The sequence below is a fragment of the Anomalospiza imberbis genome, chromosome Z (genome assembly GCF_031753505.1).
Source record: "Anomalospiza imberbis isolate Cuckoo-Finch-1a 21T00152 chromosome Z, ASM3175350v1, whole genome shotgun sequence".
Lineage (NCBI taxonomy): Eukaryota > Metazoa > Chordata > Aves > Passeriformes > Viduidae > Anomalospiza > Anomalospiza imberbis.
Window position 1 is genome coordinate 69,744,249 of NC_089721.1, and position 71,245 is coordinate 69,815,493.

A 71,245-nucleotide genomic window follows, 5' to 3' on the forward strand; every position below is an offset into this window, starting at 1 on the left:
ATGCAGCCTGGTACTCAACTTCAAGTCCCATTTGGCCTTTCTTGGCAAACCTCATTTCCTGCAGTTGCAAAATGACACTGACCAGATGGCAAGGGAGCATATAAACAAACAAACAGACACATAAAGGGGTTAGATTCCAACTGCAAGCCCAGTGCTGTTGTGAAGCTAGACTATGCTGTAGGAATAGCTCCTGGAGGCAGCATGCCTTGCAGAAATGCCCTGAACTGAGATTCCCCTCCTCACCCCTTGTCCATCACTTCCTTAATAAATGGTATAAAATAACAGTGATTTCAAATTAAGAAGTTCATCTACTTACTATAGCTATTGCTCCTAAATCTCGGAATAGATGAAATAAAATAAAACGCTTTGCAGCTGAAAGAGAACTTTTATTACATGTTTAAGGAAATTTTGCAGATTACAGTTAGCTGAGAAATCTTTTGTGGGTTTCCCCATACTTGGTACTGATTTTACTGATGGAAAATATCTAGATATTCCTAATACAATTACTACACCCACATATTTAGCATAATAAATATATAAGCCTGTCAAGATGATAGTCTAATGCACTTGCCATGCTGTTCTTTTATAGTGAATTCCAAGTATTCTTGGCAGCTGTTTGAGTGTCAATCAGGCTAAAAAACTAACAGCAGAAAAGCAATTGCTCTCAAAATAAAAGACCTCAAGTGTGAACCCTGCATTAAAGAAATTTTAGCCCCTTTTATCGGTAAAGACTGGGTTTCATTTTGATCTCATAGTAACTTTCCATCAGTGTGTGCAATAAAACTGAACTGTAGGTTCTTGTCTGCAGACCCCAGTGCTAACATCCATGGTGTCCAAGGACTGACAGGAACTCTAATGGGATTTTCCATGCTTCTGAGTGTGCTGCTGAAAATGCAGCCAATGATTTCCCTCATCCAATGCAGTACCACTGCTTCAAAGTGAGATGTCTCCAAATCTGAAGGATCCAGCCCCTTTTGTTGCCTTTTTTTTTTTTTTTCCAGACCATGAGGCATGGAGACATGAGAGATTACAGATAAATACAAAGAAAAGCAAGATCCAGACCCTCTTTTCCTGCAGCTGGTAGTGGCTGAAGTGGTTGCAACCACCTTGCTGCATGTAACCACTGCCACCATGGTCACTGCCTAATACCTCACTGTCTAATTAGCTGATTAACCTGCACATCTGCTCTTTACTATTGTGACAAATTGTGAAGCTGCCTCAGTGTTAGTCCTGCACAATAAATGAGGATGATTGAGAAGCATGGTAGCAGTTTCACAGCAGAAGTAAACCCCCAAATTATTTCTGTACCAAAAGAAAAAATGCTGCCAACAGGAGGCAGATAAAGCTCCAGAGTGCCTGCAGAATAAGATTAAGGGCAAATTAATGAGTTACTGCAAACTGGAATCTAAGTAGAGGTTCACCTGCTTCAGAGATGTGCCTGTAGTTGGTTCAGCCTTCACAAAAAAGTCCACTGGTGTTCTCAGCTAATTTGTGAAACAGGGAAAGCAAGTGGGAGATCTGCATGGAGAAGTGTGGAACAGCAGAGACCAGTCAACTCAATGGAAAAATCTCAACACAATGGCAAATAAACACTGCAGCCTAGGACATTTTGCATTAATTAATTTTTTATTTCATGTCCACAACCAGTGGGAAAAGACTGCTTTTGAAGCATATTTCAGGGATAGGTCACTTATTGTGAAATAAGTGTGAAATGCTGCCTTTCATTAAGGATAAGGTCTTGTTACTGCCTATCAATGAGGGTGCTAACTTCCCTCACCTCTCCTTTACCAGCATGTGCTCTATTTCATCCCAAGCCCCTCCAGGCTGTGCTACCCTTCTGGGGCTCTTCTATGTCTACCTTTGTAACAACTCTTCCTAACCACCACCAGCAGCTCAAAAGCTTGCCTCTCCCTTCCATTACCTCTGTTATACAGACTGACAAGCATCTGCCTGGAGTACTGCCCTCTGCATGCCTCCTCGCAGTTCAACACAGACAAAAAAAGTTGCTTTCTACACCTTCATGGTCTTGTTCAGGCCATTCCTGTCAGTGCTCTCTTGTTTTTGAAAAGCCTGCACCCACCTCAAAAGGTCTGAAACAGAATGTGCTGCTTTCTTGCAAGCACCGTTTCACCCCTTGCTTCCCTAACAGTTCTTTGGGGTGAGAGTCACCTTCATATCCTTTATCTGACAGCACTCCTAGAATCTGGGTAGGACTTGTAAAAATTATGGCAATTGTAAAAATTATGGTCTTAATAGCATACAGACATCTAAGACAGTGGGATGACCCAGGTAACAAAGAGGGTGTGTGTACTTACTGCATGTTAGTGCAGAGGTTGAATTGACTTCTCAAGAGCACTGACTCGAGTCTTTGCCTCAGTGATTGCCACTGAAAATCACAGAAACTCTTCCCAAGATAAGAAGACAAACTCGAGTATCATGTAACAGGGACTTCTTTTGTGGCTGGAGAGGTGACACGCACATAACCTGAGGTGACAACAAGCAGATGTGTGCACACTGATACTGTTACAAAAGGTTCTGTAACAATCAGGGTCCTTGAACCTAGGAGTGTGCTCACAGCTGTGAACAGGTTTGGGTAAAGAGCAGTTCCTGGGGAATCATGGACAACCAAAAGGAGCTGAGAGGGGCAAAGCCATGGCAGCACACAGCTGGAATAAGTGCACCAGGGAAATCAATTTACTTGGAAGCAAGAATCCAAAAGTAATCCTAGTATGCATTTCCACCAAAATATCTTTCTAAGTCTTTGGCTTCATTTCACATCTCTCTCAAATCAATCCAAGTTTTTTTCTCTTTGCATAGGAGAGGTTTGTATGCTGACTGAGTCAGCATATAAACTGTTGTAAATGAAGTTAGCTAACTGTGATGCTTCAGTCTGTACACAGGGCGATTACCCAAAATACTTCAGACACAGAAAGAAAAAAAAAAAAACCACCAAGCACTGGCTGTCAATGAGAAGCACTATGAAACTAAATGATGAGAGTGCTCTGGGGGAGAAATTCCAACCCTCAGTGCTGCAACTGCAAGAAAGAACTGGAGAGCCAAGCCCTGCCAGATTTTATGGAGCTGAATTGGCTGAGCTAGAGGAAATATCAAGATTCTATTTATTTATTATATTCCCCATACAGTAAGTTGTCATAAGTTCTTGAACCACTCAGAGGAAAAAAAAAATCAAACCACAGCTTCTTTTTTTTTCCCTCTCATTCTATTTCAAAATTCAAATAAATGGTCAGGAAAAAACCTTCATCCTTAGCCGTTCACAGCCTCTGGAGTTGTTTCCCAGTTATTCTGGGGCTTTTACAAGTAGAGCTAAACAGCCACTGTTCAAATGAACCCTTAGCCCTGGGCAGAACTGCTTCACACACTAACCAGGAAACACAGAAGTCAGAATGAGTAGTTTAGCACAATCTGAGCAGAAAACGGTAGTGAAACTGACACAACCCCTCAGCATGAGGTATTTTAGTTTGCATGTGAAGCTCAGCACTTACATATCTGGACTGCTGAATGAAAAGTTAAAAAAAAATCCCTTTTATCTTCAAAGTATAGACTTAGGTATCAGGCAAGAGTGAAAGTGAACAAGCAGCATATTTTAAATTGTAACCACCCAAGCAAAAAATAGCAAGTGATATTTTCTCTCTCTTTTTTTTTTTTTTTTTTTTTTTTTAATGGCTCTCCACGCAGAGCAAGCAAGTTATTCTGTACTGTCAAGAATGCTGGATTCCTACTAGCAACAGTCAGCGGTTTCTTTTTAGTTGCGAAATCTGCAGGAGGCTCTGGCTGTCTGGCAGCTGTGTGACAGAGCGTTAGCAGGACGCTGGCAGAAGCAGCACCTCCAGCCCTGTGTGTACGTGTAGCATGTCCCCATTCCCTCACTCCTACAGGGAAAGGGGTCTCCCTCTTTTCCTCTGCCTGGCAATGCTGTCTGCTGGCCATGCTGCTGGGAGGAAATGGTGAGGAAGCCAAGCCTACTGTAAAAAATGAGTTGGAAGATGGTTCTCATTACAAACATTAAGATGACAATGTGGCAGGCTAGAAATTCTCTGGCCATTACACAATACTAGGAAATTTGGAGTTTAACTGCAATTAAGTCAGCCTGACGTAAGCATCCTTTTTTGCAGAAAGACAGCCTGTATACAAAGAAGATGCCCTGGGAGATCCCACACCTGCAGATGGAAGAGGTTACAAGGTGTAGGAGAAAGGGTCTCTTTTACAAACACAGCTGGCTCAACTTTAAAGTTTACTTGTAGTAGCTCTCCTCCTATATTACCTAAGGAGCACCAGGGCAAACACAGGTTAATAACCCATCAAAGGTATGCATCAACTACGCAAACACAAAACTGCAAACTACTAAACTCACCGTGAGCCAGCAGTGTGCACCCACAGCCCAGAAAGCCAAATGAATCCTGGGCTGCATCCAAAGCAGCGTGGGCAGCAGGTCAAAAGAGGCAATTCTGCCTCTCTTCTCCTCTTGTGAGACCCTCACCTGCAGTGCTGCATCCAGCTCTGGGGTCCTCAAAGTGAGAAGGACATGGAACTGCTGGAGCAAGTCCAGAGGAGGCCACCAAGTTCACCAGGAACACCTTCCCTGTGAAGTCAGGTTGAGAAAGCTGAGGCTGTTCACCCTGGAGAAGTTTCCAGTATCTGAAGGAGCCTACAGGGAAGGCAGAGAGAGACACTGTGTTGGGAACTGTAGTGATAGGACAAGGAGGGGTAGGTACAAACTGAAAGAGGGGAGGTTTAGGGAATCTCCCCTATTTATCCCCAGTTTAAGATGGATATAGGGAAAAAAATTATTTACTGTGAGGATGGTGAGACACTGGAACAGCTTGCCTGGGGTGGATGCTCCAGCACGTGGTGTTGTTCAAGGACAGGTTGGATAAAGCAACCTTGAGCAACGTGGTTTAGTCGGAGGTGTCCCTGCCCATGGCACAGGGATTGGGACTAGATGTTCTTTTATATTCTATGAAACCAGCACTGGCAGAACTGAGGTGCTACAAACCTGCAAGTGTGTATTAACAAACTTGTGTAACAACTTACAAGTAGTGTGTCCTGGGCCACTCATTTCAAGAAGGACACCGAGAGACTGGAGCATGTCCAGAGAGGGGAACGGAGCTGGGGAAGGGAATGGAGCCCCAGGAGAGCCTGAGGGAGCTGGGAAGGGGCTCAGCCTGGAGAAAAGGAGGCTCAGGGGGGACCTTGTGGCTCTGCACAGCTCCTGACAGGAGGGGACAGCCGGGGGGGGTCGGGCTGTGCTCCAGGGAACAGGGACAGGAGGAGAGGGAACAGCCTCAGGCTGGGCCAGGGGAGGATTAGTTGCATATTAGGAAGAATTTCTTCAGAAAGGATGGCTGGACATTGGAATGGGGTGCCTAGGGAGACTGCAGAGTCACTGCCCCGGCGGTGTTCAAGCAACGACTGAACGCGTCACTCAGTGCCACGGCCTGGCCGACACGGTGCTGTCCGGTCACAAGCCGGACTCGCAGACCTTTTTCCCCGCAATCGCTCCGTTCCTCCTCTCTCTGTCTCTCTCTCTCTATATATATATTTGTATTTCTGCGTCTCCGCCCCCTCCCCTCCTCACGCTCTCCCCGCCCTCAGGCGCGCCCGCGCCTGCGCCGTGCCGGGCGCCTCAGGCGGCGCATGCGCGTCCCCCCCTCCCGCCGAGCGCGACACCGCCTCCCTCCTCCTCCTCCCTTTCCCGGCCTCTTCCCCGCCACCTCTTCCCGGGGAAGGGACGAGGGCGGCCGGAGCGCGGCACGTACCCGCCGCCATGCAGATCACGCTGAAGACGCTGCAGCAGCAAACCTTCCGCATCGACATCGACCCCGAGGAGACGGTGCGGCCATTGCCGGGCTCCCTCCCCGCCCCCGCCCCTCGCTCCCCTCCCCACCACCCCCATCCCCGGGACGCGGCCGCGGAGAGGGATGCGGGGATCTGTGCCCTCGCCCCCGGGGAAAGGGGGCGACGGACTCCTCCGGTGGAGGTGACTGGAGATTCAGTGAGGGGTTGGGGTCGCGGGGGTGATGCGGTGTCCGCCCGGGATGATTTTGCGGGATTCGGGGCCGGGGGGTGGGGGTGAGCTCAGCCGGGGCTAATGAGGGACCCCTTTTCCTCGGGATGCTGGTGGGTAAGAGTGACTTCCCATCGCCGAAGGAAAGGGGCTGCCGTGGCCAAGCCTCCGGCGGAAGGAGTTTTCCCCTCCTTGTTTGTGAGGAGAACGCCCCGGAGGTGGGAGGGGGAATAGCTCGGGAGATGGAAAGGGGGAACAGCCCGGGAGGTGGGAGGGGGAATAAATATCTCTCGTAGTCCTGGGGAGGAGAGGAGCGCTATAAGAAAGGAAAGTTTTTCCATTCGGAAAGCTGGGTGCCGTGGGTTGGCAGTCAGTGGGACACAGATCGCTGCTGGCTTATAATGGGAGCACTAGGAGAGGGGATATTGTGAAAACATCTCTCTCTCGGGGTGGGGCTGGGGGTCCAGCCGAAGGAAAACGTGGTAGTCCTTCCCCTCCTTCCATGGATTCCCACAAGGGAAACGCTGGGAGAGCTGTGGGGCTTTTCTGCCGGGGCAGGAGCGTGATCTGAAGAGGGGCTGGTGTTTGCTGCGAGGTGCATCGCTGTGTGCCCGGGCAGGTGTGTGCTGTGGAGGCGGGAGGGTTTATTGTTTGGCCTCACGGGGCGAGCTGCAGTGATTAATCAGTTTGCACTTAGGAGGGGAGGGAGTGCGGGAGAGACTCGGCTGACCTTGGTGGAGCCGGTGTTGGGGTGTGTGACGCGGTTCACAGCAGCCTCGTTCCTCCTCCTCGGTGCCTTTGGATGTGTCTGATGGTGCTGTGAGCGAGGAGGAGACATGTTTTGCTTCCAGGTGAATGTTTTCTTCTGGCACACAGGAGCCCACTGGAAAATCCTTGGGGAAATGCAGTGTTGTGAGATGAGAGGAAGGGCCCTGAGTGAGTTGGCAGGGTTGGAAGTTGCCTTGTCACTTGCCTGAGCAGAGATGGTTGTTTTGATAGCCAAGTCCAGACACACTTGTGGCTTTGGTTTGAAAGATCTGGGTAGGCTGGCAGCTTTCCTTTCCACCAGCCTTTCCTGTGACAGGTGGGCAGTGAAGCTCTAGATACTATGGAACATTGTATCTGCTTTTATAAATTCTGTCGGTTTACCCTCTTCTGTCTTAAGAAAAATAAAGGATGACAGTTGAGAGTTGGTCTAAGAGCTCATTTGGGTTACCATTGTGACTGAGAGACATGGCAAATGCCTAGGAGAAGCAGAGGTCAGAAACCTTCAAATATTTAAAACATAAGTCTTTGCTGTTACTGAGAAAACTTTTTTTTTCTTTTTTTTTTTTTTTTCTTTTTTTTTCTTTTTTTTTTCTTTTTCTTTTTTTCCTCTTGCTCTCTGCATTCAGTAAGGTCCTGGAAAGTAAATTTAAAGAGAGGACTGAAGGAATGTTGCCAGTCAAAGCCTTCACCAGTTTATGAGACAGCAGAATGCAATGACTAAGTTGGATTGTGGGAAAATGAGACTGCACCCTCTGTTTATAAATGTAGCCGCTACAGTGGCTCAAAATAAAAATGCTCCTCATGAGCATAACTTCAGGTTTTGGCCAGGAATGGGTGGTAAGACAGAGGAAAACTGGTAGAATTTTAGGAGAACTTTGTTTCAAAAAGAGCAGGATAAAGCCTTGGTCTTATTAATAATAACTGTAGAGATTAAAAACGTGTTTAAATTTCCATGGTACATTTTTTAGAAAGTACTGTTGGAAATACTAAAAATCGTAGACCTTAGTAAAGAGAAGTTCAGCTTTGAGCCTTCCATTACAAACTGAGTCTTAAAATCAGAAAACACTTTGAAATATGCTATATTGAGGAGGTGCCTCACAAGTGTGTTCTTAGAAGTTCTCAGTCAGACTGTTTGGAATACAAAAATTTTAGCTAAATATGCTGGTTTCTTAGATTAATTTCCTGAGACCTTGAAACATGTTTCATGGAGTTTGGGAAAGATTACTTTTAGTCTTTGGACCATGTGTGTGTTTCTCAGAGATAGGCTTGTTTACTTGAATTTCTGCCCTATGCTGTGACAAGGCCAAAAATCATGTAGTTGCAATAGGCACAGGAAACCTGTTGCTCCAAAGCTGGGTTCTGTTTCTGTAAAATTGCTTTTGTGCTCCTAGCAATTTCTCCCCTTACTCTCAGTACCCAGTTAATCTAGAGAGACTTGATGTTACTGTGCAAGGTAGAATTCTGACAAGTTTTAATGTTTGTAACTGAGAGCTGTTGTTGATAGGAATATTTAAACCAATCTCCAGTGAGAATTTGAAGCAACATACTTCCCAATAATAAATTATCCTTGCTATTTAGCTTTTTGCACAAGCAGCTGGTCTTTTTTGTTTTTTCCCTATTAAATCACGCAGTTTAATTTTAAACTTTCCTTCAGTGGTGTGACTCTAATTTTGGTTTGGTTGTGTTTTAAAACGTTGGCCAACTGAGTATTTGGAGTGAGTGAAAATAATACTTGAAGCTATTATCTTGCTTGCCAAAGCACTGGGTGAAGACTCTCAGGTACCCTGACTGACTAAAGAAGATGAAAAGATTTAGCCTCAGGCCCTATTATTGGGGAAGGCCTGTTATCAAATTAAATTTTTGCAAGCCTGACTGTTTTTCCTTAAGTTTTGCGATGTGCCCATCAAGCTCCACGCGGGGATGGATTTACCCCTTGTGGTCATTCTGGTGTTCCGAGTGGGGCCACTCAGGGCCTGAGCATTTAGACTTAAGCAGGGTAAATGAAAGCATGTATTCATCTGCACTAGCTGCTGCTTCTTTTTGTTGGCTCTCCGTGAGAAAGTAAATTTGTTAAACATTGTGTGAGGAGCAAATAATAAGCACGGTCTGACACTGATGCAGACCTGTGTAGCCACATCTCTTGTCTGAGGTGACATTGTAGGCTTCTAAATGTGGCACTTCTATTGTAGTTATCACTATGTACACACGAAACAGGGTTTTAAAAATCTTCAACAAACATTCTTAACTTTGAAAGTGAAACACCAGGCAAAAGTTAAGTCTGTCCTGTTTAGTTCTCAGCTCCCCCTGCGCTGTTAACCTAAAAACCTGATTGTCAAAATGCAGAGAAGTGCAAGGAATATTCAGGATGTCAGCAGTCTTTTGGCTGCAGTCTCTGTGCCACATAATATGGGCTTTCACATTTCGCTGTTCTACTACAGCACTTGAACACCCAGGAAATGCCAGCTTGTTTAACACCATGTCAGCAGAACACTTAGCTGTGGAAGTTTGAGCTTCTGCTGTGTTCTGGTGTGTCCTTTATGTGGCGATTTCTGGATGCTAATGTTACTGTGTCAGAAGAATTAACTTTGTAGCAGTTCTGGAAGAATCAGGGACTGCTGCTGAGTGATATGGTGAAAGCTGACTCCCGGGTCTATAACTAGTGAATGGGTATGAACCTGCTCTTAAAAACCTCCTTCCTACCTGTGTTTGAGTGTATTTCCCTGGGAGTTTATCATTTTATGGTTAAAGGAAAAGTACTCAGTTCAAAATCCAGAAGTACCCTTCTAGGTTAAAGATGTTTTTCTCTTTCAGGTCTTGGTATTCTTTTTTAATTGCTCTTTGGGTTGAACAGTAGATATCTTTCTCCTCTTCTGGAGGATTGTTCTGTTGTTCTTGCCTCTCTTTAGGATTTTATTATTTTGTGTGTGTGTGCTTGCACAGGCAGAGGACGTGTGATTTTGAAGGGCTTGTACTTGCTGCTTGTGGTTTGATACATGACTTTGCAAAATTGAAACTTCAGAGATCACTAGAATAAGAGTAGCTACATTTCTTTTTTCTTTGTTTTCATATTTTCTTCACAGACTGTAGCATTTTGGAATTTTGGACTGTTTCAATTTATAGTTGTTTAATTAGCTCTCTAGGGGCTTTTTGCTACTGCTTTCCTTTGGTGGGTAGTCCTTTTCTTTTTCCTGATTAGAGTTAGGATTTTCAAGCAAAGGAGGTTGTTCTGATTCTTGGCTGAAAAAGGCTTTCACATGTTCAGGAATATTTTCCTGAAATTCTAGTGAGTGTTTTAAATATTATTTCCAAAAAACTTTGGGCAGGATGACACATTTAAAAAAAATAATAAAGGAAACGATAAGATAGTATAAATTACTTAATACAACTAAAATTATTTTATTCATATTCAAATATGTTTTTACATGTTGCCCATTTTTCAAATGCTGTGGCTCTGCCCATAATTTTTCAACTACTTTATTGAGAATGTTCTTACCCAGTTTAGGTGTCAGCAAAGAAAAGTTAGCTTTGTACTTTTAATGATTCGGCAGTATTATGTGCTGTTTTTCTCAAAATCTAATCTGACTTGGGCCAGCATTGCCAACGTGGCCAGTACACTGAAAAGTTAAATACAGACCTTGTACACACTTAAGGATGGTTCTGTACATATATTTAATGTCTGTTTTGCAGGTATGACTAGAAAGCAAGGGTATCTGTCCTTGGTATGAATAACAACAGGCTGGAAGGTGTTCCCTTTGAAAGTTGGTAAAAGTGGAGAGTACATTTTAATTAAAAAGATTTAATATGAGCAGATGATCCTGCTGCAGTTTGGAGTCTTATTGCTGCCCTTGTGTGTAGATGGCTGTATTTACTCACAAACCTTTCAAAAACATTTTCTTTGAATTCCTGAAACATGGAAAAGATCATCTGTAGGTGTGAGGTAGGGGGCTGTGAACTTGAAGCACTGAAGGGTATGGCTGGCAATGTTTTCTTCCACCAAGGTTTGACACGGTTCCTGCGGGTGGAGTGGACTCTGTGAAACAAAATCTCTCTTTATTTCACAGGACATGGTGATGTGCAGCATGTCTTACCTAGAGCCTGTAAGGATGTAAGGATGGCTGTCCTCTGCGTGCTGCCCTGCAGGGAGCACCAAAGGAACGGGAAAAGGAGAGGGAAGGGCTTGCCGTGGCTGTGAGCACAGAGTGTTATCTACACACTAACTCTGGTTCTCCCTCTCCTTGTCTTTCCCTGTGTTTTTGTGTCAAAGGCACCCCTCCAACTGGCTGGTCAGCATGCAGTGCTGGAAAAGTGGTTTTTAGGTGTCTTTTTAGCATTGTTTGGAATGGCTTGTCAGTTTCCTTCATACTCAAACAACTGTGTCACTTTTATAATTGTAAATTGGTTAGTGGGGAATATGCCTGCTGTAAAAATTGTCTGCCCAAAGCTACAGGAGGATTTTTTGTGCTAATCAATAAGACCATGCAAGAGTCACCACTCAGAATGTAAGCTTTCTTCCTAAAACAAGCCTTTGTGGCTTCAGAGGCAGGACTGTCTATCTTGCTACTTTTCTTCAAGCTGCAGATAGCTGAAAGCTGTGCTTCAGGTTGACATTTGTGTTCCTGTCTTAGTACAAAACTGCTTTTAGTCACCTTTTTGCATCAGAAGACTGGCCCCGGTGTCTCCTCTTTCAGGCAGGGCATACATCAATTTTGAAAAACAGGGCAGAAGTGTGTGCAGGCCTGGAGGCCAGCTTTGAGATCAGAAATTATTTCTGCTGATCTCTGGTCAGTGCATGACAATTACTACACTTATAAATTTGTCTTCTCGGTAGATGAGCTCAATTTTGTAGAGGAAATTAGAAAGGTAGAGGTAATTGCAGAGAAGTAAATGTCAGGGCTACATTTGGATTTTTACCTTGACAATTCCGGATTATTTTTCTTCAGAGAATGCTGCTTCTTTCTTTGTATGCAAATTTCAGCAGCAGTAAATACAGCGAGTAAATAAAGGAGCTTACAAATGCTTTATCCTGTCTGTTTTTAAATGCTGGAGTAACTCTAGATGCCTTGTTTATTTGAGTACAACTGGGTTTTTTTCCGGGCTCTTAGTAAACTCATAAGCCTTACTAGATTCACAAGGCTCTTCCTCTCCTGTGGTTCTTTCCAATTAATGTATCTGTTATGCCTTTGAGGCCTGAAGTAGGGCAGTGATCTGTTCATGTAACCACCATTATTATTGCCTTCTGACTAAATGTGAGTGTCCTGTTTAGAAAGACAGTATAAGAGAACACTGTAAATGGAGTTTTGTGCCAGAAAAAGGTGCTTTTATAATTTGTAGAAAGAAGTAGCTGGAACCAAATACATTCTTACCAGTAAAAGTACTGTAAAGCATTGACTTATGAGCTTAGTAGTTTCTTATCCTCTGTGTGTTTTCAGTAGTAGGCACAATATTTGTCATTAATCAGTTGCTGATCATGGAGTTTGATTATGGGTAGTAAAACCTGTTACACTGGTCATTTTGTTGCTTCATTAGCAGGTTTGTCTGATACAGCTGCATTGTCCTCGCCTGACTTTGAGCAGTGTCTATTGTAGCAGTATAACATGTGGTTAATATTTTTGCAAGGGCAGTGGGAGGAGAAAACTCAGGAATATTAAGCCTAAATTCTAAAAAAGTTTTCAGACTATGATGCCCTCCCTCAGGGAGGAGGAAAAGAGCAAAGTCCTTTGGAGTAAAAGCTTTTGTCCTTGTCTAGCTATGACATTTCCCAAAGCCTTCGAGAAACCCATTAGCTTACTACAGAAAAAGATGAAGAGTGGTAGAGAATTATAATGTAGATTAGAAAAAAAACCAACCCTCTGTGCAGCATTTATTCTCAAAGAGAAGAAGTTCAGCAGAGCTAGGTTGGTAGTGAGGATCTTTCAGAGTTGGTCTTGGGATCCATCTCTTTACAGGCCTTTAATTCCTTTGATAAGAATTTGAGTACAAATCCACAGAAGCACGACAACATTGGCAAAGACCAAGTTTAGCATTAGTACCTGTCTGCCTAACTAAAGGGTCAGAATACGGTAAACGGCTCTACGATGAGCAGTGTGAATTAATTGGAATCAGGTTCATTAAAAGGTGAAGACCTGGAGATCATAGATCCTGAAACATCCAGGGAGAGTAGTGATGCTGTTCTGCTTCAGGTGTGCTGGACACCTATTCCCAAGGGCAATGAATTTCTGCATGTGGAAAGAGGTGCCTGGAGCCTGTGGAAAACTGTGACTCTGACATGAAAGAAAACTAAAGAGATCTGCTTGGCTTAGCTCACAAGTTTTGGTGAAATTGTGTAAATGTTTTATGCTGGCAAGCACCAGTGGATGTGAGAAGGCTACTCATGATTGAATGATAACATCAGTGAAAGAACAATAGTCTGCTAATTAACTTGGGCTGGAATCTAGGAGAAGATTTTCAATATCAAAGTAAACTTTGTAGCAGCCTCCCGGTAGAAGTAGCAAACAATCTTGTCTGTGGGTGCATCAGATTCCTGATGAAGATCGTGGTGTGGAAGTTGGGTTTGTGGCTTGATGTCAGAAGAGATCCTTTCCAGCTTTGTATTCAGTTCCTCCCAACATCTCAAGAAATTCAGCAATTTTTCTTGCCCATGTAACTATACATTAAAACCGAAGAAAGTGCACTGTTCACTTTTTCATTAGGATTTATGAAATGAGTCTCTGAATAAACTGACGATTCTTGCCTCTTTTGTGTTAGAATTTATATGAGGTAGGAGAAATGAAAATTGGTGTGTGAGAGGGAACGGTGAGGGTATGTGATCAATGGGAACTGTGTGCCTGGATGGAACCAAGCATGCCCTGCGTGCTTAGCTGGCAAAAAGTGACTGCAAGGAACAACTGTGAAACTCAGCACTGGTGATTTAATGAAACCCATTTTTAGATGCCTGTCTGGGATGCAGTTGATGACTGGTATTTCTTTGGAAGACCTCAGTCTTTCAGTTAGGAGTCGATCAGCTCTAGTACTTTATTAAACAGATTGCATGGCATATATTCTCAAGGATACTGCATTAAGTTTCTGAGTAGTAGGGAGAGTTTCATGTCTAAATTCATAGGGGACAGAAGAAAGTCATCTTGACTTGCAAGTGTGCTGTTTCTGAATCTTTAGGGTAAAGTGTTTGTAGATGAATTGATGCTCATTCTTGAAGTTATTGCCATAAAGTACAGGCTCTGCTTATTGTGCTGTGAAATTTTATAAGGGCAGAGGGAAAATGGGATTTGGTGAGGTCTGAAATACATTTTGAACCCTAATCAGGTTGAATAAAGCTAGGAAGCCTGAAGGTCTGGTTTATGGATCTGTACTTATGAGTAAAATAAATCATAATCTAGGAGTGGTTTCTCAGTTTGATGGATCAATGTGCTGCGTGTGCTTCCCCAAAATTAATTTTCACTTAATAACCAATGGCAGTGCTGATGTTAGGTTCTCAGCAACCTAATTTGCTAGAGGCAAAGTTTAGGATGTTGCTTTTTTCAGCAGTTCGCTGCACCAGCAGCTGGAAGATGCAGCAGTCTTTTCTGAAAAGCATTGAGAGGGCTTCTCCCTCTCTCTCTCTTTGTTTTTTAATTCCTCCTTGAAAATGGAACATCTGTGGTTTAAATCTAAATGAAAGTGGATCATACTACTGTCTGACATACAGGTTGTTGCACCATTATGCATTTTCTTCTCTTAGCAGAATTAATGGCACAGTTATTTCCCACTATGCCTTCAGTCACTCCAGCTAGAACTACAAGAGGAAATTCTATGCCACTGGAACATTACTGCTAAAATTGATGTATCTGATCTTATCTATTCCTTTTTTATTCTGAGAATTAGTATTGTATCCTCTGCAAATGATGTGTTTCTGGCCTAGGCTAGGCAGTGATGAAAGCCAGAAGAATAGGCAAGCACTTTTTATTTTAGCCTGAGTGTTTCTTGAACATCTGTCTCTAATACGAGAATGAAGTCTGCAGCTGACTGCATTTTCTTGCAGGTTCAAGCTCTAGTAATTAAGAGTTGGTTTGAGTCCTTTTGTTTGTCCTTTGAATAGGTGGGATCCAATCAGTTCATTGTATTCAATTGAGATAGATCAGATTCCCTTATCTCTAAATCACTATTCTGTATAAAATAGTTGAGCAATGCTCTGAAATATTCTTGAATGTAAGCTGGAAATTACTCAACTATTTGGTGTATTTTCAGTTTTTAAGGAACAACTTGAATGACATGACAGAATTTTGTGATTGGGACCCTACGGTGCATTACTATCAGACACCATAACATATTGGGTGTCTTTGGATGGCAAAAGTTCAGGGTAAAGTGAATGTCCATTTAAATGAGAGACCTATGTAAATGATCTTCCCATTTGCAAATGGCAATGTCCCTGGGCATAGATAGCAAAATACTGTAAATTGGCTCAGTTATGTTAAGCTTAAATTTCTTTTAGATTTCTGTAAGCTGTCAGCCAGAGAACTGAAGTATTCTGTGTTCCAATTTAGGATATAATCTGTTCTTAAACTGATTGATGTGCATGGCAAGAATACAGGCAAAGAATAAAGACTAGCACTGAAAACTGTAACGGCCTTTTCTCCTCAGGATTTCCAGTCTTTTCAAGAATTAAGAAGTTAATGGTGGCCCCTGTATTGTCAAGCTTTAGCCAAAGATTGTCTCTGTTCTTTAGGAGAAAACCTGTAGTTTGTTTTTATGTTCAGAGCCACCGTGGTTCTGTGACCTCATGGTGTTATTTGCATTGATAACTTATTTCACTGAGGCAATAAATACCAAACTCCTTCATCTGGATCCAGTTGTTGCATAATAATTAGTATATGTCCTTAGTCTGTCCGGACTTAGACCACCACAGTAATAAAAATTATGTCAGTATTAGTATGCAGAGAGGGTTTTTGGATTGTGGAAGGGGCCTGTACAGCTGAAGCACAGCCACCTTTATGTCCAACAAGGCTGAAACTACCTGTGGCCACCGAGTTAGTTTTCCTAGGTGTGATCCTGTGGAACATGGGGCTGCATGCTCTTCGTGGTCCTCAGCATGTGAAGGATGTGGACCTTTTGGAGCTGGTCCAGAGGAGGCCATGAAGATGTTGAGAGGGTGGAGCACCTCTCCTATGGAGACAGACTGAGAGAGCTGGCATTGTTCATGCTGGAGAAGAGAAGGCTCTGGGGAGATCTTGGAGAACCTTCCAGTGCCAAACAGCGGCTTATAAGAAAGATGGGGACAGACTTCTTAGCAGGTCTGTTAAGAGTAGATGTAAGGAAGGGATTTTGTACACTGAGGATGGTGAAACACTGGAACAGACTCCCAGAAAACATTTTTTTCTCATTTCCCTTGGCCGCATGGTGTAAATGGAAATTTGCCTACATCTGGAGATGAATGCCACTTGCCAAAGGGATGAAAGTATACTCCTGTTTGTCACAAGCTTATGGAAGGGGGATCATTTTGAAAGGTTTTGGAAGATGTCAATGCCTCAGGTCACCTGGAGTACATCAATCACAGCACAGTAATAAAAAGGGGAAATGCTACACACAGGTGGTCAGCAAAGGCAAATGAATTGTTGGATCCTCCTACAGTAAATATCTTAACTCAGTTTCATGGATCCAATTATTGTGTAGTAAATCAAAATGTGTGTTCGGTGTGTCCTGACCTAGACTTTTAGCTGTTCAAACATTTATGTTTGAAATAACACATCTTGGTTTTGTTCCTTGTGGGGAAAAAGACTGCTGTCTGGAATAAAACAATAGAAAATAAAGGAGACTAAGTAGATATTTGAAGCCAGTACCCTGATTGATGCAGTGGACATGAATAATCTTTAATTTTCTCCCTCAAAACAGATTATGCACTTAGTCATATTGCAATATTTGTTACAAATCTATGACAAACATGGTACCTGGGTATAAAAGAAGTAGCCTGGAGTAATTATCTTTGAGTGATTGGTACAAGTGCATAAGAGTACATAAGGAGAGTGTTAAAAGGTAGACATTTGCAAACATAACAGGCTTTTAACATGATTCAAGGGATTTGCCCTAGTGCATGCAGGCCTTTAACTGAAGTTGTGTGAAGTATTAGACAGTATTATTATTAATGTTTAGGTAAAAAAAAATCCTTGATGGCTTATCTGTGATGAAGGAGAATGTTCAGTAGCAACGTGAGTCACTACCATCCTTAAAACTGGGGAGGAATGAACAAGTTCATATTTTTAATTTTCAAGAAAATATGCTTTAAAAATAAATGTAAATCCAAGGATAGGACAGGTTGTTGTAAAGTAAGTGCATAGAATAATGATGCTTTCAGCAAACTACTGTAAAATTTGACTATCCTCTGGACTTATGGGTGGCAGTGAGCTGCTCTTAGTTTTGCTGTGGGAAAGCAACTGCCTGGTGGAGACTTAACTCCAAAGCATTTGGCAGGTGCTGGGATGGCATGTATAGTACAAAATACCAAAAGCATCCTTTCTTCATCTGCTGGGGAAAAAGAGCCTGTTTTTGTTTAGTTCCATAGAGGGAAGCAATACGTTGCATTCTGTATCTTTGCAGAGTTTTATGAAGAAGGTTTTTTGAATATTCAGGAAAAAGAAAAACAACCTTTAGCAGGTAGTGTTAACTTGTAGTAATAAGCTCATAGCAGATTGGTTGTCATTGTTTTCTGTATATTGGGAATGTCTGCAAGAAAGCAAGAAGAATTGACTGTGTTTGCAGGCAGTTTGTCATAAAATATGACTGCAGATGTGTCAGTGCAGGAATGCTTTTACAGGAGCTTGCTTTACCTCCTCAGGGTAGCATTACAGAGTCTTCCTGGAGAACTGAGGGCATTCTTGCACATGACAACAACTAGCAGTGCCACTTGAGCTATTGGTGCTGTGAAAGTGTGGGTGATGAATCAGTGCAAGCAAGTAAATGTATAGGCTTAGAATTGCTGTGTGAAGCTCCAGAAATTGTGGTGGAGAGGGAGGAGTTGAAAACAATTTATGTAAGATAAGCATCTGAACATTTTGCCCAAGTCTTTGCATATGGGGGCTTCAAGGTTGAATGTCGTGGTGATCTTACCAAAAAAGCACCCAGGCATTCCCTGAAAAGTGGTTATGATGATGAAAACCTTCTGTTCTGTTTATAGCAGGTGTACCCTCTACATTCAGGGAAAGAACAGGGCAAACGGGTCAAGAGATGAAAACATTTTTGCTCCCCAAATTTCTTAATTTATTTTTTCACTGTGTTGTACACTCATACTAATAACTTCTCATGGAAAAATTAACTACCTAATTTGATTCAGCAAAGGATACTATTTGGGAAAGGGACATGATGCTCTGCAAAGTGGTTTCAATGACATATTCAGAAGACTGATAAACTTGACATAATCAAGGCATGATTGAAACTACTCTCCAGTATTTAAAACTTAAAGTATACTTAATTGGGTTTGTACTGTGAACTTTGTTTTCATTAAGACTGTTTTTGTGCTTTAGGTGAAGGCACTGAAAGAGAAGATTGAATCAGAAAGGGGGAAAGATGCCTTTCCAGTAGCTGGCCAAAAACTAATTTATGCAGGTAATGAACATTCTGAAGATAACTTATCTGAGCCTGCTTTATTTTATGTTGCTGTTTGACTTGGATGTGAATGTTAAGTCTTCTAAGATATCTAAGAACTGAAGTACAGACAGGATAAAAACCCCCACAAACACAGAAACTAACTCAGTGTCAAAGGGAACTCTTAATTTTGAATTAAGAATTTTTTAGGTTTTAATACATGTGTGTCTGTCATCTTTTCTCTTGTAACATGATGTCTTAGGGATATGCTGGGTGAAGAAGAAATAGCTTTTTTTTACAAGAATTCAGGATTTAAGCAGGTCAAAGCTGCTGTTCTGGCTTAATTCTTTTCTTGTTCAATTTATGCTGTGTATAGCTGAAGCATTACTGTATATACCTCAGAGAATTAAAAACCAGATTATTTCTTTTGGATTGACAAAAGAAACCCACCACCAAAGATGTACAAAGGTACTTTCAATAATTTTAAGCTCTGTCGCTAGAAATGTGCATTATGTAGTAGCAAAAAGCAGGCTAATTTCAGTTAAAAACATGAAATTAACTTTATTTGAGCTTTAATTTACTAGCCTTGTGCATTCTGGAGCTAATACAGAAATCCATTTTTTTGTTCTCATTTTACGTCAGAACTTTGGTGCTATTCCAGTACTCCCTCCCGTAATTTTTTTTTCCCTCTAAAACTGACCTTGAAAGAAACTTTCGTGGACTTTTCATTTTTGTCATGTACTGCTTTGTAACAAGTATTGTCTCTTTCACTTGTAATAAGCCAAAGCCGCTGTTAACAGTGGAAAGATGCTAATGGGAGAGAAGTCTTGAGTCTCTGTTTTTGTACCGCTCCTCTGGAATACATCTCATAGCAAGTTTTATGTCCCTGGTACTTCAGTGGAGGGAATGCATGTCACGAACATGAAGGTGGAAGTCTCATGCATAACCAAGAAATGTGAACTAGGCAGAAGGCTTTGTGCAATGTGTGTTACTGCCTGGCACTCTTAATATTGTGTTTCTGTGATTGCAAAAATCAAAGATTGCATAAGATTCTGTGACATGACTTGAGTGTTTTGTGAAGGATAATGTACCTGCAGTATTGAATAATCCTCACAAGCAGTAGGAAATGTAGGAAATAAGATTGAGAATATAATATTATTCAAAGATGTATTAGCTTTGTTTTTTTTTTTCCCTTGGACAAGAGATATGAGTGTATATTGATGACATTTTTACTTTTATTAAAATGAGCTGTAGAATTTTTGTAGTTTGGCATACCAAAGTGATACCCCCAGCTGACTTTCATTAGAGAGGCAGATCCATTGTGTTGACATCTGTTGAGCTCTAGAAACCCTGAGAGTGGTGGGTTCTGAGAAGACAGGATGTCTGTATATGTACTTTCAAAAAGTATTTGTATTATATTGCATACATGTTCATTTAAGCCTTCCCCGAAGTGCCTATAAAAATTGTAGGTAAACCCATATATGTTCTGAGTCAGATGCTACAGGTATTGCTATTACTGCATTACTTGTAATACTTCTTTGAATGTTTGACCTGCAAGACTGGTGGAGCCAGTCTTTTGTGTTCTGAGTGCCATGAAGTGTATGTGTTGCTTGATTTCCTTGCAATCTTCAGGATAAGGATGTGTCCTTCTGGTTGCAGTCCACTAGAGAGGCTGTGAAATGGAAGCAGTCTGTGGCACATCTTCAGAAAATTAATCTGTTTAAATTGTAAAATATTCACTGAAAAATCTGTAGTAGAAATCAGTGCTATAAAACTCACTGAAATACAGACTTGTTTTTCTGATTTGTGGTGCTACCTCTAAGTCAGCTTATTCTAAGAAAATGCAGAAAGTATGTGGCTTACTGTGTTCCTAAATTCTTGTAGAAGTGATGCAAATCCATCTTGTCGCAGTACCACCTCTGCTTATGAAACATCAAAAGTCACAGTATAACAGATGTTTCTGGCTTTTTCTGATAGCTTTTTCATACTTCTGTCAAGGTGGCAAGTTATGGAATAGTTGTAGCTTTTTCTAATGTTTTTAGCCTTGCAAATTTTTGAAGTTGCAAGGTCACACACTTGTTATTGCAGGTAATGCTCTTATCTGAAGAACAAATGGAAGATAAGTAGAAAGGAATTTCCCTTACTGTGTAATCAGACATAAGTTACTTGGTTAAGCTTTTTGTGTGTTAATGCCTTTCCTCTGTATTGCACATATCTTTGTTAAGGATCTTTTCCAGATTCCAGTGAATCTTTCCAGATTTCATGCTTTTATTTTAAATGGTTTTAAAGCATCTTCAGCACTTAGGGCAGCAGCCCTCAAGCTATCCACTACTCTGTACATCATACAAGAAAAAATCTAGCTCTTCTGCCAAAGCTTAATGGACAAACTGCTTTTTGTTGCGTTGTTTAACGTTTATTTATAAGTCTGCATAAAACATGTTTTTGTGAGGAAATCCCAAGACAGTTTGATTTGTTATTGGTTTGTTAAACAACTTCTTAACTTCTGCTTGTTTAATTTCCCAGGTAAAATCCTTAATGATGAAACTGCTCTTAAAGAATACAAGATAGATGAGAAGAACTTTGTGGTGGTTATGGTGACAAAAGTGAGTAATTGTTTTTTTTTTTTGAGTAGGAAGCTTCATTAATTTAATTCTGTTTTTTTCTTATGATGAGTGATTTTACATGCCCATCCTTAAAACCAGTGGAATTTTGTAATATGCAAGTTCAGGTCAACAGTAAAAAGCTTGTGTGAATAGACAAAAAGTATTGCTTCACAGTCTTGGTTTGCCTAGACTGATTTTTGGTTTTGCTCTGTCCTGAATGTTTGTATCAAAGAAAAAAATTGCTAATGGCTGATTTTACTGTTTATTCTTTCTAGTCTCTCTGTTATTTTTTCCCTTTTATTATTAAAAAGAAGGAGGCAACCTAGGTAGTTTGTTGTTAAATCCTCTGTATGGAACTCTTCCAGTCTTGCCATGTTGCTTTCATAGTTCATGGCTTTTTCTTCTGTCAAACTCAACAGGATAAACCAGTAGAGACAGGATACATCTGGCAGTAAACAAACCTGTGGGTTTTGAAAGACTACAAGTGCAATTTATAGGGAATGACTGTGACATGTGTTTGAAATACTTCTTCTCTGAACCACTTGTCGGGCTGCTTCCAGGAATCAAGCCACTGATTTTACAGGCATTCCAGACCATTGCGATCTGAACAAAACTGGCTTCATCTGTCTTCTGGAATATGAAATTAATTTTGAAGCTAAAATTCCTCCTCCTGACAAAGAAAACAGATATTCCCTTTATTCCCAAATATGTCCTTTATTTCTGTCTGGTAATAGTAAACATAATTAAACATGTGGGCTTGTTAAAGATAACTGTTGCTGTCTTCCTGAAGCTTCCTAGTCTGTGGCTTGCCACAGGGGCATTTGTCAGTCCAAGAAAACAGGTGCAGATGAGATGTCAGAGTCCAGTTTTTCCTTTTGTTGATAGCAGAAGACTCCAGAGAAGTTATGCAATTGCCACTTCTGGAAATGTTCAAGAAATGTGTGGCTGTGGCACTTAGGGACACTGCTTAGTGGTGTGTGTGGCAGTGCTGGGTTAGAGTCAATCATTTTGGAGGTCTCCTCAACAATTCTATGATTCTAAAGGCAGATCTCCATGAAGAACTGCTAAATTCAGTCTATTCTGATAATAAAGGACCTGTACTTTGGGAATTTCTTCAGTCTTACAATCTTTTTGCTAGTCTTGGAGCTCAATTGCTCTTTCCTGATTCTATTGTGGATAAGACATGCCCAGTCAGGTAGGCACAGAAAATGCTAAATTTGATGCTCAGACGTTGCATTAAGGGTTTAGGAATCCAGCAGAAAATAACCCCCCTTGCATTCCAACTGTGTCAGTGTTTTTTTTCTTTGAGTGCTTATTAAAATGTTATTTGCTGTGCCCCTCATGTTGGAAGCTATTAATTCTTAGCTTTACCTCTCCTTGCAGACAAAAGGAGGAAGTAAATGTTTTCTTCTTCAAGCAGGCAACTTCTTCTGAAAGTGGTGCACCTTGAATAAGTAGTTTTGTTAAAGTTCAGCTATATCTCTTGGAAAGGCAAAGATTGGGGTCAGCTTTGTCAGCCCTTGGGGCTATTTCTATATAAAGGGATTAATACTGCATCCAAGAAAAATTCAAGTTTCCATTAGAGATGTGAAGATTATTTCACAGTTGCATACAAGTATTATTCACTCTAAATATTCTGCTGTAAATTGGTAGTCCTTCATTCTGCTGTGTCCTTGGCACATACTTTATGTACTGAAGTATTTGAGATGTTATTGTAGTGCTCTGAATGCAAAGATTGCATAACTGAAACATGTTTCAGGTGAAGTTTATTTTTTTTTCACATCTGGTGTTCCAGCAAACAGCATTTCTAATGAAATGTGATTTCTGTCTTAATCACTTTTTTCCAGATCTGAGTGGTGAGAAAAGCTTGTGCTTGTTCTGCAGATGTTTTTTGGCAACTCCCTTGGTTTCTTCTGGAAAATGTGCTTTTGTAAAACACGGGATTGTTTTCATATTTAGAACATTGTGGTCTGTAAATATTTAGATCTTTGCATTTCACTTTATCCTCAGAGTGTGAGCGCTCAGGTGTGCGAGTACTTCAGTGATGCTCTCAGTTGCTTGTTGAAACACAGTGAAGGGTGTTAAAGAGTTAATGTCTTGCAACCTTTTAATGTTGTGCTTGATGTTGAGGCAGCGATAACAAACACAAATGGACTTAACAGAACTTAGAGAGCTGTGGATTTATGATCTTTGTTTTGTGCCTGAAAACTCTTGTCCTCCTGTAGCCCAAAGCAGCAGCTGGAGCGACTCAGCCGTCAAATACCACTTCCACTGTTGGCTCAACAACTGCAGCTCCCACAGCAGTTGCTGCACCAATCCCTGTTCCTGCCCCTGTGCCAGCTCCTGTCCCTCCACCACCAGCACCAGATGCAGTGGCATGTGAACCAGCAACTGTGAGTACTCCGAAAGAAGAGAAGCCAGAAGAAAAACCACCTGAGGCACCAGCTGCTGTCAGTCCATCATCAGTTGACAGGTATGAATAAGCCTCCAAAAACTGGTTCCCCTTTCTGTTGCTTCTAGTTTTGATTTTAAGGTTTTATTACAGTGTTAGGCAAATCACTCTCTCCATTCTATATAATTTTTCTTCTTTCTTAACTGTAATTTCAGTGTCTGACTCAAGTATGATATTACTGATTGTAAGAAGCACCTCTCCTTGCTTATGCCTTCTCCTGTGTGAAGTGTGGTCTTGGGAACAAACCTTGTGGAGGAGAGAGTTAAATGACAATAGACTTGAGCTCCTGTTAGGCATTTTAGAGTTGTTATCCTGCAAGTTTCTTTTCAGACTGAGGATATTCACCTGCAGTGGGGATCTGCTAAGCTTTTGAAGTCTGAAGAGGAATGTGTCCTGTCCTGCTTATAACCCTCTGATTGTGCTTTTGATAATGTTGGACAGATTCAAGCCATAAATTCCTTTTTGCTGTACGAGTCTCTTAATTTCTGGAAAGAGATTTTTTCCTCCAAAATGTAGGATGTCATAATGCTCTTAATCATGTAATGCTTTAAAGCTACAAGTTTGTTTTTTTTTTTTTTTTTTTTTTTTGGGGGGGGGGGTGTGGTTTTTTTGTGTTTTTTTTTTTTTTTTTCCCTGAATGTTCCTTGACCCATGTGCAGGTAATTAATTGTGAGAGCTGGGAAAACTTTTCACCTCAATTTTCTACAATTGAGAAAATCAAGAAGTTTGAGGTTTCCTCCCTGATGTGTCCTGTTGCCATTTTTTGCTTAAGTTGCTTAAATACTGCATGGCACTAGAATGTTGTTAACTGGAATTCAGTGGCCCCTGATGTGCTGCATAGCATGAAATCTTCATTTTTCATACTCTGGGTTTTACTTATTTGTGTGTTATTTCTGGGAATACTGGTGCACAAGACGGTATTTTTAAAGTGATTGTATTTAAACAGCATAGAATACTGATTTGATGATAATGAAGCAAAACTTGCAATTGCCTAATATCTTGAAAAACTCATCACAAATTTCTTGCACTAAATACACAAATTCATGATTTAATTTTGCAGTTCTGAAAAATGAGTATCTCTTAGAAATGGAGTGCAAATGATGTTTCATTTATCAGTCAAATTCACTTAGTTGTTAAAAAATACTAATGAGTGGGTTTATTTTTTTTTCCCTGCGCAGTTTGTCCAGTGGGTTCAAAGATCAATCTGTCATACTGAAATAGTGATTTTCATGTACAGATTGCAGTTTTGTAAAACTGCAGTAAGGGACCTTCAGTGTACACACTTGACAGAGAAGAACAATATAATTTTAACATATACATCAAAGTTATCACCTGCCTTGATTTCAGTGAATGCTGTTTGCTTCTGATTTGCTTTAGAAGCTAAATTACTAAGGCAAGATTTATTCACCCAAGGCCAGGCCAGCTGGCGTCCTGCTTTGTCTTTGATCTTTTTTTTTGATTGTAAATCGTAACTACTGGCAGATTCTAGTGAAGCATTCTTGTTTGAACAAATTATTTCTTGCATAGATCTTACAGAGTTCTCTGTAAGTGCCTTGTTGGATTGATGGAAGTGCCATCTTCTGAAAACATGCAGATCAATCTGATGATCTTTCACTTGCTGGTAGGAGTTGCCAACTCTGGTAGCCTGATAAATGTGTGGCTTCTGCAGCTCCATGTCCTCAAGTCTGTCATGTTATCAAGACTGTGTATTCCCAAAATATGCACACAATATGGATATAACTATAAATATATGTCTGGCTGCTTAGGTCAGCTCAGGCAGGGAAAATCCCAGCAGTCATGCAAGATACGTCAGCCACATCTGCTTCCCTTCTGGTTATTTAGGGCAAAGTCCATTCCTGCAAAATGAATATGTGCAAAACACAAATGAAAAGTAGGAATTCTGTTTTGATATCTGGCTCCTTAGAATTTGCCAAGTTTTTGGTACCAGCGCATGGGGACTGCCTGAGCCCTGCCACCCTGCTCCAGGCCCTGATACTCATATTCCCATTGCCTGCACATGCACACACACACACACACACACACACACACACACACACAGAGCTGACCCAGGAGCTGGCTGCAGTCCTTGGCCTTCAGACTTCCACAGTGGCTGGTCTCAGCAGTTGCTGGCTTCACTGGTGTCTGGGTCCCCCTAACTCACAATTCCCTGTGAACACTTGGAATTCCACATATACACACGTGTGTGTAGAATAGAGACACAGACACCCTGCATTATGAAGAATGTTTAGATGTAGAATTTAATAGAAAGACAGGATGGATGGGTGGTGAGGTGCTGAGCACAGCCAGGCAAGTGTTTCTTATGTATGACTGGCCCTTTTTCTCCTCTTTTTCCTCTCTTGACCTGTGCTTTTCTTCATGCATGGTGCCTTCAGCTTTCCTTTCCCTGCTTTTGGTTCTTCCTCTAGATTTCACCCCAACACTTTTTCCTGGCACCCCCCAGTGAGTTGCACTACCCTGTAGGCTGTAATGCCCTTGAAGGAGTCTGGTTGACCCACCCTGGGTGTCACCCTGAGACCAGGGGGCTGATGCTCTAAATTTGCAGCCCTGGGAACTGGGCAGCCCTTGGCTGTGGCTGATTAAAATTGGTATTCCTCTGCCTAGTGTTGTGCCTCTGTGTTCCTTGCTGTTCATGGAGGTGAGCCTTTAATCCTGTAATTTAACAACTTTGATAACTTGAGATAGAGTAATTGCAAATGTTAGCAGTTTATATTCCTGGGAAAGTAGTATACTGAGATTTTAATAAGTGCTTGCCACCGACCTCCTTGGGTCCTCATTGAGGTCAAACTGGTGACTGTGGGGAAGCAGTTAGTGAGACTGCTGTGTGCTTTTGAAAATCCACCTTGTTCTCCACCCTTTAAAGCATTCAAGCGAGCAGATGGCTAATCCCTGCGCAGATGGGCAAGAGCCAAACTTCTGGGGGGTAGCGGGGGAAGGTTGGCCTTGTTTTGAAAGTGTTAGCATTGTAAGTTTGTAAAATCTATTCTCACTGTAGGACCAAAAGAGAGCTCTTTGGAAAGCTCTGTTGGTTTTTTAGAAACAAAATGGGCTATTAGAGTTACAGCTGCTGCTACTTTTTTTTTTTTTTTTTTTTTTTTGCTTTTTTTTTGTTTTTTTTTTCAAAAACAGGTAGTTTTCCAAAGTTTTGTAATTACCATTGCACTTGTCTTCATCTTACAGTACAACAGGTGATACATCTCGATCAAATCTTTTTGAGGATGCTATAAGTGCACTTGGTAAGTGGAGAGTTTTTTTTAATGTAGACATTATTTTGGTGCAGCAGAAACATGACGGATTAGCAGATGTTGACATTTTCTTCTGTATCTGTCATTGCTAAAGTTATAATCAAATTGCTCTTCTCTAAGACCTGAAGTTGATATCTTGGAACCAGCTTCAAGAACTACTTTATTGAAGAATATTTCCCTTTATATATTTTTATTGTGTAAGAGGAAGATCCTTGCACTCCTGGCTTTTTTCCCCCATTTGCTTTAATTTCTCTTCTAACTATTCACTTTGAATAGAGTAGTAGCTTGAATAGAAGACTAGATGTAAATATGTGTGTGCTTTTCACTTTTGCACCCCAGAGTGCAGAGTTGGTAAAATGGCTGCCTTTATTATTCACTTATTCCAGCTTTGAAAGTACTTTGCTTTTTGGCACATTGAGATTAGATAAATTCACCAGATCTGGGCTGAGAAATGAATGCCTCCATGTACTGACAATCAACTTACTTTTATTTTGACAGTTTAAATAATCTTTGTTTCTCAGTGGAATAGACAGAATAAAGACAACAGGAAGCTCTGCCCATCATTTATGCTGATTTGGGTAGCTAGGAAATTATTAGGCAAACCCACAACTCCTTACTCCTACTGAAATTTTTAGGTTGTTTTGGAGTGTAACAAATTCAGGTACAGAAATAAAGAGGAGGTGGTGTTTTTATTCTGTCTTTTGTCTTTAAATATGAAGCAGCAATTTGGTACAAAGAGTGAAACCAAGTAAAGAGTTTCACTTACATTCTCATGTGGATATATTGAAGGCAGGTGCTGTGATTAAGCAGCTCAGGGTGATTTAGAAGCAGCAGTGATATTTTACATGAGTTAGTTGTAGCTACTAGATTTAGTCTGTCCAGCTGCAGCTTAGATCTTAGGTGTGACATACTGTTTTAAATTGTGTGATCCAAAATAGCTGATAGAGACTGATAGCAGGAGACAAAAATGTAACACTGAAACTAAACTTGCTGAAGTGATTGCTGTTACCAAAAGCGCTTCCTTAACCATTCATAATATCTTAGTGGCCAAAATGAGGTCATCACAAACACTTGTGTTAACAGTGTTGATCAGCAAGTTAAATGAAACTGGTAGTCTTGATTCAAATCTCTATAAAATTGGGGAAAAAAACCCAAAATATTTCAAGAGCATCACCTCACGATCCATTTTGTGTGGGAGTTCTTTAGCTGGTGTCTGATGGAGTAAACCCATGTGTCCCTAACGTGTTTGGAAATAAGAGGTATTGAGTGTGATTTTCTGGGTAAGCATACTGCAAGTGTTGCCAGCCAATACATTTTCAAGGGCAATAGGCAGGAACTCCGTGGTTTTTTTTCTTTAAAAACTGTCCTGAAGGGAATTTGCTTGCACAAATTGATGGGGTATGTTTTTACATCATAAGTTGGATCAGACACATATTCTAACTGTGGCTTCTCAATTACATTGTCTGAAATTAATTGACTTCGCTTTAAAAACAGGAATTGTTTTATATGATTTGCTGTTGTTTTTGGTTAAATGCTGAAAAGTGATGTGGCTTTGTGTGCTACGGGAAGATCTGCATGTCTTGCAGTCCTTGTGCAGCCACATCTTTCACGGGAGCAGCCTAAGATTTCTTTAGGGCATAGGACGAGAATTGTTGTGGGGAATGTGATGAACTGGATTTGAGAGTTAATCCAGCTTTAAAATGTTACTTGGAAGATAAAAGCAAAGAGCAGAATCAATTCAGCATTGACCTCAAACATTCCACTAGCACTAGGGACAGATAGGCCTGACTCTGGATCATGACTGCTGGTGTGCAACTTCTGAATTATTATTCTTGATCTCACTCTTGCATAACTTATGAAGTAGACTGTATGGAGTACATGCATCTACATTTTCAGTAATTCTGTTTTCCTCCTTTGGCTTTTAATTATGCCTTAGGTAGCAGCCTGTGTGGAGCCTGTGGAGCAAGCCATTCTTTTTTCATCATTTTCCTGTATCAAATCTCTCATACTGTTCTAGTCTCTAACTTGCTTATATTGAAAAGCAATACAAAAATATTCAAGTAGTAACTAATTACATCAACGTGTGTTCTGCCTGGTGAGTTTCTTAGGAGTAGTAAGGGTAAACTAGTGCTGTGAAAGGAAGAAGGTGAGCAGAAGTAGCAAAACCATTGTGTTGGGACAGTTATTGATTTGGCTTTTTTGCTTCCCTGAAGATATGTATAAAAGTATGCATCTTTAGAGCAAAGTTTAGGTGATTTTTTTTAATTTCACATTTGAAATAATGCAGGTAGATGTGAAATGATCTTGTAGTTCTGTATGAAGACATGAAGAACTTACCATTCCTTAAACTCAGGTTGGCACTATTACTTTGAAGCCAAATAATAAATACTTAAATTAGTCAAGGCTTTTAAATTCTTTATTTATGGATCATGCACAAGTGCCCTTGGGCTGTTTTATTGTTTGTTCTTGAGTATACTGCCCTAAGTCATACACTCACTGATTGTTCAGAAGCATACGTTAAGAAACAGGCAGAGAGGTTGTATTAATGTTGGCTTGAGTTTAACACCATCTCTCTAAGGGAACAAAACATCATGTTTTCTTTGGTTTTTAAATTATGACTTACTTGCCTTTACAGAGTAGCTCTTGTATTTGTTTCCTCTGGGTTTTTAAAAATACTTTTATTAATCAATTGTTTTCTGTGACAACTGTTAATTGTATAACTTTCCTGTCACTAACTTGCTAGTTGCAGAGTCAGTCAGTAGTAGGATTTCACTGAGATCAGGAATACCTGTATCCAGGGAAGTAGATGTGTGACGGCTGTTGTTGTGTTGTTGGGCCTCACCCCATGGTTGGGGTGGCCCAGAAAGGTGGAAAAGTCTCTCCTCCAACCCGTGTCTCCAAAGAAAGACTCAGTAGTCTTCTGTTGTCCAGTCTCAAGGTAGTTTATTGTGTGTTATCTAAAAGATTTCTCCCCGAGCTGCTGCGGTCCGTTCAGCAGTCAGGCAAGGGCACACTCCGACGCCCAGGGGGCTGGTGCCCTCTTTTATATCATACATTACGTATTAGATGTTTACAGTTTCCCCAATGCCCATCACCTGTATTGAACAGTGACTTTCTACTCTAAACCAGTCTGTGAGTGCCAACATCACCAAGAACATGGAGCTTAGGAAGAAGAAGGAAAGAGGACAGGGCACGCCCAAGTCCCTCCATCTTAGAACTTCTGACCCCCATGTACAAAACTCAGACCCCTCTGTACAAGGCCTAAAACCCCCCTGTACAGCACTCAAAAACTCTTCCTCTCACTTTGTGACTACTTCTACTATAATACCTAAACTTTTGTGATTTCTTGTTCTTCCTGTAAGGTTGGTAAATTGTTCCATGGATCAGGTTCAAAGCCACAGGGGTCTGTGGCTGCATTCCAGGGTCTCAAATGCTTTTGACCTGGGCCTGGAACATCCAAGAGTGTCCAAGGGACATTCTGGGCTCCAACAGAGATGGTATTTTAATGCCTGGGTTTTTTTGTGGCTTTTTCCCCCCAAGGAAGATAGCCTTGAAGATTTGCCCAATTACAATGTATAATAGAGTAGTTACCTTTTTTTTTGTAATTGTAATACTTACTGTCTGCATTTGAAGCAGGAAAATTAAATGGGTTATGAAAAGAGATAATAATCGTCCTTAAGTGACATTAGTGTAGTGAACAGTCGCCCTTAAATAGTTCCATATATAGTGTGTGTACCTTTTGTCTTGATTGCTGCAGATGTGGGACAATTTTCGTCTATTTTTGCTGTAAGAGGTAGGGGATTTGATGTGATGGATGTCTAGTCAAATGTTAAATTGAATGAGATAAAAATTAAAATTAAATGAGATAACTTGGTTTCCTGAACCACCACTGAAGTCTTGAGTGACTTTCCTAGATAGAACTTTTAAGTCTTCTGCGTGATTTGAGTTGGTCCATATTAAGTTGATTCAATTACTTTGATCATCATCACCAGCACGTAGCAATATATAGCAATATCTAATCACTAATTGTCATCTATGTAACAACAGCATAGCAGAAAGTCTTTATTGGAAAGTCCTCAATGGCTAATAATTGGACAGGCAGATTTCAAATTAATACATATCCAAATGTAAGCTGCAGGAGACTTCTCTTGATTACATCAGGAATTGAATATTAGCTGTGAGGATGTCCTTGACCTTAAATGAAAACTTGAAGAGAGAGCATTATTTCAATTAAAAGTACAGAAGTATCACAAGTACTGCTTTTGTCAGTAGAAGTTTACATTTTCTTCACTACCTTTCACTATTTCCAATCAAATTCATAATGAAACCACTGAATATATTTGGAATTAAAGCCACAGAACCACGGCATGTTTAATAGGAAATATTCTTTTCAATGAACAACTAAAATTCAGGTGGAAATTACACTTATCCATTGAAACTTTTTTTTGTGTGTGTGTGATTATTTTCATCTTATTCCCTTAAAATGGTGGTCCTGCGACTTCTAGTGACTGGTCAGTCCTATGAGAACATGGTGACTGAGATCATGTCCATGGGCTACGAGCGGGAGCAGGTGATTGCAGCACTGAGGGCCAGCTTCAACAATCCTGACAGAGCAGTGGAATACCTTCTGATGGTGAGCACTTACCTTACCTTCACCTTTGTTTTCCACTTAATACCTTTCACTTTGATTTTGGTGTTATTTTCAACGTTACTCAGTCACTGAGAGTGGCATTTGCCATCTGGAAAGATGAGATCGAAATTTTGACAGACATGGTGTGTTATAGAAAACACTGAATGAATCCCTAACCACCTCCATCACTTATTTGCTTTTAATTTTTGTTGATCGATATGGATATGTCTGTAAAGTATGTCCAGTTACAGTGATAGCTTTAACTGCCAATGGTTGGCTCAGTGGTTTTGTGTTACCTTTTAGTGACAGCATTAATTTATTAGTTGTAGTTTCTGTGTCTATGTCATCACCATTCCTTCGGTTCCAGTTCACTGTTTTTGCTAATAATTGCTGTAGAAATTGAAACTAAGGAAGATGGATGTCTATGGGTAAGAATTAAGGGAAAGGCCAACAAAGCTGACACCCTACTGGGAGTCTGTTGTTGTCCACCCAACCAGGAAGAAGAGGTAGATGACTTATTCTATAAGCAGCTAGGTAATGTTTCACGATCATCAGCCCTTGTTCTTGTGGGTGACTTCAACCTTCCAGACATCTGCTGGGAACTTAATACAGCAGTAAAGAGGCAGTCCAGGAAATTCTTAGAGTGTATGGAGGACAACTTTTTGTCGCAGCTGGTGGGTGAACCCACCAGGGGAAGGACTATGTTAGATCTGCTGTTTGCAAATAGAGATGGGCTGGTGGGAGATGTGGTGGTTGGAGGTCTCTTGGGGCAGAGTGATCATGAAATAATAGAGTTCTCAGTATTTGGTGAAGTCAGGAGGAGCACCAGTAAGACTCTTGCATTGGACTTCTGGAGGGCAGACTTTGGCCTGTTTAGGAGACTTATTCAGAACGTCCCTTTGGAGGCAGCCCTTAAAAACAAAGGGGTTCAGGAATGGTGGGCATGCCTCAAAACAGAGATCTTGAGGGCACAGGAACAGACTGTCCCTGTGTGCTGAAAGATAAGTCAACGGGGTAAACATCCAGCCTGGCTGGGCAAGGAGACTTTGGAGGAACTTACGAATAAAAAGAGGATGTGTCAGCTTTGGAAGGAGGGTCAGGTCTCTAAGAAAGTATTCAAGAGGGCTGCTAGAGCATGCAGGAAAAAAATTAGGGAGGCCAAAGCTCAGTTTGAACTTAGAATGGCGACTTCTGTAAGGGATAATAAAAAATGTTTTTACAAATACATTAATGCTAGAAGGACGGGTAAGAGCAGCCTTTGTTCTTTACTGGACAAGGGACTTATTATTTGCAGATGAGGAGAAGGCAGAAGTGCTTAATGCCTACTTTATCTCAGTTTTCAGTGGGAAGGTGGCTTGCCTTCAAGACACCTGTCCGCCTGGGCTGGTTGATGGTGTCAGGGAGCAGAATGGTCCCCCTATTATCCAAGAGGAGGCAGTCAAAGAACTACTGAAATGCTTGGATGTTCATAAATCCATGGGACCTGACGGGATCCACCCCAGGGTAATGAGAGAGCTGGCAGATGAGCTTACAAAGCCACTCTCCATCATCTACCAACAGTCCTGGCTCACTGGTGAGGTTCCGGATGACTGGAAGCTGGCCAATGTGACACCCATTTACAAAAAGGGTGCAAAGGAGGATCCTGGTAATTATAGACCAGTCAGCCTGACCTCAGTACCTGGCAAAATAATGGAACAGTTTATATATATTAAGTGCCATCACACAGAATTTACAGGATGGCCAGGGTATCAGACCCAGTCAGCATGGGTTTAGGAGGGGTAGGTCATGTTTAACCAACCCGGTCACCTTTTATGACCAGGTCACCCGCCCAGTGGATGCAGGGAAGGCTGTAGATGGTGTTTATTTGGATTTCAGCACGGCCTTTGACTCTGTCTCCCACAGCATACTCCTAGATAAGCTGCCAGCCCGTGGCTTGGACAGGAGCACTCTGTGCTGGGTTAGGAACTGGCTGCATGGCCAGGCCCAGAGAGTGGTCGTGAATGGTGCTGCATCCAGCTGGCAGCCAGTCACCAGTGGTGTCCCTCAGGGGTCTGTGCTAGGGCCAGTTCTGTTTAATGTTTTTATTGATTATATGGATGAGGGTTTAGAGTCTTTCATTAGTAAATTTGCAGATGACACTAAGCTGGGAGCGTGTGTCGATCTGTTAGAGCGACGGAGGGCTTTGCAGAGGGACTTGGAACGGTTGGATGGATGGGCAGAATCTAATGGGATGAAGTTCAATAAGTCCAAGTGCCGAGTCCTGCACTTTGGCCACAATAACCCCCTGCAACATTATAGACTGGGGACGGTGTGGCTGGACAGTGCTCAGGTGGAAAGGGACCTGGGGGTGCTGGTTGACAGCCGGCTGAACATGAGCCACCAGTGTGCCCAGGTGGCCAAGAAGGCCAGTGGCATCCTGGCCAGTATCAGGAATAGTGTGGCCAGCAGGAGCAGGGAGGTCATTCTTCCCCTGTACTCGGTACTGGTGAGGCCACACCTTGAGTACTGTGTCCAGTTCTGGGCCCCTCAGTTTAGGAGGGATGTTGAGATGCTTGAGCGTGTCCAAAGGAGAGCAACGAGTCTGGTGAGGGGCTTGGAACACAAGCCGTATGAGGAACAACTGAGGGAGCTGAGATTGTTTAGCCTGGAGAAAAGGAGACTCAGAGGTGACCTTATCGCTCTCTACAACTTCCTGAAGGGTGGCTGTGGTGAGCTGGGGGTCGGTCTCTTTCTCCGAGCAACAACAGATAGAATAAGAGGACACAGTCTCGAGCTGTGCCAAGGGAGATACAGGCTAGACTTAAGGAAGAAGTTTTTCACAGATAGAGTGGTCAAATACTGGAATCATCTGCCCAAGGAGGTGCTGGAGTCACCATCCGTGGATGTGTTTAAAAAAAGACTGGATGTGGCACTTGGTGCCATGATCTAGTTGAGGTGTTAGGACATGGGTTGGACTCTGATCTTAAAGGTCTCTTCTTCCAACCTAGAAAATTCTGTGAATTCTGTGATCTGGACACAGATTGCAGTGATGACATATGCCTGTGAATAGGTGAAATCAACTAGTAATTTCATAAGATTAACTGAAATTGTTACATTACACTTGGATTGCCAGAAGTTACTGATTTGATGGAAAAGGTATTTAATCAGTGCTCTGTAAGCCTCTGATAAGAGAGAGTGACATCAGAATTATACCATGAATGGAATACTCCCCCTCAGCAGAGGGAGGGACGTGTAGCAAGCCTACTGAGCCATGTGAAGGTAATGAAGTGTGTGACAGAAAAATCTTGCATTTATTGCCCTGAGTGGCTTAAATGTGCACTTGATGATCAGGTTATTTATGCATTGATGTGCTTCTTAATTAACAGGTAAGGCAAAGAGCATTGCTTGGAGCACTGTCCAGTTCTCCCTTTCTAGATGTGCCCTCTATATTAGCTGTATATTTGTCCTTTTTGTTCAGGTATAATGATGAACATATCATGAGAAGATCATGTTACAGCAGGATTTTTAATCTACATTACTTACCAGTGATTTTTATGGTAGGCTTGACAAACATCTTAATTGTCTGGTTACCCTGTAGTTCTGTAATATTTTCACACAGCCAGTTCCTTATGTTTTGTGATTCCCCAACACAAGGGTGACCCTCATTTGGGTAACTTCTCTGGACTGTTCCAACAAGGTTTGATGTAATATCCTTTGTGTCTCTCCCATGAGTAAGTTTCCAGGCTTCAGAAAAGTAGATTAAAAGGACAGACTTGGTTCAGGAATTCAGTCACAGTGAGGAAAGCAGGTTTAGAGTAGGAAGCTTGAAGTATTTCCATGCAAGAGAAAAGCAGTAGAGTGAGGTATCATTGTTCTAGAACCAGCATTCTAGTTTATTAGAATATTGTGTTTTAGCTTTGTCCACTTCAGCCTTCTGAGCAGTCAGTTAGTATATAAAGTTGCTTGCACATAAAAAATAAACAAAAAGCAAAAGTTAACTAATTTTTTTAAACTTGCTAAAGCTGGGTGACATACAGACCTTTTCACTTTTAAGATATAGTGAATGACAGCTTTTCATTGAGGAAAAAGATCCCAAGAGCTGTGTTCTTGTATCTCTTCTCAGTTCCTTGCCAGTTGTATGGAATTGTTAATCTTAGTTAGCATTTTGTACTGCAATTTGTTGCTGTAATATCACTTCTGTACAACAGTATAACATAGTGTAACAGTATATTTAGTTTAACTTTTTCATTCATATCAAATATCTTTAAACAGGATTCAAAGCACTTTTTTTTTTTACTGGGCAAAGTGTGTTTTAAAGTGATGCAGGGCATGCTTTACTGCCTTTTTATACAAACCACACATTTTTCCTGCCAAAAAATAAAATTACTCTTTTCATGGTATTCTCTGTTAGTTATAAATGCATAACTCACAGGATCTTGCCTTGTATTTGCAGAGAAATCATTAAGTTTTTCATTTTTCCCCTTCATTCTGAAACCCAAACACTGCATGCACTTGAAACATACATGTCTATTAGCATTCTGTGGGTAATGATGTGAACTGTGGCTTTAGGGTATACCTGGAGATAATCAGGCTGTGGCTGACCCCCCTCAAACACCAAGCACTGGTGCATCTCAGTCTTCAGCAGTGGCAGGAGCAGTAGCAACTATACCCACGACTACTAGTTCACTAGGAGGTAAGAAAGGCTGTTTTGGAGAAGATGTGATATACAATGTGCCCTTAATCAATCTATTTTTCAGTCAATTTTAAGTTCCAGGTGCTTGTGAGCCATTCAGAGGGAATTGGGTAAGAGCTGTTAACATGGGAATTCCAGGTGTGGTACTTTCTGGGACAAGTGGCTTGTTGTGTGTCATATGCAACATTTTCAAAAAATCCAGCGAACTTGCACAATTTCTTTAATTCAGTATTCTGGATTCTTGAGTGCAAGACCATGGATGTGGGGTGGGTTGTGTTTTCTCTCAGTGAAACTCTGTTTTTCTACTCTGTGACTGACTGGGCACTGTCCACTGTGACTATATTAATATATTTTTCACACAGAAGCTGGGATATCAAGGGAGAAACCTGAAATTAAGCCATGAAGTGTAGCACTGGAGAGACCTATAAATGACCTAGGACTCCTCACTCAGCAGTGCAGCACTTTGACAGTGGTTGGTGCCTGCTGAAGAGAAGGGTATTTATCACATATTTATCTCCCTCTTAAAGGGGGATAAATAAATACATGAAAGGAGCCTAATGAAGGGGTTGGAAAGGTCTGTCTAGAAATGGTGCTCAAGGTACAAGAGACAAGACAGTGTATTGGGTAGATGTGTCTGATTGAGATTAACCAGAGATGAGACATCCAGAGGAAAGTGCTGGAGATAAGGACAAGGCTGTTAAGAGAAGACTGGGTGAAAAGGAAATGCATTATTTAATCGTAGAATAAAGAAGTTTTGCTTAAAGCTAGAGTGAGGAAGCAAATTCTTTTATTCTTCAGTGAGTGGTGTATTATCCACTTTCATGTCCTGTTTCTATCTAAAATTGCAGTGCAGGTATGCATTTTATTAACTTCTCAGTAACTTCGTAAAAAACATGTTATTTCACTGATCTTTTTTTCAGGACATCCACTTGAGTTTTTACGAAATCAGCCTCAATTTCAGCAGATGAGACAAATTATCCAGCAAAATCCTTCTCTGTTGCCAGCATTGCTACAGCAAATTGGACGGGAAAACCCCCAACTACTGCAGGTGGATCTTAAAACAAGGAAATAATGCTTACTAATTCTGATTTAGCTTTGCAAGAAAGTCATATGTTGATATTGTCTGGGATAATATATTACTAACAGTTATAACATTCTGTTGCTGGCTTTTCAGCAGTTGCTGCTGTACAGAATGTATTTTCTGTGACATTGGACACACAAATTTGAGGCTTCATAAGAGGTGCAGAGGGGGTGAGGAAGCAGGAAGGACTGAAGCATAAAAATCGCATTTGTTATAGTTAGATATAACAATTTTTCTCTGTGCACTTTTTGCACATCCCTTTGACTTCTTAACTCTCTGAAAATAAATATTTTTACTTGTCTGTTGGCATGCCTAAACTTCAGTTTCTTAAATATATGTGTTTCTTTTACTGTTCTGTGCATCACAGCAAATAAGCCAGCACCAGGAACATTTTATTTATATGTTGAATGAGCCAGTTCTCGAGTCTCGCCAAGGTTTAAGTGGCAGTGATGATGGTGCCAGCACTGGAGGAATAGGAGATGCTGGGAATGCTCATATGAACTATATTCAAGTAACACCTCAGGAAAAAGAAGCTATAGAAAGGGTGAGCCTTTCTTCTTTGAAATTCTTGTTGCTGTTGGGTGTTGACTCCAGTGCATGCTTAAGACCTACCTAAATTAAACTTTGTTTAGCTCAGTAGTTCTTGGCATCATATTTGGTATTTTCATACTTGGCATTTCATAGCTGTTGTAGCCTTGTTTCAAATCATATCTCTTCTTGCTTTGTAGTAGTTGAGTCTAAAATATCTTAAATCTATCTTACTGAGAAGAGGCAGAGCATCTTAAGTGATCAGAGACCATCCTGTGATAATCGATGATGGAATGGGTTTCCCTCAGGAATTATTTAAGAAGTAATTCCTCTTGCAGAAGTCTCAGCCACTGCTTTTCTAGACAGGCCATGACAGGCCTCCAGGTACAAAGATCTGGCTGCTTGAGCACTGTTTGCAAAGTACTTGGAAAGTAAGAACACTTCTAGTTAAGTAGATTAGTTGAAGTCAAAACTTTACCCAGTTACTTATCTGTTCATGACAATTAGTTAATTATAGTTTTCTAAAAGTACTGGTAAGCATGAAAATATACTCTGAGGTGGTATGTTGCATTCATAAATTCTGTGTAACTGACTAAATATGGTTTTGCATAGATGGCAATGCCTCTGAGATTTTTCTCAGGACAAATTGCAGGACTTTTCTCACACTGTGGTAGTGGTTTGGTACCCCAAAGACAATTTTTTTCATCTGGCAAAACCAAAGTTCAATAAGGATCATTAGAAGATACCTATTTGAATATAGGTGTCAGTTCTCTAGATCTTGAGGAAATTGGCAATTAATAAAATTAGTCTAATAAAATTATTTGTTCATATACTTCTTCACAAGTTCTCATCTTCTCTAGTCTGTTGCATTTCCTTTTAAAGCCATTTTATGCAGTAGAGCTCTATTACCTCTATTGCCTGTTCTGAAACCCAGCAGAGATCCATATACTTCCTTTTCTTTCCATGAAAGACAAACCTCAAAGTTTAAGTGTCTTAGTATTGCAGCTGATGCCTTCATGCTGTCTGTGGGCTAGAAATAAAATCTAAGAATGGCTGGTGAGGGATAATAGGACACAGTTTTTCTCATAGTTACTTGGTCTGTCCCATACATGAAATGCCTTGCAGGTGCTGTAAGGATTTTAAGAAAATCTCCACATAGTAGAGTGTACTTGCCTTTGGCTAAAACAAGAATTCATTTGCTGAGTGCCCCTAAGTGCTGGCTAAGCCCTTGGTGCAGTAATAAGTTCTTCTCTAATGTTCTCATGCCCTATTGTCACTGTGTTCCAGACATTAATTAATTCCTTGACTTATGAAAACCTGATACTCTCAGTTTACTTGTCTTGGCTGCAGTGTGTAGTTAATTTTTAAATATAAACAATTAAAAATATGTCTTAATGTGATGTGCTGGACAGCCTACTAAAGATCACAGGCTAGGAGCTTTTCTTCAGGCAATTTTTCTTAAAAGTGCTTTGGAGCTTTGTATATTTGTTTAAGATGAGCATTGTTTGAAGTGGGGTTTTTCCCTGCAGCTGTGCAATGTGCCATTACTTCATGACAGTACTGTGACCCAAGTCTATTTTAGACTTACTATGTCACTAAAGAAGTGACAAGTTTTTATGGTGCTTCATTAGACTTAATCCAGTCACTTTTTCAAGTGAAGATCCTCTCTACTAAAGGCAGAGGCAGCACCTTATTTTTTTACTCACTAAAGTCTGCATTGAGCTAGGCAGCAGTGTTATTTTCAAGAAGGCAGTAATTGCTTAAGTGACATCTCAAGACACTAGACATACAAAGAAGCCTAACATGCAAAATGCACTTCCTAAATATGTTTCTTTTCTTCAGTTAAAGGCATTAGGATTTCCTGAAGGACTTGTGATACAGGCATATTTCGCTTGCGAGAAGAACGAAAACCTGGCTGCCAACTTTCTTCTACAGCAGAACTTCGACGAAGACTGAGGGAATTTTTTTTTCTATTTCACACCTCACACCAGTGCATTACACTAACTCTTTTCACTGGATTGTCTAGGATATTTGGGCTTATATTCATAATGCTTGGTGTATGGAATACAGGGGGTGGGTGGAAGGGAGAACAATAGGAAACAAAGCAAAGAAAGCATCAAATTTTAAATGTCTGTTTAAAATTAGCAGATGCAGAAAATCGCACAGTGTAAAAAAAATAAATATATATACAACCAAAAAATCAGCTTCTGCAGATAATTAGTTCCTTCTGTAAACTGTAGGTTAACTTTTTCTAGGTTTTCACTCTTACTGTACTAGTTCCAGAAATGTAGTGTAATGCACTGCTTCATGTTCCTTTCCATTTATTATTGACATTGGAAGTAGCCTGTGCTACGTAGATTCTGCAGTCTGTATTTCATGGCAACACTGGATAGCAGCTTTGTGAAATCTAACAGATCAGAGCAAATGTTATCCTGAATGACAGAATAGGGGTATTCGGATTTTTTTCTTCAGCTGTGTTAGAGTAGTGCAAGAAACACAGTATTTTTGTCTCATGTTGAATTAAAACAGTGTTGGCTTTTTTCTTTTTTTCAATGAAAACCCATTACAGTTAAAAGTGTCCTGATTATTGAGAAACACGCCCCCCTCCCTCCCTTTGTCCCCCTGAAATGATCTGAGAAACTATATACATACAGAAAAAAAATTATTATCCTGTTTACATATTTTCTCTTTGGGGAAAAAAAATATAGATACCTAATTACTGTTCTCTTAATGTTATCTTGCAGTAAAAGTTTTAAAAGCAATAGATTGCATGTTTGGTTTTGTTATATGCACTCTAGTGAGTTGAATATTCTTTTTCTGCCAGCAAACAAAATGCAAGCTTCATTTTTGTCTGCTGCAATGAGACTTTATCAAATGAAATTTTACCTTCCCAACTTTGTTGAACCCGCTTTTATAGTACAGCTGTAAGTGTTCTGTTGCTCTTGAGTAGATTGTAGTGTTCAAAATATTTCTGTCAAGTAAGGACTTTTGGGGATTTATTCACTTTATAAGGATGAGAAGTTCAAAACTTGAGATATCAAGGAAACTATCAATTTATTCCAATGTAAAAAAAATTGACACTCAAAACTTTCTATGGAAAATAAACTCTGTTTGCAGAGTTTTGAATCTTACTTGTTCATACCTACTTATCATTTATTTTGTTTAGTCATCATAAAATGTTAACAATCTTTTTTTTTTTAATACATGTTTACTTTTAGAGGTAATTTTGCCCATCATTGCAATACTATGAATAAAAACAAATGTAAATTTAATCTAAGGCTGTTCTGTGCAACGTTACCTGAACACAATATGGGGATAGTTTGATTTTTTCTGCTGTTGTAGTCCAATTACCTGGATTACAAATTTACCTCTACAATAACCAGGAAAAAATATTATTAGTGGTACAGCACTGAATTCCTGTACTACTAATGAGATTAATGATTTTAATGATTTAGTGGTACAACTAAAAAAATATTTTCTGCTGAGTTTATCAGTAGATTAACTTCTTAGCTACTACTTAAGCTCAGAGTACAAATCAAGTGTCTTGAAAAATGAGCTAAAAAGACAGAAACATTTGTATTTCATTTCTTCATTGATTGGCCATAGTCTGTAAAAAATATCTGCACAAAACAATGAAATGTTTTAAAGCCTTTTACTTTTTTTCCTATTCTTATGCATCTGTGATATTTTTCCAGATAGTGTGTATTTTAGTTATTCAGATTTTATTCTCTTAAAATTTCTTAGGTGAATGTTGTCTAAGTGATCAGTAGCACAACCCAAATCTATGAATTGGAGATGTGATACTGCTAAATAGGAAATAAGTCTTTCATAATGTTTTCATTTTAAAGAAGTTAACATTAATACCTGAGTCAGCTAGTAAACTTTATCTAAATAGGATTCTCAGTTTATCTGTGAACTGGGAGAGATGGATTTTGATTTAACACTGCACGCCAAAAGGAGCTGTTTGTTATCTGTGAAAGGACCAGCTGTCAGGTACTTGAAAAACACCAAATTGATACAAGGACTTCTTGAATGTACTTTTACTACATAGCTAATACCTAACTAAGACAAAAGCTTTTAGTTTGTGGGAGTCTTCTGTACTGATCAAACTGCTATGAGAAATAACCATTCCTTCTCTAGGAGGGTGGAGAGTAAAGAAAGAATGTCTGGGTGTTTCAGTCCACTCCCTCCAATTTTGATTTTGAAATGTTTACTTATTATAAATGTATTTGAATTAAAGTCTGTTGAGCTTGTTCTTTGTAAAAAAAAAAAAAAAAAAAAAAGCAAGAAAAAAAAGCTAGTAGCTTTGTTCATTTGTAACTTTGTATGCTGAGTGATTGAGGGATTTATGGCTGCTGTGTTTGAAGCCTTACTAGTCATGCTGTTCCCGTTTTTTCCAGCAGTGAAACAGTGTTTTTGTGACTTCTGATGAACAACAGGTGTCTGACCTTACATGCTAGCAAAAACTGTTACCTATCCAATAGCGGGATACTTGCCAGGGAGAATCATGTCTCTCTTTGTAGTAGCTGCCAAAAGGGAAGAATACATGGAATTCATGTGGTGTTGAGGAGGTGTGACCTGAGCAAGCTGCCTAGGTATGTTGTGCCTCGTTTTCTACCAAGTACTACCGGGAGTTGTTTGCACAGAGTGCTTCTCAGCTTCTCTGCTGCAGCTCTCTTAGGGATTTGGGGATCAGTTTCCTCAGGGCTTTCTGAACAGTAGCTAAGAAAATAAAGTATTTCTTCCTAAGCTTTGGTACTGTAGTCCTTACCTTTGTTGTAAAACTTCTGAATATCTGCTTAGACAAGAGCTATTTATGATGCACTTTTAATTGGGATTAAAAAGTTACTCTGAAGTCATATTAATTCTGTAGTTGTCTGTTCTTAAGACCTCTCTACAACTGCATTTTAATGCTGTGGTTCATTTACCTCGTCCAGAGTTGCCTAATGAATCCAGTTAAAACCCAAGCAATTTTACTGGTTAAATGCCCTGTTCTTACCCCACACTAACAGAACTTTTTAGGAATGTGAGATAATCACTCCTGAAGCCAGATTGTGACTGATTTTGGAGTGCTGGGTTGAGCTTCACTTCAAGAACGTGCATGAATGAATCAAACAGAGACACAAAGCCAAGTCCTCACCTAATGTATGAAGATCTGTCACCCATGGTTTCATTGGATATTTCATTTGGTTTTATGGAGTTTTGGAGGCAGCCACATCTTTTTCTTTTTTTCTGATTTCTCTTAAATCCATCTCTGTGCACAAAACTAACCTAGAATTTCTGCACTTGAAAATACTCTGTAGTTCAATGGAAACAATAAGGTGGGAGTAGAGAGAACAGCTTTGTCAGTAACCTTTTTAATTCTTCTTCCCTGCCTGGTTTGGGATGCCAACAGTGTTCAACACACCATCCTTTGAAAACATTATTTTGACACAGCTACAACCACCACTATGTGGTTATGAAGCCACAATTTACAAAATTTTGTGTCTTCATTAAACCATCCAGAAAAGCAGGCTTATTCCACTTGTGATAAAGTGGTGTGTGGGAAAAATTTAAGTATTCAGTTACCACTGAATACATGACTGATAAGTGCTGCAGATGCCTGTATTTGCAGACTGCAGCTGATGTTGCTGACTTCTAATTGTCAAGTGCCAGTTCTGTATTGATATATTTCTTCATTGAATATAGGACCTGTGAGGAGGAGAAAAAAATGATGGTGAAACTTCTTGGTTTCTGTCAGGACTCAACTTCTTTCCTTCTGTGCAAGAGAAATAAATGTTAAACACACACAATTTAACTCCAGTTCTAATCAAAGCACGTTTTCATGAAGAAACCAGCATCTCTGGCATTTCCTGTCTAAACTGCAGTGAAACTAATAAAGACAAATATGTGCTCTTCAATAATGGTAGTAGTCTGGACTAACTAATAGTGGTAGAGTTTGAAGATCTTCTCTCCACGTCATCCCTTTGCTTTAGCATTTTCCTTGGTGATTCATGAAGTTATGCCTCAGAGACCTGGAGTGCAAAGTGTCTTTCAAAATAGGTGTCTTTATTTTTATATGGCTCCACACATAAATGTGACTACTCTGTGGTGCTGAGGGTGTGAGCAACATCCTTGAAATTCTTGTTGCCTGAGATAAGAGATTTTAGATGTGATAGACGAGGAGTAACCAGATACACCAGCAGGCAGCTGTTTGCCATCCCAGGGGAAGGGTTGGTTGCTGTCCTTGTAATGTGAAGCATTTGACTTTAAAAGTGCAGCAGCCAAAGATGAAAAAAAAAAAAAAAGGAAATGTCTCCCACATGTCTGTGTGACTGTATCTGTAGAATTGTTCAAAGTCTTGTCAAAGTCAGACACGTATTTTTAATTATATCTTTGAATTAAGCTTGTTTCTTCCCATTCCCCACTCCCTTGTCTTTACTCTAAATATCCTTTTCTTTTCTTTTTCACTTTCTTCTTATTGTTGTTGAAAACATGCCAGCTGCAAAGGGAGCACCACCAGCTTCTGTTGGAGGATGGAAGAACAGGATTTCAGAATAGGAAAAGGGGCAGGAAATAGTCTTCAGGGTGGGATATGAAACAGGACAATAAAAGTGCTGAACATCTGGGATAGAGATCTCCATAGGGAGGCTGAGGTGAGGACTCTGGACCTGGAATTGACAGTGTGTGTGAAAGGAAATGCCTGGGATAATTACAAGTGTGATGAAGGAATGGAGTGGTGTGACAGGGCCAAATAGGGAGTCAGAATGAGCAAACTTTTGGTGGGACTCTGGATGTATAAATGAGAGATGGATGGAGTATTTGGGAACAGAACTAATATTTATCTATAAGGACACTTTAAAGACAAAGAAATTACTTGTTTCTTTTAGCTTATCCAGTAGCCTTTTGTGTAGTGCTTTGGTTCTAAAACCAGTTCTGAGGGAGATTATAAAGAGGTTACATAACAACGAGGGCTGTAAAAAGAAACAAACCAGTTTGTACCTTGGCATTTACCTCACAGATATGATACAGCACTCTTGGGTAATCTGACTGCACTGAGGTCCTCCTGCTTAAAGGTGGAGAGGAAAATAAAGTAATTTAAATTTTATTTCCATGAGTCTCTGTGTTGCTTGAAGTGAGAGAAATGATCTGCCTAAAAGCATGCATTTCATATTAGCAAACATGCTGCTTGCTTCCCCTGTCTCCATGTTAAAAGATCAAATTTCCCTTTGGCAAAAGGCACGACTATGCGGACACTGTTGGAGCAATGCTGCAGAGTCCATTTGGACAACTCTTTCTGATGGGATTGTGCCTTTTGAGCATGAATGTAATTCATGATCCATAAGTGTCCTCAAATCTGAGCTGTGACCTGTGGAAAGCTGAAAAAAACCTGGGAGCACTCAGTCTTGGAAGAGCAGGAGGGTTAAGATGAGAAGCTACTGGAATATATTAAATATGACTGTAAGTCAAGAAAGCTGTATTTTTTTTTCAGCTGCAGTAAGAAATTATTGCTAAATGTGTACATAGCTGTATTCTTCACATTTCACAGAATTTGCAGTAAGTGGCTCACTGATACACAAAGGAGGCAGAATACACAAAAAGCCATTTTCTAAATCTAGTTGAAAGGTGTCTATGTTGCCTTCAAAACCTGTGGCAAATGGTCATTCCTGAAGCACTGAACCTCAGTTTGCCATGAACAAGGGTGATTTTGCTCCCTGGCAGGGGCAGCAGGATGGAGAGCTGTTACTGCTGAAATTAACTCCTTGCTGTAGGAGAGGCTTGTGAATTCATCCACTGCTCTTGGGAAGAGGGAGCCTTGTGATCTCAGTTCAGAATTCCCTTTGCTCCAGGACTGTTTGGAAATGACCTGTTGCTTTCCAGATTTATCAAAGTGTGGCCTTTGTCACTTGAGAGTCCTGCCCTGCTTGAAGGGGAGGGTAGCTGGGAGCTAAGAGGAGATGAGGAGAACAGACAGGATCCTTGATGAAGGGGTAAGACAGTTTTAGGGAAGAGTTGTGTTATTTAACCATTCTGATGCAAAATGAGGCTGGGAGTTGAAGCCATAAAATTTGATTCACATGGTGTTCATGCTGTACGGTGGCAGATACAAACTGGTGTTTTTGGAGGAGATAAACACCCTGTTGGAAGATAGGGTGGCAAGAAAAATAGGTTTGCCTAATGAGGCTGCTTCTAGTACAGAATTCTGCCATTTTTATACTTGGATTTTGAAAGTGAAGCCACTGATGCTGCAGATTTGTTTCCCTGCTGCACAGCTCAAGGTTGTGGTGTCTTTAGAACACCATGTTATTCCCTAGTAAGCCTTATCATGCCCTAATAATACCTTCTGACTGCCTCGGATGTGAGTGATTAGGCCTGTGCTTACATAAATAGGTGTCTCAGTGGTAAGATGTTATTTGCATGATTGTGGTTTGTAGGTGGAGAAGCTACAAGCCTGTCATCAAATTACTTGTTCCAGCTGAGAAAAATTTGCTCTATGTGGCTGTCACATCATCATCATCATCATCATCATCATCATCATCATCATCATAACTTGCATGGAACAATTAGTGTTATTTTGCAAGGGACTGTTTTTTTGTCCCTTTTCTTCTCCCTGTTTTGCTTTATGGTGAGGGTGCTGGTTTTGTCTGGGACAGAGATGACAGTAGGATGCAGTTTGGATTTGTGCTGCAAACAGTGTTGATAATACAGGCACGTTTTATTTATTGCTGAGCAGTGTTTGCACAGTGATGTCGCCCTGATTTCTTAGGATTTTCTAAAGCCTTCTGAATTTACATTCTTGTAGAGAACTTTCTCACGCAACTTTCTGTAAACAACCTATTGTTTTGCATTCTTTCATAGAGGCAGAGAAATTTGATAGACTGGTAGTTTGTCCAGTGTCGTTGGAGAGGTGCCACGTTCACCTTCCAATCCACTGGCACCTTTTGAGAACTATAAATGATTGGAGTCAGAAAAAATAAATTGGTCTCTTCATGGTGACCAAAGCTGTGGTGCGTCGTTTTTCCTTGTGTCCTCTGGTGACACAGTGATGCCTTTCTCTGCTCCTCTCACCACCCTGGCAGTGAGGGGCTGAGAGTGCTCAAGGATTTGGGGGGGGACACGGCCAGGACAGCTGATCCCAAGTGACCCAAGGGGTCCAGACTGTGTGATATCATGGCCAGCTTAGGAAATGGTGAGGACACAAAGGAAGGGCAAGGGACACACACATTTAAGGCTTTTGTCTTCCCAAGTGATGGAGCCTGGCTTTCCTGGGGATGGCTGAACACCTGCCTGCCCCTGGGAGGTGGTGAAAGCATTCCTTGACTTGTTTTGCTTGTGTGCGTGGATTTTGCTGTCCCCATGAGGCTGTCTTTATCCCAACCCATGAATTTTACAGCTTTTTACCCTCCTGATTCTGTCCCACTTCCCCTGCTCAGGGGGGTGAACCAGTGGCTGTGTGAGGACAAGTTGCTGACTGGAGTTGAACTCTGGTAGTGAGGAGAAGACAAGCCAATTAGAACACTGAGACAAATTTAGGTTTTCTGTATAGTTACCTTTTCCTGGATTCTGCTAATACCCAGCTCTGTGTGTTTGTGGACACCCCTATGCTCTGGAAAGGGCTGCAAATTTTTCCTTTGCTGGGAACAGAAGCAGGGTCATCATTATACACTGGCCTGACTCAGGTGGAAACACAGGTTGCTTAGTTTTAACCCTGCTCTCCCTTCACCTCTGACCCCAGCCACAGCATTGGTTGTCCTCCTGTTTAACACTCAGATTTTGTAATCAGTAATTGATCCACGCTGGGGAGATGGAGAATGAGCAGCTCAGTTGTCAAATTAAATTAGCATTTAAAGAAGCATAGGCAGAGGTCACACAGAGTTGACCAGGCACCTTGCATGGTTGGCTGACAAGGTAACTGGGAAAAAAAAAGGGGGGGAAAAGGGGGAAAAGTGATTAATTCTGCATTTGGGAAAAGAGAAGGGGAAATGTTTGCCAGTCTGAGGAGTTCTGTGGGGGCTGTAGTGATGAAATCCCAGGTTTGAGAGTCTTAGCAACACACCAGAGAGGTGTCTGGAGAAGGGGGATGCCTGAAGAAACCCTGAGGGTTTTATCGATATACAAAAATATGTGTAGCTGGCAATAGTAGGGTTGGGCTTAAGTAATTTCAACTCAAACCCGTGTCCCTTAAGTCATGCAGACTTTGAGTGTGCCAGAATCTCGAGATTCTGATTTGGGAGACTGCTATCCCAAATCTGAATATGTAAATCTGAGGGCAAGAAACACCTCAGAGAGCTGGTGTGGGGGTGGGAAAGGCAGTCATGTGAGTTTGGTCCTGTGCTGGATCACTATCCTGCTCATCAGATATTAACAGTTTAAACAGTGTTAAGGACTAGTAATTTCACTTGGAAAAAGTCATGATTGTGAAGGGGTAAGATGAAGTTTTTGGAAAGATTTCCCATTCTGGTATTTTGTTGAACTAAACACAACCTTATTTACATCCTGCATTCTAAGATTTTCCAGTCTGTTCTTTCTACGTTTGCAGCTTTAAATGAACTGGAAGGGAGCTTTCCATGCTTGGTGTCTGCCTGTGACTTTGTTTTGGTTTGGGGGGATTTGGGGTTATTTTTTGGTTGTGGGGGTTTTTTTGTTAGGTTTTTTTTTTTGTGTGTGAGGGGGTTGATTCTTTGTTTGTTTTTAATGTTTCAGATAATAACTGATTTCTCTGTTTTGGAAAACAGAACTGGGGGCAAGGAGAATATATTACTGTTTCAAATTTAAATTTTCTTTCACTAAGCAGAGGCACTAGGTATTTAGATGTTATTGAATGTGGTTCCTATGTTTCCCTACATTTGTGCATGGGGCCAGGAAGATGAAAAATTATGAGGGTTGATATTTGTTTTTTCCTCTGTTTTCTAGTGCTAAGTGCCCAGGCAGTTTCTGTGATGATGAAAGTCATGGCTGTATCCCTTGTGCCCATGGCAGCAAATCTGAAAGCTTCCATGTAGCAAGTTAATTCTTCTGGTCTTGTGCATAAACATTTATCTGACCTCTTCTGGATATCCTGGTTTTGCTGTTCATGCACAGAACCCCTGTTTATTGTAGGCATGAAAAACTGGTGGCTCTTGTCTCCTGTGACAGCTTAGAGCATGTGGAATCTGTAGGCTTGGAGTTTGGACCACTGGAAAGGAAGACAGCACATTCAGACTTTGGTTTAAAAAGGCAGTTTTTGAGCCTCTTGGAGTCAAACCAAAGGCAGCTGAAACTCTGTTGTGCTCCTTTAATAACTTCCATTTACAAGTTTGTAAAACTCGAGCTCTCCAACAGTGCCATTGTTAATAATTTCATTTTTTCCTCATTTTTTGCTGATGTATTATTATTATTTTTTAAGATGACCTAATTCTGTTTGTCCCATCTTGTGGTGCTGCCTGTGCAGGTCACAGGGTATGAATCACCAAGCTGTGGCACATTGAACTCTGGAAACAGATCCTCAGAATCTGGAGCATCGTGTCCTCTGCTGTCAGCAAGTGCCTGTGAAGGCTCCTAACAGGGTTTGTGTCATCTTGTCTCTATTCTGCTTGAAGGACAATGTCCTCTCAGAGTTATTGGCTGCTGCTTTAGATGGAGTGGAAAGGTTGTGTGGCTTTGACCATCACCTGTGAACCACAAAGGGGTGGAATCTGATTAGGTTTTTCATATGGGCAGCCTTGGCTTCGTGGTCAGCTTGGCAGGGGGATGGACTGTTCACACAGAATTTTTTTCAGGTTTCGGTAGTGTCTAAGCTTTTCTCAGTAGTGGAGGACATCATTATTAATAGAATTAAATAAGATTTGAGTCACGTATTGGAGCAGGTTGTGCTGTCTCCACCTTTGGAGGTTTCCAAGTCGAGCTTGGTTGAAGCCCTGAGTGCTCTGATATAATCCTGTGGCTCACCCAGGATGACTAAAGATCTCCAGAGGTCCCTGGCTGATCCAGGTCCTCAAAATTAATTGTTATGCAGCCTTACCATTCCAGTGGGGATTTATCTTCTGTGAAAGCTTAGCCTCAATTTCCATATCCTGCCCTTTCTTTTTTATTTTTTTTTCTTTTTTTGAATTGTAGAAGCTGCCTAAACACCATTTGAATACTGATTTCTGCCACCTTCTCTTCATTTTTTAAGCAGACCTATAGAAATTAACAAAGCAAGCTTGTCTGACATTGTTAGTTCTTTAAAAATCCATCAGTGGTGTCATGACAAATTAAATTAGGCCTAAATTTATTTCTTTCTTAGGTTCTGATAGGGAAAAAAAATAGAATTTGCAGAATCAGAAAGAGTTAGGTGATTTACCAAATGATGAATTGGAAAGAAGGATTTTCTAGGCTGGCATATATAATAGATGCCCAGGATTATTTGCTGTGAAATTTTCTGATGCCCTTTGTTGTTGTGGAAGCAGCTGGCCATTTGTTTGTTTCAAAAACATTGCTTCCACAGTGGGCTTACTTTCCCACATCACCCCCTCCAGCTAAAAGCATCTATTAGTGCTTGTGAAAATTCTTCCAGAGGCAAAAGTCCCCCTCAAAAAAACCTGCAATTGTATGTTTTTTTTTTTTTTCTTTTAAACATTTTTTAATGTTTTTTTAAAGTGTAGACTGAATAGAAAATGTGACTGGAAAGCCCTTAATTTTTTCACATCAACCATACACCTCAGGGATCCTGTTCAGCCTTCTAGAGTTGGGAAGAAATGAGTAGAATAAATCATAAATACGAAACAGATTTCAGTGGCCTGAACTCCCAGGCTTGCCTTGAAGAGAAAACCAGTTGAGGTCCCCTGGGTGAGTTGCTATAGAAAAGTCACAGTGAACTCCCTGCAGACTGTGACAGGGAGCACCTGAAAATCGTGTACTGAACTCATCCTGCTGGGAGAAGCAGGGAGATCTCTTTTATTCACAGTGTGTTGGGTTTTCCAGCCATTCTGGTGGGCATGGAACAAAGCAGATGCACAAGGCATTGCTGTCTCTTCCTGCCTTCTGCTTGGGGTTGGTTTCCTGCTACCTGCTATTTCCTTTCACTGTGGGACAGCTGTGATGTAGGATGGCCCTGTTTACTCTGTTGGGGTACCCAAGTTCAGCTATTAACACTGGTGATTAAGGGTGAAGTAGCACCCTGGCATTGCTAAACAGAACTAATTTTCTTTGTTATGAAGTTTTATCCTTGGCTGGAAGTTAGCAAGAGGTGGAAATCTCTCCCACTACTTTTAACAGCTGGTACTGAAAATTTTGCAACAAAATTAGTCTTTCACCACTAATAAATGTGCAGTGACTCTTTCTGTTGCATCTTCTTGGGATTTTATGCTTTATAACTCCCTTATTCCAGCTGTCTGAAAAGGAGAATGAGGCTCTTGCAATCCTGAGCCAGTCAATCACACCACAAGGTGTAAAGCAGTCGTGTTTATCAAGACTTCTGGGAGACAGAAAGTCAAAGCTGCCTTTCATCCATGAAAATAATGCATTTAGCTTCTTGGGACATGCTTGCTAAAATTATATCCCCCTGATTTTTCAAGGCAGAGCTGCTTTGGTCTCCATGCCACTAAAGCACTTTGTTCACTGATAAATGACAACGTGAAAAGGAACGTCCACGTGGAAGCTTCACTGAGGATTTGTCATCTTGTAATGTCTGAGCTATTAAGAGCAGGCTGGGGGTGGGAGGAGGAATTCCCATTCTGGAGTGACAGGGCAGGCCACAGCACCGAGTGAGGTACTCAAAACTCTGTTTCACTTCAAAGGACCCCCTCACCATCAGCCCTGAAGTTACCAACGCACCTTTTCAGCTGAGAGAAAACTGAGGACTACAAAAGAGCAGGTGCTTCTCAGTCCTGCCTCCCTTCTAGTGGCACAGGCTGGGTTGTCTCAAGCCTGCACAGCCCTGAGCTCATTTCAGAGTGCTAAAAGAGCCTTGACAAACCCAAAGTGAACGGTGCATACTGCAGTGGATGTGGAAAGAAATATTCTGGCCAAGAGGGCACTTTGCTGTGCTTCTCAATGGAGGCTTGCATTCTGAGTGCCTGCTTGCCCACTCTCTGTCCAAATCTGAGCCTGAGCAGAGTGAAAACAATCCTTTTGATGCTTGAAAATAACTTGAGAGGCTGAAAATTAACTTGCCTACTTTTTAGACTTTTGTACACTATAATGCAGTGGCTTGTTTCCATGGTGCCTGTTTTCTGCATGGCTCTCTGATTTGTATTAGCAAATTAAAAACCTTGGATCTGCTTTCTTCTCTTCCATCCCAGACCTAGTGTTGAAGATCACCTTTGAAGCAGTCACTCTGATAATAAATGGAGTCTCCGTGGTGACTTGCAGCTGTAAGTGATGTAATGAGGCAAGAAGGATGTTTTTATCAAACTCCCTGCTCAAAATAACCCAGGTGCCCCCCAGATCACCTCTCTGTTTCATCGTGGTCTAGCTTTGTGAAAGAGAAAGTAAAAATGGGGGTATGATTCACATCAGCTGGCCCAAGACAGTGTAAAGGGCATTGTTACCTTAGGCCTCCTCTCATCCCTGCAAGTCTCCTGTGATCACAATGGAAATCTTGTCCACATGATGAACAATCTGTTCTCCCACCTGAAAGAGGAGCCATCACCTGTGTGACACCGGCCAAAGTGGGGCTTTTTGTGAGGCTCCTCAGCTTAAATGTGGGTTTTGAGCATTATGTCTCATACAAAGCTGGAGGGCTTTCCGTGCCCAAATGGCAGCAGAGTCTTTGTGGGGATCTTGGTGAGGGGTTTGGTTTCTTCAGAAAGTTTTCAGTTCTCTGGAAAACTTTTTTTGATAGTGGGATGCTCAAACGGAATTTTTGGCAGCTGGGTGATTTGTCACTGGCTCAGCACTGGTGGCTTTAGTCACTAATGGCAAGACAAAATATGGAAAAAAAAAGGCAGGAATTGGCTTTACAGGAGTTTTGACTGACAACACCTGCCAGGAATTCCCTTGAGTGACAGAAATAATAAAAGCCTGGTTTACGTGTGGGTTTGTGGCTCTTAGTGTACATTGAGCCCTCAGAGAACTTTTCCCTATGCTGAGATGCTTATAAAACATTTTTTCCCCTGCCTCATGTGAATTTTTTTGATTTCTAACAGCATTTGGAGGAGATTGCAGGACAGTTTGCTTCTCTTCACCATGACCAATCTGTCTTTGGCTGCTTAACCTCCTAGGGGTGCTAAACCTCTGTCCCACTTAAATCTCTTGAACAGGTTTGGGGAGGGAGTGGAGGTGGCTGAAGAGATCTACCTCAACATACCTCAATTTATCAATGCCATTGATACAACTTATTAGGAAATGAGGTTCTCTTCAAAATCTTGATGGAAAACTTCAAACCCTTGGGACTAAGCTCTAAATCCTTAGTGGCTTCTGTTCCCTGTGTGTTATTTTGGACACCTTCCTCCACACCGAATGCCTGAGCCCATCCAATATTCAGATTAATAGCCATTACTGAAGTATTCTTTTATTTGCTGATGGATATCTTAGCTGCTGTAGTTCTCCCAAGTGCCTTTCCAAGTAGGCCTTTCCTAAGAGGCTTTTATTATTTTTTAAGTTTTAAAGACACAGTGACCTTCATGCCAAAGCAGGGAATAATTTGTACTGAGTAATTTACATTTCAGATTTTTAAGATTTGTAATTAAAAAAAAAAAAAAAAATCCAGGTTTCCCTTAAAGGAAGGGCTGGAAAGGGACTTTACTCAAGGGCATGGAGGGACAGGAGAAGAAGGAATGGCGTTAAGGAGAAGGAGGGCAGGAGAAACAAAGAGAAAGGAGGCACTGAAACAAAGACAGTGAGCCTTGGAAATTCCACTTCTCTTGGACACCTCTTTCCAAAGACAGAGCCTCTTGGAACTCACCCCTGGTTGGGGTGAGCTCGTAAAGTTGGAAAAGTCTCTCCTCCAACCTGAGCTTCCAAGAAAGACTCAGTAGTCTTCAGCCGTCCGGTCTCAAGGTAGTTTATTGTGTGTTATCTAAAAGATTTCTCCCCGAGCTGCTGCGGTCCGTTCAGCAGTCAGGCAAGGGCACACTCCGACGCCCAGGGGGCTGGTGCCCTCTTTTATATCATACATTACGTATTAGATGTTTACAGTTTCCCCAATGCCCATCACCTGTATTGAACAGTGACTTTCTACTCTAAACCAGTCTGTGAGTGCCAACATCACCAAGAACATGGAGCTTAGGAAGAAGAAGGAAAGAGGACAGGGCACGCCCAAGTCCCTCCATCTTAGAACTTCTGACCCCCATGTACAAAACTCAGACCCCTCTGTACAAGGCCTAAAACCCCCCTGTACAGCACTCAAAAACTCTTCCTCTCACTTTGTGACTACTTCTACTATAATATCTAAACTTTTGTGATTTCTTGTTCTTCCTGTAAGGTTGGTAAATTGTTCCATGGATCAGGTTCAAAGCCACAGGGCTCTGTGGCTGCATTCCAGGGTCTCAAATGCTTTTGACCTGGGCCTGGAACATCCAAGAGTGTCCAAGGGACATTCTGGGTTCCGACAAGAGCCCTCTAAGGAAGGCTGAAAGTAAATAAGATTCAATCACTGTTCAGAGTGCTGAGGGCTGACAAAAGTAGGCCACTAAATTTTCCTTTTGCAGTAGAAAAACAAAGGATATTGCGAGGGCCAGAGGATCTGCTGATGTAAATTACCAGAGTGTTACTGGTCATGGAGTTTGTATCCCATTAACCCAGCTGGGAATGTGTCCCTGGGAGATAGTTTAATGATTTACACCATCAACATGGAGGCAGATGAAAAAGCAACATTAAAAAAGTAATATGCTTAGGTCGATAGTGGGGCATTAAAGGCCTACATTAAAAAAAAAAAGTTAGAAGAAGCTTTTACTTTGTTGCTAGTTTGGAAATGGGTTTCTAGAGGTGTGATTTTATGGTCAGGTGGCTTTTTTAAATCTGAGGCTTTTTGTTTGTAATTACTGGCTTTACAGATGAAATAAAGTTTAAAATAGCACGAACTAGTGCCCTGCTCCTGCAAATGCTCAAGTGTTCTTGTAAGTAGGACCTTAGAGTTCAAAGGGTTCTAAGGTCCTTATATGAGCAATGTGAAATGCAGAATTTAATCATTCTAATTATCTGTTTTCCTGAGCTGTTTTCTCCTGGTGCAACTTGGGGTGCTTCGTTTCTTCGTTTTGAAAACCAGACCAAGGACATCTGGAAATTCTAATTCTAGGGTAATCTAATTACCTGCTAATAAACAGGTCTTTTTTTTCTCTTTTCTCCCCCACCTTCCCATTCTCCTCCCTCCTTTCCTCCATACAGTAGATTTCTTTGCTTCTTTTTTTTTTATTTTTTTTCTTTTTCTTTTTTGGGTGGGGGATTATTTGTGGGGTTTTTTGGGTTTTTTGGGTGGCTTCTTTTTTTTTTTTTTTTCTTTTTTTTTTTTTTTCTCCTGAGTGTTTGTGAAAGGCTGAAATTAACTTCTGGCCAGGTGACAGACAGCCTGGTCAGTCATCAGGTCACAGAGGTGACAAGTGTGTTGCTCATCTCCTCGTAGGTGTGTCACCGAAAACGTGGGGGTAAGTGAAACTCCCTAACGCTATTTTTTTGGGAGCTGGCATTCCCTTTTCCCAGACTGGGGAGCATGAGGGAATAGCTCCACCTAGGTGCACACGGCTCTCAAAACTTCCCACTTATTTATGCACTTTAGGCAAACAGATTGGCTCTGAATTACATAATCCCTTCCTTAATTAGTGTTCTCTCTTCTGCTGGTTATTGTTTTCTCATTTCTCATGCTAATTTATCCACATTTTTCTCTGTCTTTTCATTATCTTTCTTTCACAGGCAGGGAGTTTCCAGCATGTGTTGAATTGCCTTTGATAGTCTTTTCTTTATCTTCTGGTCAGTCCACCATCTCTTTGGAGGGCTATAAATTCTGCATTCCAGGTGCCCAGGGTTTAGCTCCCCCAGGCTTTCTTCACCGAAGCTTATCAGGGTTTAACAAAACTTAAAGAGTTTCGGTGATCTCATAAACTCACTCTAAAAATAACAGTCTGTTTAAAAAGCTACATTCTGCCTTAAGTGGAAAAATTACACTGCTTAACTGCTTGTGGATAAAACACACTGCTTATGATTAAGTGCAACAATTAATTAAAAATTAATTTAATCCGCTAATGAGAAAAAAATTAATTAGGGAAGAAATATCATTCCCAAACAGGTGCAGGGGACATTCCTGGTGCTTGGCAGGAAACATCAAAAGCTGAAAGGGGCTGATGCCTTGTGAAGGCTGGCCTAGAACAGAGGCTGGACAGAATTAAAGAATAAAGTAGGGCTTTATTAAAAGGCCTCAAAGGATCCACCTCGGGCAGCACAAGAGCCCAGCCAGAATGAACCAAAGATGATCCAAGATGAACCAAAACGGTCACAAAAATGGACAACTGGTCACAGAGTCTCTCACTTTTCTAAGTTCTGCTCCATTTGCACATTGGAGCTCATTTTCCAATTCCAGCTTTAGCCCATGCAGTCCCATCCTGCTTCTTTTTCTCTCTCCAGCCCACGTTGTTTGTACTCTTGGCCCTGAGGTTTGGATCATTTGTCCTTGGTGCCCAACTAGAGAAGGAATTGTTTTGTCTCCCTGCTCTGTGAAGAGAGCTTATCATCCCCTAATATGAAGCCCAGACCCACACACTAAAGCAGCACAGCATCTGAAAAATAGAAAAGCTAAAACCTGAGGCATCGGGACAGTCTGTTTCCCTGCAGCAGGGCTGGACAGGGACCTCCCTCTCTCTCTGCTGGGTCCCTCTCACTGGTGCTCCAACCTGGCTCCGTGGGGCTGGGCTGGGGTCTGGAGGGAGGAGGGGTCCATGGAATTGTGCCCTGGGCTGGCAGCTGACCAAAGCTGTCCGAGCCAGGGCTGTTTGTACAGCTTTAGTCACTGCTGTATTTTGTATTCAGAAGGACCAGCACGGCTCTGAGGGTAGGTTCGTGTGACCCAGCCAAGGCACATTACAGCTTGGCTGATCCAGCCCAATTATCCCTGAATGTCAGAAGCACCAGATTCCAGTGAAGCTGTTGTGAGAGGGGAGTTGCTTCCAGTGCTTCCCACTGCAGTTTTGTGTGTGCAATTGTGTGCTGAGCTGGGGGTGGGGGGGGGGGACGGGGGGCTGAGTTTTGCTTTCTAAACCAGATTAGAAATCCTGTTCTTGCCCCTTCCATCTGCAGTGGGCTGCTCTTTCTGTTTGGTTCTGACAGTCCCCAGGCCTCCCTGCAGGTTTGCATCCATGCCTCCTGCTTCACAGAGGTACACAGCAAACAAGTCCTTCATCTGACTCTCATTTAGGCTAATGAGAATCTTTCCTCTCACTTCAATGGCAGTTGGAGAGAGTCTTTCATCTTTCCTTCTCAGAAACTGGTTGGTCGAGGTCCCTTTTTGTTCTTCTTGTGCTGGCCTTTGTCCCCATCATCTCTGAGTACTTCAGTCAGCAGTGGATTGCTCTGTCTTGTTCTGGTACTCTTATTCTCTTTTGGGGAATAATAGTGTCTAGAGTGTTCTGCATGTCCCCATTTTAACCAAGGCTAAGTGGCAAAGATGAAAGGACAGGTTTTCAAGATGTGCATGAGAGTCTGCTGTGGTTTTTCAAAGATAATTAGAAGCTTCAGAAAACACCACTTTGTTCCTGTTCCTTTAAACCCCATAACTGTCCTGAGAAGACCCAGCATTAAATAGGTTGGAAGAGGTCACAGGGGAGATCTGCTGCAGAGGGGGCTGGAGAAGCATCAGTTCCAAATCTGCCTCTGAATGTTCCCTCTTCTAAAACCTGGACACCTCCCAGCCTTGGGCTTCACCACACTGTAACGGCTGTACAGGCAGAATGCCACCAGAGAAGGCTCCCACCTGGAAAAGCCACTCTCCTGAAGCACCTGACAGTGGATGTGGGCTGATTTCAGCCTTCAAAGGCTTCCCTGCCTTTCTTTAGTTGCCATTTTTCATGATTTAAGGGTCCATGAGCTAAGGAGATCTAAACGGTAATATTTCCAAGGCCCAAAGCATCACGGAGTTGTGGAAACCCAGGACACCGGGTATATTTCTCTGTCTGCTCTGGGGTGTCCTGACCCCCAGGGGAGCACTGACTTTGACCCTCATTCATGGAGAAAACTTCCAAAGCCTCAAGGGAAACTAGAAACCACAAAAGTGTGAAACAGATTGTAGAGATTGTAGAGAGTGGTGTAGTATGTCACATGGGTGAGAAATTTAGGTTTTAGGATTTTTTGTATGTTATAGATGGGTTCAAGATGGAGGATACAGGGTGCTGTGTTGAGTTTCTTTCTTCTTTCTTCTTCTTCCTTCTTCTTCTTGGGTTTGGGTTGTATCTTGTAATTGGGCAGAAAAATCCGCACTGCGGGTCTTTAGGGGTCAGTTATTGGGTTAGAAAGGAAAATAATTTAGGTGTCACTTCTTAACTGGGTAGCTCAGTTTTTGATTAGACTTAAAAGGCCTTGTAACAAGAGATTGTTGGCCATTTTTGTGCTGCTTTGCCTGCACGCAGAGTCTGGTGCAGACAGTGTGCTGAAGTTTTGATAGGATAACAATAGACAGAAGCTGAAGACTCAAAAAGTCCAATGTGTCTCTCATTCCTGGCACAGAACTGCTCCAGGAGGGGCTCCCCTGCCAGGGGAGCCCCCAGGCAGTTGCCCAACTTAGGGCCCACAAATTCACACGGGGTGGCTACTGTGTGATTCTGATTTAGGGTTTCAGAGGCAAAGAGCAGCCCAGGGACTTGTTCCTTTGATACAGGGATGTGACAGAGGCAAACAAAACAGAACAAACCAAATCACAACACATCTGCAAGCTACTGCCTTGTTGACACAACAAAGCTCCATTTCAACCCAGAAATTTTTCTGCTTTTCTGGCTGCTCTGGGGGGCTCAGATATGCACAGTACAGCAATTAGCTGTGCCAGCAGTTATTTGTGCCTCCGAAAAATGGAGTCCTTCATTAAGACCTGGCCCGAGATGTCAGAACCCAGCAGTTCACCTGGAATCTTTGAAGTCTTTGAATGTTGAAAGTCTGGCAGTAATAATATGTAAACACATAAATGCTTCCCTAGGATGTCACAACCACATGAAGGGCAGACTGAAGCATGTTGGTGAGAGTGCAAGAAGCAACAGGACAAAAGTTTGAAGATTCTGACTGCACATCTTTGTAACAAACATCATCATTTTAATAGAAATTGTGTCCCTTTGACCAATTCTATTTTTTTCCCCAGTTACTCTGGTGCACATTCATGGCACTTGGTAGAGTGACTGAGTCACTCAGATTACAGAGCAGGACTGGTGTTCCCTGGGCTGGTCATTTAATGACACCCTTTGTATTAAAGTGTTGCTGAATGATTGCTTGAAAGGCTCACAAAATTATATCCTTACCACCTTGGCTGACAGGTAGGAAGAGATCATTAAAATAACCTCTGCAGTATGGCAATGATCAGGCTTGGTTCCACAAACTGCTGTGTTAGGGAAGAGGCTGAAATTTAAAAAAACAACCCAGGAACTGCCATTGTTCAAAGAGAGTTTGTGGCTCATAAAGCAAAGGACATTTGGAGCAAACACAGTATATAAATATATATAAATATAAATATAAATATATATATATATTTTTATATAAATAGGAACACTGCCATCCTGAAGATCTTCTCCAGCTGACAGTAGACAATTAATTATTGCTGAGCCTTTAACAAAGCCATCTGCAGAAGGTGTTATGCCCTTTGTCAAATGATACTGGTGTGGCACTGACACAAGGGAAAAAAGTGAAGTTTTGAGCCTTCCCAAAAGAAACACTTGGGAGCTACCAGTCAGACACCCACAAGTTCTGCTTTAACAGTCCTCCAAGGTGGGGACAGTGAGGTTGTTATACAGAGCTGAGACTAAAATGATGCTTAATGACCTGTGGCAAGCAGCTGTGGTGTGATCTCCTTTCCATGTGCTCCTAGTTTGTTGACTTTGATGGGCAGGGGAGCAGAGGAGTGGGAAAGGAGAGCAGGGCCTTAATGCTAGATAATCCAATCTTTCCAGGGCAAAAGTCAAGAGCAGAAAAGGGTTTTGATCCAGAAAGGTTCTTTTTCAGTTTTCCCCTGTGAGAACTCAGAAGCAGAGGGAACAAAGCATGCACATGAACATGGTCTGGGCTGCTCTCTCCTGTGGCTTGTGCAACACCACACAGATGCTCCAGGCTGGAGCAGCTCTGCTATGGACACAGGCTGAGGGAGGTGGGGCTGTTCAGCTGGAGAAAAGAGGGCACCAGGAACACCTTTGAGTCCCTTCCAGTGCTTAAACAGGCTCCAGGAGAGGAATTTTTTTATAAGGGCCTGGAGGGACAAGGCAAGGGAGGAATGGCTTTAAACTGAGAGAGGGCAGGGTTAGATCAGATATTAGGAGATAATTCTTCCCTGTGAGGGTGGTGAGGCCCTGGCACAGGGTGCCCAGAGCAGCTGTGGCTGTCCCTGGATCCCTGGCAGTGCCCAAGACCAGGCTGGACACTGGGGCTTGGAACAGCCTGGAGCAGTGGGTGTCCCTGCCCATGGCAGGGGGTGGAATGGGATCATCTTCAAGGTCTCTTCCAACCCAAACCATTCCATGAGTCACACATACTGCAAGCACAGAAGCTGGATGATATCAGTGCTTACCTTCACCATCCATTTCCTGTGTATTTTGGGGTCAGCCTTTTGCCTTTCTAGAACAAGGACTGATGGTTGTTGTGTTTCTGAGCCCGGGGTGAAATCCTTTTAAGTGGAAAGCTGTGCTGTTTTAATTTTGCCTGGAGAGGAATTGTTGTGTCTGACCAGAATAGGAAAACAATATCCAAGACTCTATTTGGAATTTAGATTTATACACTAAAGAATTGCAGGATTACAAATATATCCTGCTATAAAAAACATAAATAAATATATAATAAATATAAATATATAAAGATATAAAAGCCAAAGTCCTAAGGCATCATCACAGCAAAAGGGAGCAGGAGGCAGGGAAGGAATCATTCAGGTCAGCTCAGTCCCACAGCCTGCTCTGATCTGTGGTCCAATTCTGGTGGGGGCTTTAACACCCTCGGTGGTGAGGAGATTCTAAATAAAGCAGCAGCCCAAAAGGATAAAGGAATGTCTGTGGGACCTTATATTTTCTCCTACAAAATCAGATGTGGACACTCATAAAAAAGTAAAATGAGTATAATGTAATTGTAAAAACCCAATCTTTTACGTTAATAGTTAACAATTTTCAATTTTTAGGGATCATGGTTGGATTAGGAATTTTGGGTTGCTGTGCATTCATTAGGGTCATTATTGTATTGATACTTTTTACATTTTGTAAAAGTTTTTATTTGTTTGGGGTTTTTTTTTGAATCATACATACTGGAGTTGCTAGAGGGAATTATATTTTTTAGATTTAGTAGTTTTTTGATTAATTTTTATGTTTGTTGTAGGTGGTTCTTTTGTTAGTTTTGGTTTTTTTGCAGGTCCACTGAGGAACCCATAGAGGAGTATTTGTGTTTTATATGAGTTGAAGTTTTGGTTGTACATCAGTGGCCCCTTTAAAAAATTTGTTGCCAAAATCAGTTTTTATTGTGACAGCAGATGTGGACACTCGTGCCGTGAAACTGGAGCATGATCTGCACTGGGAGGAGCATGAGAGACTGCATGGCTTGGGTCAAACTTCTGCCAGGTCCTGCTTCCTTCAGTGAATTCCTGTTCTCAAGTGTCACTGAGCACATGTGTGGTTAGAGGATATATTTTAAGCTGAATACACTTGATCTCTGTTACAGAAAGCAAGAATTTGGCCAAAGCTGTAAAAATGTAAATTTGTTTTCCTCCCCCCACATCCCCCCCACCCCGCCCCTTGGAATATCCAAAAGATGAAACTGAAGAAAAGACCTGAAGGGTTCTGGTATTCATGTGGCTTTTGACGTGTTTGCTGGTAAAGTGTGTGGTAATCCCCACGGAGGGTCTTGCCTTAATAAATACAGTAAAAATAGCATTGTTCTACATATTTTGCCATAAAAGAGCATTTCTTGACCTTGTATTTCTACCTGCTCTCACAAATCCACACCTGTGGAATCCTGTCCCTCCACACCTGTGCCAGCTTGAGCACCCTGTAACTGATGTTTTTCCCTGGCTGTGGAATGTGTGATAAATGGTATCAGCAAGGCTGCCTTTCTAGGTGTCCTTGACGAAATCCCAAATGCTGCAAGTGGTCTCCTCATCCAAAGGACTGATATCCTGTGTGAGACATGGATAAATGAAAATGTCATTTCATGACACAGCAGCCAGCTGTGTGCTTGCATGGTTGTAACAGCTGGAGCATGCCCCAGGAGCTTGGTGCTGGTGGCAGCTGTGCTGTGAGGGACCTGAATCCCTTTCCTTCATGCCCGTGTGACAGGCAAAAGTCCTCCCAGATAAAGAATGGTGAAATAATTATGTTTTTTTTTTTCAATGCCAACAACAACAACAACAAATCTATTTCAGATAAGCTTCATACACTTGGATCATTTGAAGAATGCATGCCCCAGTTCAGACTGCTCAGGGTTGTAAAGGGTATGGGCACTATGGAGAACCTGGAGAAAAGGAGGCTCAGGGGGGACCTTGTGGCTCTGCACAGCTCCTGACAGGAGGGGACAGCCGGGGGGGGTCGGGCTGTGCTCCAGGGAACAGGGACAGGAGGAGAGGGAACGGCCTCAGGCTGGGCCAGGGGAGGGTCAGGTCGGACATCAGCAGGAATTTCTTCATGGGAAGGGTTGTTAAACCTTGGAAGGGGCTGCCCAGGGAGGTGGTGGAGCCCCCACCCCTGGAGGTGTCCAAGGGCTGCCTGGAGGTGGCAGTCAGTGCTCTGGTGACAAGGTGGTGACATGTCGCCCTGATTTCTTAGGATTTTCTAAAGCCTTCTGAATTTACATTCTTGTAGAGAACTTTCTCATGCAACTTTCTGTAAACAACCTATTGTTTTGCATTCTTTCATAGAGGCAGAGAAATTTGATAGACTGGTAGTTTGTCCAGTGTCGTTGGAGAGGTGCCACGTTCACCTTCCAATCCACTGGCACCTTTTGAGAACTATAAATGATTGGAGTCAGAAAAAATAAATTAGTCTCTTCATCGTGACCAAAGCTGTGGTGCGTTGTTTTTCCTTGTGTCCTCTGGTGACAGTGACAGTCACAGGTCGTGGGCTTGATGATCTCAGAGGCCTTTTCCACTCTGCTTGACTGTGGTGCTTTGCTCAGCCGTGCCATCAAAGGCAGTGATGAGGCACAAAACCAGAGAACAATTCTCACTGTCTCCTTCACCAGTGAGGTGACAGCACCATCAGCATCTTGGGATCTTCCAGCTTTCCCCTGTGTGCCAGCCTGAGCTGCCACGTGTGGCCTCTGAAGCTCTGGGGCAGGCATGGGAATCACCTTGGGCTGCCATGGAGACTGTCTGTACCTTTCAGCACCCTTCATGCTTGGCACAAGTGGGAAATAAAACTCAGAAAGTCTGTGGTGGGAATCCTGTTGGGAATGGAACGCAGCAATCCAGGGCAGAGCTCCTCCTGAGCCTTCCTTGAAGGGACAGTGTCCAGCTCCAGCCAGGGCTGTGTGACGCGCCGAAGGCATGCCAGCCTCCCTCTCCTGGAGCACATCTGCAACAAAAAACACATTACACAGGGTGGAGGTCCAGCTGAAAGGTAAACATAAAAATTAGGATGTGCTTTGAATACAAATCACCCTTCCACCAAATTTGGAGCCGAGGACCAGCAGTTCTTCTGGCTCTGATCCTCGTAACCAGCTCTTTTGCAGCTACTGCTGTGCTGGGGTCAGGAACCGGTTTTAAACTGTGCTCTCGTTCTTCCCGGGGACGGTGACTCTGTGCTTCCCTCTGCTGTTGGTGACAGGGTCACTGCCCATCCCTTTAAAAGGCAGCCCTCAGTCACAGTTTGGAAGTGTCCACTTCCAGCATTCAGCTCCTCTTAGCTCCTCCTAAGCCCTGCTCTGCTAGGTGTTAGGCACTGCAGCACGCCCTTCTCTTTAAATGGATTCTTTCTGCATTGTGCTCTAGTGCAGATACCCAAAGACTCTAAATGAGCAAATTTGGGTTTCAGAGAAGTCTCAATATAGCAGCATATGCCTTTTTGTTTTGAAGCAGATGGTGTTGGTCACAGAGGAAGAAAGCACATGAGGAATGACATGCGCTTTTGGGCTGATTTATTCTTGTGTGCTGGGTTGGTTTTTTCCCAATCACTGCCTTACAACACAATTAATTAGTACTTTTCTCTGGCTTGGCATCCTGGCTGTAGAACTGGACTCAGTGGTTTTATCTCAGAACACAGGAGTGCTGGGACCTTTCAGTGACATCCTTGAGTGTCAAGTGAGGATGTCACTTAAGGGTGACATCCTTCATCCCTTTTTCTTCATACTCCCAAAAATGTAGCATAAAACGCTGTGGATTGCCATACCAGAAGCAAGAACCCTGAAGGGCTTTGTTGCCTTCTCTTTAAATGGTCATTGTGCAGCATGGAATACCTGGCTTGGCTTTCCTCAGACTTGTGTGGCCCTGCCTGCCACATCAGGTGCCAGTCCTGAGCTGCTGTGGCTCCATCAGCACCATGGAGCTCATGTTGGATGCTTGGATAATGAGCCTGGTTTCTGCCTGGCCTTCCAGGAGAGTGCTGTCCATGAGAGTGTCTCTCCATCTTTGTGTCCTGCACTGCAAAAAACCCAGCCTGGACTTCTCCTAGGAAAGCTTAGGCTTGTCTGGCTGTTGCATCTGTGTTGCCCATGCCCTGCTGTCTCTTTGTGGTTTCCTGTTTTTTGTTTTGTTTTGTTTTGTTTTTGTTTTGTTTATTTGTTTGTTTTTTCCTGTGGTTTTCCTTATCCCTACTGAGTATTTTGGTGGTTGTTTCCTCTTGAAGACTTTCCACCCTTTCCAATCATTGGATGGGTCCAATATCTGTAGGGACCTCCTGTGTGAAATTGTGTCTTCCAGTGGCTTTAGAGGAGCTCTGCTTTAGGCCACAGTTGCTCTCCAAATGCCTGGAAGAGGTGAGTTTGAGGAAAAACAAGCTACAGGCGCTGTGATGAATCTCTGCTGGGCCAGGAGAGGAATAGGAAAATAATCAGCCCTGCTGGCTGAGCATCCTTCCTCAGGGCTTGTGGCAGAATGGTCCTGACATCCAGAGAGGATGGAGGGGATGACCCTGGTGCAGAGCTTGCTCTGGGCTCCCACTACAGCCCACAGGCTGGAGGGTTAGGTGTTCCAGCCCTTGGAATCTCAAGAGTTGATCCTAAATAAATAGAAATGGTTGTTTAAAAAAAACAAAAAAACCCACAAATAAGAAACAGGTCCTTCTCCCTTTCCGCACATGTTTTAGAAGACAGATAAGAAGCAAAGTGTGGTGTGCCACCACTATGAAGACTAAAAGCAGTGAGCATAATTTTGATGCATTTCATAATATAATAAATTCATAAATTCAGCATGTGAATAACAACAGGGCAATGACAAAGAACAGCAGGCCAGCAGGGCTCTTTGCTCTCTGCTAGGTTTTTATTTGTGTTTTTATCCGTACTCACACACTGCATTGCTGAGCCTCAGAGCACATCAGCTCTGCTGCTTGTGCTGGTCTAACACCCACCTGCCAGCCCTTCCATGAGGGCAGCACCAGCAGCCCAAGCTGCCACATTTCCACATTTTGCTGTGAGCACTCAGCTTTTTTTTTTTTTTTCTTTTTTTTTTCTTTTTTTTTTTTTTTCTTTTTTTTTTTTTGTTCATAGATCCTGGATACAGATTTCAGAAACTTCTGATGAAACAGTGGGTCTGTTTTGTTTTGTTGTGCCTTCCCCATATGCTAAACAACATGCTGAAACATGCTGGAACACTAAGCAAAAAGGGAGGTATTCACTTTCACAGCTGAAGGTGGACCTTGGTTGAATCAAATTCCAGGATGCAGAACCTTAAGGGTCAAATCTAGAACCAAAATGTTTACAGCTCGCTTTAAAAGCCTACATAAGGTGAGACAAAACCTCCTGGCAAATGTGGACATTCAGATGCAAGTATCCTAAGCAGGGCTTCCACACTGACAACTTTTGGTTTTGATTTGGCTGTGGTCTGGAGAGAAAAGTTTATCTTTCAGCTCTGGGGTGGCTTGCACATTTCCAAGGGAGGACTATAAAGCATTTTGGTTGTTTACATAAGAGGGGTCAGGTTTGTGCTTGGGATCTGCCTGGCTGGTATAAACAAAGAGAATTGCACAGAAGCAGAGACTTCTGTTGGCAACCTGTAAGGACATCCTTCATTCTTAGAAAGAGTAAACCTCCTCAGCCTTTGAAGCAAAGTGATAACAACAACCAGCTGACCCTTAAGGGAGAAATGACCAGGCTGAGTCACTGCTGCAGAGCTGTTTTTTGCCTTTCTAAGAAAAGCAGGGGTCAGAAGCTGGGAGGCAATGCGTTCTTAGATGTTTCTCTCCTGGATGTCTAGTTATCAGCTAGTCATGATTGTAATGAGAAATATCAGGCTCGCTTGTCCAGGAGCTGAGGAGCTGAAGCCGTCTTTCTGCACCTAAAATTTCCTCTAAGTTGGTGGTGATTTATTCCTTGCACTGACACATAAAAGCTGTTGATTCAAATGGCATTGGATTCAGGATTGATCTTCCAGAAGCACCTTTTAAGAAGCAAATGTAGGGTTTGCCGACCTTTGCCACCCACTGCCCTCTGACTCAGGAGGCTGTTTCACGCTCCAGGGAAGGATTTCCAGGAAGAGGTGAAACTTCCAGGGTGTTTAGGCTCAGCAGCTCCTCCTGGCACACTTTTTGCCAAATACATTTGCAGATCTCACCGTAGTTTTGGCGAGCCCGCTCAGATCAGGTGTGTCCAAGTTACACACAGCAACATCCAAAACAGGCCACCCCTCCTGGAATGGGGCTCTGGGGCACTGACATCACACTGGGACCATTCCACTGCAGCCAGGCTGGCACTGATTTTCCTTGATTTACAGCCCTCCTGCGGTTTTCCTACAGAAATCCCTGCTGCAGCAGGCATGAGGCAGTTTGCTCCGGGGCATACTGTGCATTAGCCTTACAGCTCTTTTCTAGAGGTGCTGTTGGATCTCTGGACAATGCCTGCATAAGAAAGCTCATCCCTTCTTGGCTGGCAGGTCCATGTTTTTGAAATAGCATGGCGTGCCCTGGAATAGCCACATTTCCAGCTGGGCTGCTGCTCTGAGGCCAGCTATGGGCTGACCACACCATCCTTGCCCTGTTGGAACCTTGCCCACAGGTTATCACGCTTGCCTCCAAGCCAGGGAGGGGTTCCCTGAGCAGGGGGGAGGTGACCCACCCATGACTTTGGTTGTCTCCAGACTTAGCAGCCCTCTTGCCACTGAGTCTGTGTTTTAGCTGAGCCAGCAAGAGAAAACCAAATTTGGATGCTTTCGCCTCAGTAATCCTCCTGTGTAATTGTGACAGGCAGTGGCTGAGGCTAAGGCTTCTCAGAAACCTCAGAGCACAAGGAGATTTTAGTGGTACCTCTCCATCAGGCTGTGCAGGCATCCCTGAGCTGTGGGGCAGCCTGCTGTGATGGGGCAAGAAACTCCAAACCTGTGCCAGAACCACAACCCCCATCACCTTGCTTTTGGCTAAAAGTGCTGCAAGAAGGTCTCAGAACATCACTGTTTGACAGTGGGAGTGATGAGTAGGGTAGATAGCCTGTGAGAAGCTTCTGTGACCCAAAGTGGGATAACTCCACGGGCTGGATCACGAGGTGCTGCACAAGCCAGGGCTGTCAGCATCTGAAGGGATGCAACATGGTCTGCAGTGCTCTCTCTTTACAGCTTTAGCTCCAACAAAAACCATTTAACACAGCCCTCGACCAAGTCAGCGCCCTGCTCAGAGGAAACGTGATGGACCAGCACCTCCTGGTGCAAAGGCTCTGCTGTGCAGGCAGGAGCAAACGAGTGGCTGGACTGAACACAAAATTTCACCTTGAAAACAGAGTTCTGCAAAGAGGAATCTGATTTTCATAAGACTGCTGCTGCACTACTTTATCTTAGATTTTTTTTCATGGCAAGTTCTAATATTCTATGGAAAGCCCAGGCTCCTCAAAGTAAATTTTTGCATTTGCAGGTCAGCAAATTAAAAAAAAAAAACAAACAAACAAAAAAAACCCTACAAAAAACAAAACCTAAAAAACCCCACCAAAAAACAACAAGCCAACTGGATATTGTAAAAAAATCCCTAGATTGTATCTGGTAGTGCATTTAAACATAGAGATGAGAAGAGATGTGGTGCAGCTGGAGTGGGGAGCAGATAAAGTCCCCCAGGAGCAGAAGAATGAGCAGCAAATGTAAATGTTTTGATTGCAGCTCTTGCAGCCAAGGTTGGAGACAGCCCATGTGCACCTCCAGCTGCTCTTCCACCAGCTCTCTGAAGGTGGTAGTGTTCCCTTCTCCAAGCTTTCAGCTCCAAATGAGAAAGTTTAAATGCCTTCTTGCTGTGGGGACCAGGAAGAGACGAGCAGGCGGGAGGAAAGAAAACCAACACAGGGCAGGAAATAATCAACAGAAATCAACAGCCTTTGCAGAAGACACTCTGTGCTGTGTTGGTGAGCTGAAAAGTGTCCTGTTCATGGCAGTGGAGGAGGATCTCCATGGTGCAGTGCTGAGGGCTCCTTCTCCCAGGGTATTCACTTGATTGTCATTTTTTGGAGCAAAGTGAGGGAGAGACACAAAGATACACAGAACACTTGCTGTTGCTCCAAGGAGTGGTGCAGAAGGAAAGATCCTTCTGCTTGGGCTTGCCCATATCCCAGGGAAGGGAAGCTGAAAAATAAAGATGCAGTACAAAAGTGTTGAGGCCATTTGCACTAATTCTCATTATGGTGATGCATGTAGGGAGCACAACACTCTGTGTTTTGTGGAGGGAATTGGAAATGCATTCTGCTTAATTCAGCAGTTGTAAATGACAGGTCTTGTTCAGAATAATCTTTGCTGGATCCTGTAGTATCTCATCAGCTGAGAGGCACAAACCTGCAGTTAGGGATTCTGCAAGCTGCCTTCTCCATTTAGCACAATAGGTGTAAATTGCTTATAAAAGAAAAAAAAAAGAGAGAAAAAAAGAGAAAGAGAAGAAGAAGACACTACTGGCAAACTTCTAGGTAGGCAAGGAATCAAAGGAATTAGGGAATCAAAGGTCCAAATTCCTGGCAGGGCAGTACATAAACTTGGCTTCTGAGCATCTCAGTGTTGTGCATATCCATCCTCACACAGTAGGAAAAGTTTCTGTGATTTGGTGATAGCCCATGTTCAGTATTTTGTTGAAAAAACATCTGTGAAGGCCATTTCCCATGTTATGGAAACCAGTCTGTGGTGTGCGTGGCAGGAAGGACCACATCCAAGATCTGGGATACCTTCCTGTAGAACAGTGAGACACAGGACAGCTGAAACTCTTAAATTCCTGTCTGGTGGTTTGTGTCTGGGACCAGGACAAACAGGACCAGGCCTCTGATGTGGGCAGGAGCCTCCGTGGTTGGGGAATGTCTGGATACTCGTGCTTTATGCTAATATTTGCAGAAAAAAATGCTTAGTAGAGGGAGACTTCTCCAGACCCGAATTCTTCATGTGTACCTAATTTTTTTTAAACCTTTCCCTGTGTCGTGCAGTACATGAAGTCACTCCTGATGCTTCAGGAGCAAGCCTGAACATACTGGTCCATATTACCAGCAGCTGGTCAGAGATGTGGTGTGACAGCACCATCCCTTCAATCACACAGTTCTGTGGATGCTGAGATGGCAAATAAAGCTGGGCTGAGGTCATCTAACCTTTTGTTTTGGAAGAAGCAGAAGGACAGGGTAAAAACCCCAAGTATCTCAATGCTGAAGTGCTTCAGGCTGCTGCAGACAGGGCAAAAGTGGCCAGAGAAACTTGGGAAAGCCCTGTCCTTGCAATGAGATGTGAGCAGAGAGTTTTCTGGCTGGGGTATGCTTCCACTCCTAATTTTCCACTGCTGAAGGATGTCAGTCTGTGAAAGGACAGCAAACATTGCGAGGACAGGATACACTTCCTTAGTAATTACTCACTTGTTGTCTTTATTAAAAGAAGACAAAACATGAAATTAAGCTGGAATAAGGTTGTTAGGGTAAGTTTAAGACAATGCCAGGTACAAAACAAGTTTTTATGTCTTTGCTCACCAGTTCAGCCATCGATCTGAAAGCAATTGAAACCAAACAAAACCTTGTGATGCTGGCCTCTGAGTGTCTCTCCAGGAAGCAGCTTGAGCTGGAGACACAAATTTGCCTTAATCACATGCAGAAAACAAAGAAGCAGAAATTACAGCATCACTGGAGTCACTGAGGTATTTTGAGCTGCCTTCTCAAAGTCTTAATAAAAGACGGATAAACAGGTTCCAAAAATATGTGAAACCACCACACCTAAACCCTGGCTCATTCCTAGCATTAAAATGTTAAATTAAATGAAATGTTTTCAAAGGCTTTGAAATGTTTGGTGGTTATTTATATGATGGCCATGCCTTCAAGCCTAGACAAAAATCGAGGTCCCACTGACCATGCACAGCTCTTGCCACCAAAATAGTCAGGGTTGTGCTTCCAAAAAGCCAGCTTGATGCACGTTTTAAAGCTGGGCTGCTGGCTGCTGGCAGTGACATGAGAGGGCTTCTGGGACACTGCCAGACTCCTTCTCCCATACCTTTCTTCCTTTTCCTACCTCCACCAACGTTTTCTTTTTAAATGCATTTTCCCTGAACACACTCCAGGCCTGTGGTGGAGCAGCAGGAGAGGAGCAGCGTCAGGTCCCAATTTTTTGTTCTGCTGTAGCTGTGGCACTGCTTTAACCCAAATGGACAGTCTGGGTTCTCAGGGGCACCCCTGGTTATGGATAAAGATGGGTAATTCCTCCAGAGGCTGCAAGACCTCTGGTCTGTTCACAAAAAGCAGGGTATCACCACATCCCCAACTCCTGCAAACCAGGCCTGAATTTTTTTTTGTGCTCTTCACAGTACACTGGGGCTGAAACAAGAGTTTGTCACCCAGTACTGTCCCAGTTTTCAGTTCACATCTGCTTGTTGTGGGGTGCCTGTGAACTGCCAGGCTTTGCTGGCACGATCACCTACAAACACTGTGGTCTGTGGGGGAAGGAGCAGCAGCTGATGGAATTCCAGGCTGTGCCCCTCTGTAAGGCAGTTCAGTGGTGATCTGTGGAGCAGGGAAGGCTGTTTGCTCTTTCCCCTCCCCCGTCACAGCTGGCAGGGTATGGCAGCTGCAGGAGCAGGACCCTGGCCCTGGCATCTCTGTCACCCCACAGCCAAAAAACTCCGAGCTTTCTGAGCCCTCACACACCACCCACCTGTCTGACTCCCCATGAAGTTAACCCTCAAGCCACATTAAACAACTAGAGCAGGGAAAGGGAAATTTTGTGCCAGATCCCAGAAGTTTTGTAGATGAAACAAGGCTAAAATAAAATGATTGAGTAGATTCTCTTTATCCACTTGAATATGAGGGCAAAGGTTACTTTGCCACAAGTGTTTATCTTGCTAGTTATGATTCAGCTCGCCAACTGTTGCTGTATGGCCAGAACAAATTTACCCTCACAACTAGAGAAGCATTAAGCACCATTTTATCAGTCGGATGTCTAAAAATCATGTTTGCAGTTCTAATGCACATCTCCAGCATGGAGGGCTGCTGAACTGATTGGCCTGTTAGCTTTCTGCTTCCC

General features: G+C 42.1%; 1 protein-coding gene and 1 long non-coding RNA gene across 3 annotated transcripts; one reads left to right on the plus strand and one right to left on the minus strand.

The window, feature by feature from the left end:
* The first annotated feature begins 5,667 nt into the window (after positions 1-5,667).
* Positions 5,668-42,428, plus strand: RAD23B (RAD23 homolog B, nucleotide excision repair protein). 2 transcript variants are annotated; one of them, XM_068177614.1, is made up of 10 exons: positions 5,668-5,851; positions 18,280-18,361; positions 20,864-20,943; positions 23,169-23,416; positions 26,594-26,649; positions 31,164-31,291; positions 35,837-35,960; positions 36,881-37,008; positions 37,409-37,585; positions 39,412-42,428. In XM_068177614.1, the coding sequence occupies exons 1-10, from the start codon at positions 5,786-5,788 to the stop codon at positions 39,523-39,525; spliced, it is 1,203 nt and encodes a 400-aa protein (XP_068033715.1). In that variant the 5' UTR covers positions 5,668-5,785; the 3' UTR covers positions 39,526-42,428. The 2 variants fall into 2 exon arrangements, with proteins under 2 accessions (XP_068033715.1, XP_068033714.1); XM_068177613.1 differs by lacking the exon at positions 5,668-5,851 and adding an exon at positions 6,118-6,243.
* Positions 29,330-30,292, minus strand: LOC137465524 (uncharacterized). Its single transcript, XR_010994671.1, has 2 exons — positions 30,134-30,292; positions 29,330-29,446 (listed from the first exon to the last, which is right to left on the minus strand). It is a non-coding gene; the product is annotated as an uncharacterized lncRNA (long non-coding RNA).
* Positions 42,429-71,245: the final 28,817 nt, after the last annotated feature.

What these genes read in the sequence shown, in the direction of transcription:
- RAD23B (XM_068177613.1), top strand. Translation starts at nt 6,133, where the DNA reads ATGCTGGTGGGTAAGAGTGACTTCCCATCGCCGAAGGAAAGGGGCTGC. An exon ending in CCAAAAACTAATTTATGCAG is followed by an intron (nt 18,362 to 20,863) that starts GTAATGAACATT and finishes TTAATTTCCCAG; the next exon opens with GTAAAATCCTTAATGATGAA. An exon ending in AGTCCATCATCAGTTGACAG is followed by an intron (nt 23,417 to 26,593) that starts GTATGAATAAGC and finishes TTCATCTTACAG; the next exon opens with TACAACAGGTGATACATCTC.